This window comes from Lepisma saccharinum, chromosome 2 (genome assembly GCF_977018435.1).
Source record: "Lepisma saccharinum chromosome 2, izLepSacc3.1, whole genome shotgun sequence".
NCBI classification, from domain to species: domain Eukaryota; kingdom Metazoa; phylum Arthropoda; class Insecta; order Zygentoma; family Lepismatidae; genus Lepisma; species Lepisma saccharinum.
This window is the reverse complement of record NC_139230.1, coordinates 39,094,983-39,160,488: the sequence shown is the minus strand read 5'-3', so window position 1 is coordinate 39,160,488 and position 65,506 is coordinate 39,094,983. Positions and strand designations below refer to the sequence as shown.

General features: G+C 37.8%; 1 protein-coding gene across 2 annotated transcripts; it reads right to left on the bottom strand.

Moving 5' to 3' along the window:
• Positions 1-14,354: 14,354 nt before the first annotated feature.
• Positions 14,355-65,128, bottom strand: LOC145984002 (E3 ubiquitin-protein ligase SIAH1A-like). Of its 2 annotated transcripts, none has more exons than XM_083117293.1 (6): positions 65,011-65,128; positions 47,611-47,763; positions 40,569-40,817; positions 27,896-28,135; positions 22,344-22,536; positions 14,355-16,539 (listed from the first exon to the last, which is right to left on the bottom strand). In XM_083117293.1, the coding sequence occupies exons 3-6, from the start codon at positions 40,804-40,806 to the stop codon at positions 16,362-16,364; spliced, it is 849 nt and encodes a 282-aa protein (XP_082973419.1). In that variant the 5' UTR covers positions 40,807-40,817; positions 47,611-47,763; positions 65,011-65,128; the 3' UTR covers positions 14,355-16,361. The 2 variants fall into 2 exon arrangements, with proteins under 2 accessions (XP_082973419.1, XP_082973420.1); XM_083117294.1 differs by lacking the exon at positions 65,011-65,128 and adding an exon at positions 64,197-64,369.
• Between the last annotated feature and the right edge of the window lie 378 nt (positions 65,129-65,506).

Below are 65,506 nucleotides of genomic sequence, written 5' to 3'. Positions count from 1 at the left end.
CAGAGAAGGGGAAGCCAGAGGAGAAAACTAAGTCCTCTCTCTTTCTTTCGTGGAGAAGGAGAGAAGAGAACAAGAGAGTGGAGACGACCCCCCAAGAGAGAAGAAAATAAGAATGGAAGGGTGGGGGGCAAGTCTCTTCCCCTGTCTCATATTTATAGAGAGAGAGGCTGAGAGGAGAGTTGGTCTCTGAGAGAGAAACAACATCTGCACCACCCTTATCCGTTTTGTTCCCCCAGGAAAATGAGTTAGGGAAAACTACCTCTCTGTCTGTGGCTTATTTTTCTTCTTCTCTTCTCTCACAGTGCAAATCCAGTGTTTCTCTCTCTCTCTTCTTCCTTCTTAGCCCCCTTCTCTCCCCCTCCAAGTAGATAAAATATCTCATCCATTTCATCTTCTCGCAAACAGGGGCTAACAAAGGAGACATAAGGTGCTCAAAATCACAAAATGTCATTTTTTTATGTTTTGAGAAATTTCGTTACAAGCAAAAGAACATGAAAGGAAATGCTTCTATACATCTCAATCAGGTCCACCTCGGTGTTCCTACCTACACTTGCAATTCTGTTCCTGGACTGCCAACTGCTTGCATTATTTCCCCATGATAGGCAACTAGTGTTCTTACAAGGGTCTCTCAGCATGACGACGAATGGTGGCCATCTATCTCGGAACACATGCATTTTTGGATATATGTTCATATGGACTTTTTTTTGTTCCTTGTCCTGTCCTGAATCCCCTTCTGAAGGTTGTCCCTATTTTCAGAATCACCCTGTATACTTCTTTCAATTCATGATTATAAAGCATTCTCCAGCTTCAATCATCATATTTTTTTCCATATATTTTCCTTTCCCAAGTCATCAGCATTAATGTGATGTTCTTCCCGTTAATGTCCAGGATTTACTTCCGAACAGTTGTTGGTTGAATCATGGTCTTACACAGTCAGTCTATTAAAGTCCTTCCCTGCTGAAAATTCTGTCTACTGTTTTCAGTTGATCAATAGGTGTTTTGAAATATCTACTGTGTTCAGATTTTATAAACAGATATAAATAAAAACTGTTAATAAGAAGGAATTGATGGTATTTACAGCCACCATCTTGAGCTAAACACAGTATATGCACATGAAATATACTACATAAATTATTTTCACTTGTATAGTTTCTCTACTGTACCGTTTTTAGTAGATCATCTACTGAAACATCTACTGTGTTTAGATTTTCAAATAGACATAAAAACAAATTGTTAATCAGGAAGAATGAAAAGTTATATTTACAGCCAACATGCTGAGCTAGACACACTACATACAATATTACATGTAATATTGAAGAGAATATTTCACTTGTAGTGCTTGCCTACTGTTTAGTAGGAAACCATTGAGTCTGTAGATTTCGGAGAAACACAGTAGAGTACAATTGATAACAGTAGAAATTGTCAGCAGGGATTGATAGTTGTCTATTTCGAAATACAGTGTCAAGGACAGTTTACTTTCTATGGGCAGACAAGGCTTAGCATTAAGAGGATATAGTGCAAGAGCTAATCACTGGCACTGCCAAAACCTATCAACAAAAGTATGAAGAAAAGTATGCTGAAATTTTTCCTTCATATCAAATTCTACTTTACTTTGCCATTATCCCAGATTTTTGAAGTTTTCAATGTCTTCATAAATATGATCACCAATCTATTTGTCTGACCTGACCTGGTGTTGATGGTCAGTCTCATATATTTTGTTATTATTTATTCTTTTGTTTGCATATGATAGCAACCAGCATTATTCATGCTGTTTGATGAAAGCCATGGCAAAACTTTGGAATGATGAAAGCTTGGGGGATCATTTCATGAATTATAGTGCGTTTGACAGCATGTTATGATGCCAGGGGTTCCAGGTTTGAATCACGGTTTGGGACTTCCTTCAATTCCATATCATCACTCATCTTCATTGACATGATAGCCAAAAGTGGTGCTAAATAACAAATCAAATCATATTAAGAAACGATCTTTGTTGCAGGGATAGTCTTGGAGGTTTTGTGTAAAAGTTTAGACATTTTCTGTTGGAACGTGGGATCCAGGTATAGAAAAGTGGCAGAATTCATGAGTGAATAATTGACCATTCATTACCTTGAAAAGAAATCTGAAATTTGATACTAAAGCTTGAGATTGTGTATTTGAAGATTGGACAGAACTTCATGTTTAGAAAAATTTGCAAGTGCAGGGCATTTATCACTATTCTTCTTGTAGTAACTTCCTTGTAGTAACCTTTGTCCAGTGATTTGCTGGAAACAACCAACACTTCTTGCGAGACATCTGGTTGAGATTGCACTTCAAAACAAGGTGTCATGTTAAAAATTCAGTTGGGCAACTGCTTGAGCGGTGAAATTGGGAAGTGCTAGAGCACCCACCCTATATTCTGGACATGAGTTCTTGCAACTATGACTTGTTTCAGAAGCTGAAGGATCCTAGCTATGAGGACGTCGCTTTCAAGACCATCGATGACATATTGCAGGCTATAGGGCTTGTTGATATATGGAAAAATTATTATGCTGATGCCATGAGAAAATTGCCCGATATTGCTATTGCAAAGGAATGCAGTAACTTCGTCCTTCACAATAATATAAGTAGACAGTTATGAGCATGTAATCACTTTTATAAAAATGATCCTTGTATATTTAACTCAATTATGATATTTTTATGGTGGTATGGTGTATTGAATACATAGGTTTCCTGTTGGACCCCCACCAATCACTTGTGTGGCTTATGCAACAATCGGTGCTTGAAGTGGCAATTATTGTATTTGTATTCTTATTTTACATTGTCTTTCTCCCTCTTTCCGCTAACTGCAACAATAAGGATAAATGTCGATTAGATGAAATTCATGATGGGAAACAAACCCATACCAGAACTTAAACCTGGGATCATCACTTGTGAGATCATGAGTTCATCCAGCATTTCATTTGCATGGCCACAGATGCAATGTGGTTATTGCCTATTAGGTTAGGGCAGGGGGTGCTCGAGCCTTGAGGAGATCCTCTTATGCTTCAAATGGTGACAATGAAAGAGGTGGGAAAAATTTCAGGTATTTACTACAAAGGCTGAAAATACTTCCAATTCTGCACCCCACTCCCACTTCTGAGTGCTGGCCTGTACTGTTCGTCATTGTAGTTATTGATCAGCATCAACTAAACTCATTTTGACAGTGAAGAATTGTTTGCCAGCCTCTGTGGCAGTGTCAGCATAACATGCAACAAAGCCACAGGTTTCAGGTTTGAACACTGGTTAAGGTATGATGTACACTTCTCAACTTCTTATTTGACCGCCCCGAAAGAATTCCAAGTCCGAAAATCGTAAACTTAGCAACATTGCACTTCAGCGCCAGCTGAGAGTAGCCAACTTTGAGTTCGTCATTCAACTAGACGAAAAACGCTGCGGTGAAAGGATTCCAATTTCGCACATTCCATGAACTTATAAACTATCAATCGCTAATATAATACACACTGAAACTGAAATAGTAAATTGAAATAAGAATAAGAATGAGAATCGTGCGAAATTGTAACAATTCTGCGTGCTCGACTTGATATCACATAGGTTTGAAACACTGAACAGGGGTTTTCTCCACCTGGAGTAAATCGCCATCAAGTTTGAGTAGAAAGAGGCAAATTTCTGAGGAGTTTATGCGACATTTTATTTACAATGCCCTGCACAATATCGAACAGATCTAAAAGAAATCATTTATTTCACGACTTGTGGAGAAAACATGCTGGAACACAGGAAGATCGATTTTATCATAAACATCTACGTGTTTGTAAGGGAATGTTGTCATTAAGTTAACGTAGAGCAGTTGGTTAGACGCTGGTATCCATATTTTTCAACATACTTGAAAGGTCGCGGGTTCAAATCCCACCCTCTATTTTTTTTTTTTTTTTTTTTTTGTGTGTGTGTGTGTGTGCTAAACAGAGACAATTGATATTTCAACACTGTAAAATATCCGATGCACACTTCAAGGGACGTCTCTTCTACACATTTTCTCCCTAAGAAGGTTAATGCTTATTCAGTTGCTTGCCAGGATTTAAGGTTAAAACTTTTTGTATTTTAGATATTCGTCATAAGCTGAGTTAACACACATTATGACTAATTTACATATAATATATATGCATTCAGGATGCTGTAGGTAATGGTATTTAATCCTGGGTTCGAATCCTGGTCAGGCATGGGTGTTCTTTGTAAGTGTTCCTTCATCAATTTCATCATCCCATCACCCATTCTCATCTTCGCGATGAACCAAAAACGTCACAAAGGCGAAGTAAATTAAACCAAATCATCAATCAAGTAATGGAATTTAAGATTAGTATTGTGTACGCTCTTCACTCCACAACTAAAATATTAATTATTTCAAAATACTAACACACAAACACACACAATTATAATAGGAAATAATCCACTACATTGATGTATTGAATTTTTGTAACGAACGGGAGAGTTTAATGTATTCAATTCGCTAAGATTGGTTATGTGATGTCGTTTATTTAGTAATGACTGTTCTTGTTCCCCTCACTTCGATCTTCCAATGCATCTAAATCTAATAATAAATCCCCAATAAACGTAAGTAAATACCTTTTGCGACCGAGGCCGATGCGATAAAAATCTACTAATAACTATTTATATATTACGTGACATCTAATAAATGCAAAACTTGAGAATGATCATTAATTCGGCACTGCTTTATATCCAAAATACTTGTCTAATTTCAACAAAATAATACTGTTATTTCAACAGAAAGTATATCTAACGAACTTTCCACCAAATTCGCAATATTCAAAACAGCCACCCTCAGACTTGCTTATACGTTACTTGATTCTGCCATTCCACGTGGCACGTGATTCAGTAATATAATTGAAATGGTTTCCGAAAATTCTAAACGCTTCATCATTACTGCCACCTCCTGATATACACAGAGAGATCATCCAAGAACAGTATATATATATTTTACGTCCGATGCCATACTCCTTCCGAAAATAAAATTCGGCAGCATGAGGAATCGCAGTTACGACCACGCTTGCCAGTAACAAGCACGTTATCCGTCATCCCTTCAATCCCTGAAGATAAAAGAGCTCTCGAAACCTCGGAAGCCTATCCAGAAATAACCTCGTTGATATCCCGGTAAATCCTCTTCATCAAAGTTCGCATGAGTTTAGGCAAAATTTGAGCTAAAATACACTGCAAAATACCGGGCATTTGTGTAGAGAGGAACTTATCCACAATCTGTGGCAAAGAAATGTTTGGAGCACTGGCAGGTGGTTGTTGCCGCAACCATGTTAGGAAACTTTTTGTCTATTTCCTTGTAGAACAGTTGGTAAGACGTGTATTTTTTTTATCTAAAATGAAAGATCACAGGTTCAAATCCTAGCCGCTCAATTTCTTTTCTGTTGAAGTGAACACAGAAGTACGATATTTACTGAATACAAAAAATTTGAAATAATTAACCTTGAATATAACAGATTACTCTATGAAAAACAAATCGCATGATTACAACTCTAGAGTTTCAAGAGTATTCCTTACGCATACTTTCATTCGACGTCTTGTGTATATTTCTATAATAACATGAGGTTTTATATAAAGCAATGTGTCCCCAAAACTGTTTATTGTTCAATTTCCAACATGAACATTGAAACTTGAATGTTTCGGTGATGTTGCATTAAGACCCGAAGGAATCAATTTTATGAGTGGAATAGATTTATTATGTGAATAAATATGATGTTGCAATTATTGTTTTGGGGAGAAGATCGTTTAATTATTGTTTTTATTGTTTTTTTTGTGGACGAAAAAATTGTGACAAAAACTTTACTAAGTATTACATAAAAAAAACGTGAAAGCTGAGCCGGGTTTGAACCAATACCTCAAAGAGAAAAGATGAACGTAAGAAGATGTATGCTTGTCTGAAACGTTACAACTACGCTACAGATGTTCCGAACGTGTGTGCGTGTTTAGTAATACCAAATACTTTTACACATGGATGTAAAGAGCACTCGTTGTAGCACATTTGTCATAATTATTCTTTATTTATTTGTTAAATGAAAGTAATGTAATTGTAAATAATGGTTAAATTTATTTTATTATTCTTGACATCCTTTTCTGGTATGAATTCGTACGAAACTTTTCATGGCTGAATGTAATTGGAAGTCGTCTTTGAACAAACTGCAGCATCACGTGATTAACTATACCAATAGAAGACCTTATTTCCTTTGAACTACGCTCTAAACAGAGGCATGCAACATTTCTTTCTTCAACCTCGCGAAGAATGGAGCACCACAACAAATCCACAAGAGAAAGAGTGATCGGTTCGATCGAGGGAGCTGGATTGTCACCTGGTTTAGCTGGCGAGCAGTATGGCGTTCCAGCACGGACAGCAAGGAGGTGGTGGGCTCGATACGAAGAAACTGGTGAGGCATCACGGAAAAGACGCGAGAGCTGGGGCCGTGTTTCGACACCAGTGCAAGACGATCGGCTGATAGCGGAGTGTGAAGCCAATCCATTCCAGTCAGCCACTCAACTCAAGGCAAGGGCCGATTTTCCTGGTTGCCCACAGACAGTTCGGCGGAGGCTGGCTGCTTCTGGTTTACGGGCACGAAGGGCAGCAAAGAAGGAGGTCTTGACGGATGCACACAGAACTGATAGGCTAGCATTTGCTGAAGAAAATATTGATAGGATTTGGGATAGAGTAATCTTCTCAGACGAGAAAGTATTTTCTACTGCAAATGATGGTCCGGTTCTGGTCTACCGGCGTCAAGGACAACGATTTGATCCCCATTTTTTTGCTAACTCACGTCGGCGTGGACGCGTGAGCGTGCCTGTCTGGGGTTGGATATCTCTCGGTGGCGGAGGTGACCTACACCGCATAGAAGGACGTCTCAACGGGATACAGTATGTGCACATTTTGGAGCATGTTATGGTTCCTGGCGTGCGAGCTTTGTATCCCGAGGGAAATATTGACTTCCAGCAAGACCACTCCTCCATCCATGATTCAGCCATCGTTCACCGTTGGTTTTCTGAACGAAACGACATACATCTAATTGACTGGCCACCCATGGGATGCGACATCAACCCAATTGAAAATATGTGGGCCGAGGTCGTTCGATGTTTGAAAGAAAGCTGGCCCGATCCACCACCTCGCAGAAGTGATGAACTATTTGACCACGTCAACAATGCCTGGAATGAAGTGTGCACTTCGCACAGGTATATTCGACATCTTGTGCAATCCGTTCCTCGACGCCTGAGACATGTCATAGATGCAGGTGGCTACTGGACAAGATATTAAATAAATGTTCAATTTTCCCAAACAGTCCTTTTCAGGACTAACAAATTAAAAAAAAAATACACTCGTGTAAGAAATAATTTGGAACCTTTCATATATTATTGTCTTACAGGCCTCAATATAAATAAAAATATCCAGATGAAGTGAGGCTCGAACCCTAATCAAAGACACAAGTGGAACTGGAAATGGGTGCCTTTACCGGATGTGCCACAAAGCTACAACAGAATGAACTCCACAGCTAATACAATATCTTAATTTTTGTTTTCTATTCATGCATACACCTATTCTATCTGGAAAACGGTTTTCTTTTAAAGATTTAGATCACCTATTTTTAACCCTAAAGATCGTAAAGCATAACCATTCATTAGTTATTTCCTTGCTTTGTTGGGGATTTTCCTGTAACGAAGGCACTGATTTGCAGCTAAAATCAAGCTTCCCTTACCTGCTGATCTTACCGAATTTAACACATGTTCGTTTATCGTTTGTGCAACAATGGCCTTCTTAAATTATGTTACATTGCACCTCTGAGTGAGTGAGTGAGTGAGTGAGAGAGAGAGAGAGAGAGAGAGAGAGAGAGAGAGAGAGAGAGAGAGAGAGAGAGGAAGAAATTGTGTAGCTTGTGGAAAGCAGGCTAGAATTATATTCAACACTTCATAGAAAAATATATTGAGAAACTGGAAACTATGGAACGATGTTTTCGCGAAAGGAAAACAAGAGGAAAGTGAACATGCAGATAGAGTAATTTTAATCACAATACCGAGCTGGACACAGTAACGACATTACAAGAAAACAACCTCTAGTTACCTTCAGTACAGAAACGTCTTGTCAATTTCTTAACTTATTATTATTGACTCATAATGTGTGTTAACACAACTTATGACGCACAGCTGAATGAATTTGATTGAATTTCTGACGAGTATTGACGAGCATATAGGGCCTTGGCCTATCTCCCGACTGCCAGTCTCCTTCCCACAATTCTACCTAGAGGTGTAAGTTCTTCAACTGGTATGAGGTGACGTGGGGTCAGCACGTCGAGCCCTCAGCCGTTATAGAAGATTTTTATGACCGGGTTACGCTACTCACTCGTAACTTCCAAGCAAAGAACATTCTATTTGTATCAGTGGTGTATGCTGGTTCTAACGAGTGGGTAATCTCCGACCTTTTGATCCTCAAACTCCAAAAGTTTCCGTGCAATTTATGTCAAGCTCCATATTGGATTTAGGAATATTGTGTCGGAATATTTGTCTTATTGCTACGATCACAATCAATTAATTCTCGTTATTGCAGTTTACTATACGTGTAGAATTTCAAATAATAAAACAAGACAGTATTATAAAGCTATAAAAAACAGCCTGTGAAATATAAAATGAAAGACGTGCACTAGTGAAATAAAAACCCGCAATATTAATTTAAGTGCAAAATTCAACTTACTCCAGGACCCGATCACTTGTGCCGTACCACATCCAAAGCACGCTGTTTGTCCAGTTCATGTCAATACGTGTCTTTGCGAAAGATTGCAGCTTAACAAAGGAAGTTATGTGACTTTTGGATTTTTCATGTTTGACACAAGTGTTGCAAAGATTACAGTATCAGCCACGCGTCCATACATTCTTTTCAGCCCCGAAACGTAAGCACGGCCAACAAAAATGCAAAGCTTATTAACACTTATACTTCCTGTCAACCATGGTGTTTTGTCATAATTTGCTTGCGAATATGCCTCACATATTCCCGATTTTTGTCTTTGTGTGTAGAAATAAGTTCAAGCGATGACACTGGCCTACCTGTATTAACAATTTGCAACTTCTCCTGAAAAGATCTTGTTCCAAAAGGTTTCACCAGCAAATCTTGTATCACATCCATTACCCTTTAACACAGCACTATCACGACAAACACTAACACCTTAATAAATAATAAACACGAAGCCAACGACTACACGCATTCAGTTTCACGCGCCAAACTTCTGTTGTTGTGCTCCTGGCTCAGAAAGAAATTCCCTATGAATGATAAAAAAAATCCCTTTCCGAGCTCGAAATGACAGGTTTTTAAAAGTTCGAATCATTGCAGGTCAGAGCCAGAATTTTATTTCGGGATGGGGATCATCCCTTATTAGCAGCCGCCACATAAAGTTGAAACAGTGGGGTTAGAAGTCCTGAAGATGAATCTCAGATTATTACAACGTATTATGCAAAGTGTTTAATCCTGCTAATGAAGTAAAATTAATTATCACTATACACTTTTTAAATTAGATATTTGTAGGATTTCGGGGAGGGGGGGTTTCAGCCCCCCCGAGTCCTCCACCTGGTTACGTGCCTGATGTGTTTTTTTCGTTTATGTTTAATTTGTTCATCTTCATCACTATTAATCTAAACAGGCGGAATATAGCAACTTAAATTAACTAATATATATAATTTATTTTTCATATCTTTCCCTTTAAAAAATATTCAGTTCCGTGAAAGAAGTATTCTCGCTGCTTTTGAAGATTAGAGAGGAGAAACAATTACTATTTTTGTAAATACAAGGATTGGGGGGAGTCAGCAAATAGGTGCTTTAATTTCTTAAGCTTTGAATTTTAATTCAGTTTGCTTCATCTTCAATATTTAAGTTTTTCCCTTTTGATAAATTTATGTTCAAGTAACAGAAATCAGCAAGACAGAAGCAAATGTAAAGTGAAAATTAGCGTAGAATTGGTTTGCCCATGTTATTCAGTTTTCCTGTTCTTCGCACTCTACCAGGTATGTTTTCCCTATTCAGCGGAGGGAATGGAGAGGCTCTGAAGGTTGAGAGTGCGACCGGTGGACTCTCACAAGAAGGAGCTTACCCTGGGCACGGAATCACCGCGCCTGAAAAGCAATGTTTCCTCCCCCTCTTTCCTTTCTCCTCCCTCCTCGCCAAGGGTTGCAAGGGAAGCGGGAGGAATGACGTCAGGGTGAGATTCCCTGTAGACATTCCACCGGCTGGAGAAAGGTTCCCGGACATTCGGCGGCAAACGATTGGAAGTATTCGCGCGCTGGAAGCAAGGAAATGTATGCATCGAAATTGGTTTGGAAGAAAATTGGGAAGAAATGTGTATATATATACATATTTTTTTTTTAAAAAAAAGAAATACAGCCGGGTCATCTGCTATTACCTAGATGACCCAGAGTATACGCCGCTGATTTGTATATGTTTCTCTATTGTTGTTTTAAGTCTACTTGCTGCACAGACAGACTATTCGGTACTGGATCTATATTTTAAACTAGAATCCGAAGCAACGTGCCTCCACCGGGTGTTGAGCCCGGGACCCCTTGATTACAACATCCTGTTTAAGAACAGATATTAATGACATATAAGTTCTTAAATACGCGTATGTGTTAACATAACCTATGACAGCTGAATGAAAGGATAAGTTTTTCCTACATCCTGCCAATCACTGAAAGTTTAAGAACATTAGTAGAAATATTACTTGAGGCATGCACAGTGGCAACGATTAGACGGGGGGGGGGGGGGGGGGGTAGAGGAACAGTTGCCCTCCCACTATGCTAAACCTTATCTCCCAAGGGAAACCCCCAGTTTTGACACCTTGCCCCATCAGTTTTGGAACTCAATCGCCGCCACTGAGTATGCATCGCATAAATATTTACAGTAATATCATATAATCTTATATTACGTTATTACAACACTTCGTATTCGGTAAATAAAAAAGAAAACATAATCAGGAAGGGGTGGGATTTGAACCTACGATGTTTCGATCTTGACGAAAACAGTAAAAAATGAAAAGTGTTGTCATCTAACCAACTACTCCAGGAGATTTCTAACGAAAACCTCAGTAAAGCACGTTGATCTCAGTTGAAGAAACCTTGTGCCGGAGTTTCGAACCATTTTTCGCCAATAACAAAGGAAAAGACACACTTTGCAAGGTATCTTTCATAAAAATTTCGTATAAAATCATCATGAATTTGCCTCCTTGCATTCAAATGTGACGGCAATTCTTTCCAAGTGGATGAGAACTTGTTCAGTGTTTCAAAATGCACATAAATTTACCTCTTTTCAAATTCAGAGCGAGGAATCTTGAAATATTTTCAACATTCGTATTTCTACTTAACATTTTTTTGTCTACTCATGTATTTTATTAGTGCTTTAGGGTATCTTTACTTTATGGAATGTGAAAGAATGAAAAAAAAATTCACGAGCGTTTTCATTCAGGAAGAAGAAATGTTGCAAAGTTGGCTACTCTTAGTTGGCTCTGAAGCGTTATGCTGCCAAATTTACGAATTCCGGACTTTGAAATTTTTTAAATAAGAAGTTGCGAAGTGTACTATCATGTTTCTACAATCATCCATTTCATCTTTCTTCCTCAACATTGCAATTAACACAAGATAGAAAAGTGGCATAACATAACATGGACTCTCAGCATCCCTTGCACAGAAGCAGAGAGCATTTGGAGTCACGTTGTCAGTGTGTGTGTTTCGTACTGTGTGATTGCAATGTTTAAGATGTTCGAGTGGCCCACCGATTTTGAGTTGGTCAGTGATCCGATTCATGCAGCAGCAGAAAATCATCACCAGATTTGTGAAGTGTACAGCCCCAATGCAATGAGTTAAAGCAAAATGCTGAAATGGGTGAGAATGTTCAAGGCTGGGCTGGAAATTGTACATGACGAGCCATGCTCAGGTCAGCCATTATTTGGTGTGCGCGGTAGATGCCAAAATTCATGAAAACAGAAAATTCACAATCTCCATACTGTCACTGGAATTTCCACAAGTGTCAAGGTCAGTGCTGTACAAAATTATGTCTGAACACTTGGACTTCTGGAAATTGTGCTCTCTATGGGTTCCGAAGATGCTTTGGAAGCAACACAAAAACAGCAGATTGGCCAATGCTCTGACATTTTGTAACTGATACCAGAAGGAAGGTGATGAATTGTTGGACCACATCATCACAGGGAATAAGATATGGGTGTTCACTTAACTCCTGAATCCAAGAAGTAGCAACACATGTTGTCTCCCACTAAAGCGAAATTCAGACAGACAATCTCAATTTGCAAGAAGATTATGGCAACCACGTTTTGCTAGTGGACTTCATGCCACAAGGGACAATAAACTCAGCTGCATATCTGCATATTGTCTGACCTTGAAGAAACTTCTGCGTGGAATCCAAAATAAACACAGTGGCCTGCTGTCAGCCAGGGTTTTGCTCCTTCATAAAAATGCGAGGCCTCGCACCATTCATCAAACTCAAGATCAGATCGCATCATCTAGCTAAACAATTGACTCATCCTCCTTACAGCCTGGACCTTGCACCCAGTGACTATAACTTCTTCTGGCATCTAAAGAAGTTCCTCAGTGGTAAGAATTTCAGCAGCAAAAGAAGTGAAAACAGGAGATGGGGGAATGGCTCGTCTTGCAGGCAGCTGAAAAACTTATGTGGAAAAATAGATCAATGCATGTAGAATCTGATCGAAAATAAAAGTATACTAAAAAATTGGCAGTGAATTTTTATTTTTTGCTCAAAATGGACCGTACTTAATAAATATCCCTCATAATATAAAATCTTACCTCCAATTGGTATCTTTTTTCATCTGGGACTTTTTCGCCCAGGTGTCTGCAACAAAATTCTGGTATAAGGTGTAAGGTGCTTTACTGTTAGGTTGACTTCCGGTTCCTGTTGTTGTTTCCTAGACTACTGCTAGGGGTGCTGGTATAGCAATTTTGTCTGCTGCGCGTGATGGGTTTGAGCTGTTGTAATGGCGGGAGCCAAACATGATGAGCCTGACTGCTGTCGATATTCAGCTCGTGCATGAACTTGAGGTCCCAACCCACTACCAGACTAGCAAGGCACCTCAAGTTCAATAAACACAGGATCCAAAAAGTTTGTTAGGCACACATCCCACCCCCTAATCGACACCAAAATCAGAGAGACGCATGCAATTGTGCACTTTCCGCACAAGCTGAATATCGACAGTGGTCAGGCTCATCATGTTTGGCTCCCGCTATTACAACAGCTCAAACCCTTTCATGCACAGCAGACGAAATGGCTACACCAGCACCCCTAGCAGTAGTCTAGGAAACAACAACAGGAACCGGAAGTCAACCTAACAGTAAAGCATCGAGTTCTCAAGTGGATGGTGGCAGAGGTCACAGAAATTAATAGAACATTTACAAGTAAGTTTCGCAGATATATCTTTAGTAACTCGCTTACGTCTTATATTATCAACCGCATTGTTTCTTCCCCTCAACATGAAATATTCTGGTGTTGAATCACACTACCACATTCGATTCTCTTTTCAGCATGTTTTCCCTGCGTTTAGTCTCAAGATGACATTTACATGAGCAGGGACACCTACAGAGGGTAAGCATAAATAGTTTGATCGATTTGATTTTCTTACTTCGCATTTCTGCCACTTTTGGCTTTTCGTGAAGATGAGGATGAGTGATGATATGATCAGTGTTGAAGGCACACTCACAAAAAACACCCATGCCCAGGTTGGGATTTGAACCCCTTGCATTATAGTGTGCTCTGCTAACCACTCTGCCAAGTTTAAATAAGAGTATGGCTATTCAAGTGGCCTGGTCACTGCAGCTCTGAACCTCTCTTTCCACCTGGAAGTTTCATTTTATGTGGCACTTTCAAGAAACTGGAGGAGTAATGAAACTGTCATGTTGGTTTGATTAATTAAGATAAGTCAATACAACAAATCTCATATTCTTGGAAGATTGCTATAACACAGGGCTCTGTCCCCCAAAAAGATCTGTTCAGATAACACATTGGATGATGAAAAAACAATACTTTGCCTCCGAATAAACTTACGAATTTGCATGTGGAGAAAACCAGTTAACGATCTGCCATTCAACTGATAATATTGCAGATTCCTAAAAAAATATACACTCGAATAAAAACAATATATTGCTTACAACATTGCAATCATTTATATTCTGTGCGAAAATAGTATACATTAAAATACAGATTTGATATATATATATATGTTGTTATATATGTACATATATATGTTTTTTATGGATAGGGGAGGGGGGAAACAAATTATCTACATCTGAAACACATTCAATAAAATGTAACGTCTACATGATTTGAAACAAATTTAATCATGATAATACATTTGCAATGTTGCAACTGAAATTCAGAAAGAAAAGCATGTACATTTAGAACATACATACAACTGAAAAAAACTTTTCTTTTATGGCCAATGAGCATTTTAATAAGTCTTATTCCTTTCCCTCTCTTTCTTTTATCCCATGGAACTGATAAAACCGTTTCATTTATGACCAATGAGTATTTTTAACAAGCCTTATCTCTTTCTTTTTAACTGTCTTTCTTACACACACATGCACACACAAACACACTCACACACACAAACGCACTCACACACACACACACACGTGTGAGAATACAGTTAAAGCTCAGGCAAATAAAAGCAACTACAAGACAAGATTACATACAAATCTGTATCTTCAACAAAAATGTACAATGTAAAGTTACAACTAAATATCTCAAATTAAATACTGTACATAAAGAACTGAACACACATGTAACTCAGAAAAACTTTTCTCAATGTCCAATTGGCATTTTATCATTTCTATTGCATCCATTTTCTTCCCATCTCTTTCACACACACACACACACACACACATCAAAACAAAAACAAACAACATTTTGAAACAAATCGATGGAAGCATTGTTGACAAATAAACATAAAAGTAGCTCCAAAGACAGGATTATTTATGGAATTGTTTCTCAGTCAAATTTTGCAAGTGAGTAACTCAAATGAAATACATGTAAGGTTGAAAACAAAAGTAAATAATAAAAACATCTCTAAGTAAGATCCATTAAATTTTACCACTCCTACTGCAGCCTCTCTCTCTCCCCACATGCACACGCATACACACACACACAACATATGCAATGAATGGATGAATACAATAAAAGAATGGACAAATTAACAATAATAAACATAAAAGTAACTGTTTATGGTGAAAGAAAATAATCTCAAATGTTAACCAAAGACTGAAAAATAAATAGTAGTATGAGAAGAGAAACTGTGATGTGGCATTAGAACAACAAGAGCCTACCAATGAATAAGGGAATATTCACGAAGCCTCACACATGGGGTTATGCATTAGAAACTAAAGCCAGCAAGAGCCAAATATACCAGCAGAAACCACACCTTCCTAATTTGTAATATTTCTTGAATCTCTCAACTGTGCCGAACACAAACATAAAAGAAGGCATTGCAAATTCCTTACACATTGTGTCAAAAATAATGGCATGAAAAATAAGAGTCAAATTTTTTGAAAAAATTAAAATTTCAAAGTAAGGTTTACAGAAATAGCAGAAAACTATGATATATGTATTGTTATTCTTAAGAATGAATATTTATCATGGCACCTTCACGTATATTGCTTTCAGACAGCTAATTATAATGCAACATACAATAAATTTATTTTCAACACTTACTTTTACACTTTAGGAAGTGATGTACATGTTTGTAAAATAATATATGGAAAAAAATCACAGACTTGCTACAGCAATACTGCTGTTAATTCAAACGTCAACTACATGAGTGCGTGCATTTTGCCCATCATTTTCAAGTTCCCTACTTTGAGAAAAATATTGAAAATCATTTTGTACCTTTTTCAGGATATCTTCTCATTGTTCATACTCTCCACGATCACACATTATCCATTCTTCTTGCTATAGTGGAACCACAAGCAAAGGAGCCTGAGCAAAATTGCAACTCCGGTGCACCATACTCGCACACAGAAGGGAAGGTGCATGGAGACTTTTGGCCGAAGGTTCCTTTACTTGTGGTCACTCTATATTTCTGGCCCCCTCCCCCCTCCCAACAAAGCACAATGTTCATTTAGGTATGCAAATTTTGGTACTTGAATGACCCCATGCCATCACATAAATGTCTACAGCCATGTAATGCCATTCCTATGTACTTCTTTTATGGGTCATTCTGATAACCATGATTCACCATCCATCATGTAAAAGCTGTTCTTTGCTAAAATATCTAGAACTCTGCTTGATCACCATTGTCACTGAACATGCACCTTTACACTATTGTTGAAATTTACACTGTGGAAATTGTAACATTAATGCCAAGGTTTCCATTGTCTGCAAAGAGTTGTGCATGACTGGTGTCAAACACCAAGCAATCCGAATTCATAATTGCTGAAGATACTCCTTCATGAATGGACCTAGGTGTTGCCTCCCACGTTAGCCTCCGCCTGTGTCCATTAAGCTCCAATCTGAGGAAAATAATATCAACATCATCATAGAAAATACTCAATCTCTTTAACGTTTACATTTAAATTGTCACAAAATTTGCTATGGTTTATATTTACAGTAGGGATGGGCTGATATGAAATTTTGACCGATACACATGAAATTCCAATATAACATTTATCGATACAAATAACCGATCTGATATAAAATTCCAAATGGTTCTTGAACATGAATGGGTCATTGACTTCCTTAATAAATGCATGTTTTGAGGTGACTGCAGTGCAAAAGAAGTTGTATATTTAGACATTTACTTCTTTGAAAATAGGGCATGGAGATTATGCATAAAAATTATAACAAAATGGCAGGAAATTATAAAATACTCATAGATATATCAGATCGGTAAAATAATTGGGAATTTTACCAATATACTGATAAAGAGTACCAATTCATCTGTCCCATCCCTAATTTACAGATATGTTAGCAGTCTCTTAGCTTCTATACATGTAATCCACAAAACCTAATGCGAAATTCAATTTGCTCAATTATATTTCCCTTTCAAGGTCTTTAAACTAAAAAAAAGTATGTACATTGTTGACCCCCTAGAGTAGGGGCAGCATGTACTGGGCTGAGGAAATTATATTCACCATAACACTGAAGTACAATGGTGAATCAAATATAAGAGGGAATTTCTTTCACACGGTTAAGGAAAGTGTGGTACAGCCATGTGGCCTTGAGGTGATGATGGTGGGGGTGTGTAGAGTCTGTTCCCTCCCTGTAGTCCTTGCCATCTCTTAACATCAGTCAGTAGCACGATGAGAGAGCAAGAGGTACACCTGTCCATTGTGCAATGCATCATTATCAAATTTCTTATAAAAGAAGGGGTAAAACCAGCTGAAATTTTGACGAGACTTTGAGCTCAGTTTGGGGAGTCCACCCTTTCAAAGACCCATGTTTATGAATGGCACAACATTTTTTGGGGGAGGATGAGAAACTGTGGAAAATGAAAGACATCAATGGCAGAAAAGGACAAGCGTCACTCAGGAAAACATTCAGGCTGTTCAGAGCCTTATTAAAGGTGACCGTCGCTTGACAGTGAGTGAAATTTCTTCTGCAGTAGGCATAAGCTATGGTAGTGCTCACACGATCATTCACGACAAGTTGGGCAACCAAAAAATCGACTCCTGGAAAGTGCTAAGGCTGCTTATCGGACCAAACAATGTGGCACACCCATCAGAAATGTCCTGCTGCTTCATGACAATGCCAGACCTCACACAGCTGTTGCAACATGTGACAAACTAGAGGAAATTCATTCGACACCACTTGAACATCCTCCATACAGTCCAAACTTATCCCACTGCGACCACCATTTGTTTGTTTGTGCCACTGAAAGCAGCACTGGGAGGTAAGCGTTTTGAGGATGATGCAGGATTGGAGGAGTTTGTGTGCAAGTGGCAGCACACACATCCGTCGACTTTCTGGGAAAATGGGATTTCCAAACTCCCTATATGCTGGCAAAAGTGCATTTCAGGTGCAGGGAGCTATGTAAAAAAGTAATGCATTTGTTTTGTATTTGTATTTTGTTTCAATAAATTATGAAAAATAAATTCCAGTTTATATTTAATTCACCCTCGTAACAGAGATAGCAATGAAAACCACAGAATGAAACCACATGACTTTCTGGCTTCTTACAGCCATTGCATATAAAAAAAGTAAAAAATATAACTCATGATGCAATTAAAAAGAATGCTACATTTGTTTCTCATGTGGACTTCACAAAAAATTTAAAATTTTTAATACTCTAGGACAGCGGTTCTCAAACTTTTTTTTCTCATTGAGCCTTTAGTTGTAACTAAACATCTAATACACCCCCAACATAGATTTTCTCTGAATGGTTTCGGTTTTCTTTTTGGCTGCCTTATTGGTTGGGCGTTTTTGATATGTTACAGGCCTGTATCTGCAATAGAGCAAAATTGCATTCGGGCTGTATGTGGAAAGATGGAAAGCAAATAAACATTAGAATCCTAAGTTTATTGGGTGTTCCTACGTTTGCAATCTTTATGATTAGTTACAAAATAAAAATGTGAAACACGTGCATGCTAAGAAGTATATATAAAAAACTTTAATTTTCATATATTTTCCCAGTTATTGAAGAAAGTAAAGAACAAAAATAAGTTTGTAAACAAACTGTGAAGCACAATTTTGGAGTTTTTTTTTATTGTAAATCTTTAGAGTTTCTAGTGAGAAGGATGTGCCTACATAGCCTGACATAGTTTCTTGATATCTGGTTGTGCACTTGAAACTTTTAAGTGGAGATTCGGCTCCAAATTTTGATTTTTAACAAGTTTTTTATTTCAAAACATATGAAACAAAGATAAGAGTGTCAGTGACAAAATCAGCCTTATATTCCTGTAGTGTTAAAGCTATGAAGTCTGTTCTACACACCTGCAGCAAAAATTCTGCCATGTAGGTATTCTCGACATTTCTCTTACAAGCTGATCGCGTACCCTCTTCAAGTCACTCATGTACCCTTGGGGATATGCGTACCACAGTTTGAGAACCACTGCTCTATGACATTTGGTTTAGGAGGTACAGGCAGAGGCCTGCATGAGACCGGGAAAAAACCCATTCACGAGTAGCACCTAAAAGAAAATGCAACATGTGTGTCAAGCCAGGTGTTGGACGATAGCGTAAGCAAGCTTCCCTGAGCAAGAATCCACAGGCCTCGAGACCTGACAGGTTTTTCTCTTTACCCCAGGACCTGTCACGTAATACCCAATGTAGTTACTTCAGGTTCAACGTGAGCACCACTGTCAGTGTTGTCAACGGCAATTAAATTTCACTATGCATGTTAGTCGCAGGGGGCCCGAGGTTGTATTATATGACTATTATATTTTATAACTTGGAAATTAATATTTTTTCTTAAGAATGTTTCATTGTTATGTCAAATCTATGACCACATATTCTCCAAATATTGATATTTGATCTAAATAACCCTTTTTTTAAATGCTATAAACCTATTCTCTAATGGTTTTGCAGCACTTCAGTCACTAGGATGAAACAAAATGTAGGGGGGGTCTCACTTATCGCACAATTCTCAAACACATTTTTTTTGTTTCCCTGCCGTCTTCTGAGGTTAAGCACGGATACCTTTGCAAACATGCATTGTTCCAACTGGCTTCAGATTCAGAACAGGAAATTTTTCGCATGGTTCATTGTCAGACACGTGGCATATGAAGCAGTCATTGTGAAGGATCAGTTGCATTTTGTTGTTCCATGCACTGGCGTACGCAGGGATGGAGGAGCTTATGGGACTACACCTATTAGAAATTGAGAAAATCAAAACTTTCAAATGAAAGCAGTCAAGAACTCGGGGAAATGAAAACTCCCCTTAAAATGACCTCCGATGACCATTTGTCTGTCTTTCAACAGCTTTAAAAACGAACGTTAAAGTTTTGATTGCAAAGAAATTGTTTATTCCATCCTGCCTAGAAAGAGCTATGCGATACCAACATTTACAATTCCAGAGTCCTCTGAAAAATATCCTGCATACGCTAGTGGTTCCAAGTAAGTGTATGTGTGTGGGAGGGGGGAGTAATTGTAAAGGCAAGAAAGAGAAATCACCTGTAGCACACATCTTTGGAAAGTCACGAGCCGCTGCTGGAAATGGATAACAATATGCAAAAAACATTGTAGTGTAACTACTGATGTTATCACATATTTTATGGACAGAATGTAATGGTTGAATAAGTGCTACATCGCACCTAAATTGAAGGTAAAATTCCCTACGCTATTAAATTTATGAAAATAAAACAAGAAACAACCGATCTTTGTGCCATTCAGGGAAGGTTACATCTTGGGCAATAATTCGGATATTAGCAAAATTGCACCAGAGACAAAACCTGTAGCAAAAGTTGTCAAAGTTCTTCGTAAAATAGTTTAATGCAGAACAACCATTAGCCACACAATGTTCCCAAAATGTATTTACCATGGCACTTTTTGCATTATATACTCCGTTATACTGGTGTGCGTAATACAAATGTTTTCTACCACAGAACAAATATCTGCAATTTCAAATTGATTACACGTGATGAACATTTCACGTGCTCCTCAAACAATGTAAAAGTTGCCAACAGTGACTGCATGACTCATGTATCTGGAGCTGGAATGAGCGTTCAGCAAGGTGGGTCTTTGGAAGCATGCAAGCCCTGCCATTACCCATGGGCATTTGATGCTTGAAGCTTCAATATCCAGGCATGCAGTTCTTACTCGCTGACTCACCAGGTGGGAGGATAAGGAAACCTCGACCCAGTGACTAGGCAGGCTTAGTAAGCAAAACTGGTCTGCGTGCCGCTCTCTGGATACAGGGGTGAAAAGTTAACCAAACCACACATCTGGCAAAAAATTTGGGATCATACACTCTTGTTTAAATTAATTGTGTTACAGTATTTTACTTCTTGTTAATTGAGCGAATGAATTTAGTTGATAAGACATTTCATCCACTATGGTTATCCTGGCTGCTTAAACAAGTGACATAAAATCATATTGAGAACCTGACATTCTGTATATAGATCAAACAAAAGTTAGAAAGTCCAAGGAAACTACAATACAGCAAGAATATTGCTTTCATCCATAACATGATTAATATGTTATCCATTATTGTACACTGTGCTAATGCTTTGGATCAGGCCAACAGAATGCACACATTCACCAAGCCATGTAGGGAGGCAATAAAGCTGTAGAGGTCATCTGGAACTCCCCAGGGCCAGAGACTGAATACATCTCGCCACACGTTGTGATCATTTATCATATTAGGAGTGCAAGAGAACACCTGGTTATATTTGAGATTACACGTCAAACTTCAGGATTTGAATTCTTTACAAAATCAGATTATCCAAAAATTTCTGTCTCTCATTGCTTTGTACGTAAAATGATTGACAAATGGACAGAGGCAGAAGCATTTCTTGCATGTAGGAAGAAAATGATATGATAAAAACCACACACAAGTATTCATATTTTCTTTCGCACCAAATTCATGTCACTGCAGAGACTTTATGGAGACAGGAAATTCAACTGTTGAAAAAACATTGATTTTTCAATGATATTATGAATGGGAAAATGGAGCAAATTAATTAGATTAACCCATTTTCTTCAGGTAAATGAAGTCCATACCCAGACTCTTACATTTCTGTGCAAAATAAACTTCATTGAAGCTAAATATACGTACAGATACCATATTTCATACAGTTGATTTATTAATAACAAAACTCTCAACTCTGTGGTGCAACAGACCTATGACAACACGAATGATGCATGGATTACTAATAAAACAGACTGTAATTTGTCTCACTCCATAGTAAACGCAGGAATTATTAAATGGCAGTTGGTGACATGACCACAGGAGGAATATATGGTTTCCTTTCTTAGTAGCAAGTCAGATCTTATTTTTGAGTTTTCGTTTTAAGTCACAGCTACACTAATCAGGACTGGATCTATGTATAATTTAAAGTGGGATGTGAACCACTATGTGCCTCCACTGGGTATCGAACATGGATCCTGATGTCATTTCCTCAAGCTGGGATAGGTAAGGGGATTTTTCTCTCATAACCATTACCAACATTTTGGGATCCTGTACACTCAGAAAAAAGGTCTAAAACTTGATTTATACAAGCTCTTTTATTCTGATATGCAGGTGGGCTCCAAAGCTAGTATCACTGGAAATATTTGGTCCAACTTTTTCCCGCCCAAATAAAATTTTCTGGCAATACCACTGCAACAAATACAGAAAAGCATAGACTGAAATCTAAGTACAAGATTATCTGAACTTTACCTGTATGCAAAACTCTCTGCTTGCTTACGGGATCCTATCAGCTGGACAATAGCAAAAAACTGCTGATGTCCATCATATTTCTCCTGCTTTTCTAGAACAAGCATGAAATGGTGTCCAAAACAGGACTGCATCATCACCCAATCAACTGCTCCAGGTAGATTAATATCGGTGGCCAGGAACACTATATCTTCACCTACAAGTACAACGCAAGTATTTTTACAAGATGAAGTAATTATACACTGACTACCAAATAAAGTTGGAAGCAGTTGAAAAAAAAACTTCTTTCAAAAAAAAATATCTATGGCTTCTTTCAGATTTTCGCCCAAGTATTTCAATTAAGTTCATTAGTTGGCAGCACTTTTATTGTTCCACACACACATATTTCCCCACCTAGTGGTTGCATGACCTTGTAGTTGGTGGTGTGGCTTGTGTGCTCTGATGATTCACTAGGCAATGCTGGCAGTAGCATAAGTTACTGGCAGGGTCTCCCATGCCGGATAGGCTAGGGAGGAGGAGTCAGACTAAGAAGCACCCTATCGGTCAATGGCTCCAAAGGTGGAAGATGATGGATGGTCATCTCAATGGCTGAGGAGGCAGAGGAACCAAGAGGAACTCTTAAAAAAAACCTTGTCCATCTGGCTCTGGATGGTAGCACCTTGCCAGGATAACGGTGAAGTCCTCAACGGCATTTACAGCGAAGAGGGAAACCATCAGAATGGCGGAGATGGTGGAAGAGGTAACCCACCCTCTTGGGATAAGAGGAAACCATTGCCTTGTGGAGAGGGGAGGGATGCCCAAAGGCTAGAAGGAAAACTCTGAAGTAAAACCAGGGGCAGGATGGGCTCTGGAGCTGTAGTGTAAGCAACCAACCTAGGGGATGGAAACCCCGAAATCAAATAACCTGGCCCTCCAGTTTGAGGGTTGAGTGTGGGGCTAACAACCCCACCCTGTAAAGGATCACTATTGTTGAGAAGCCAAGAGATAAGTACTGGATTGATCTAAAGGATGTACAACAAGGCAAGAAAATAGACAAAGATTTGGTGGTGGCAACGTGGAACGTGAGAAGTTTACATAAGGCAGGGAAGCTAAACCAACTAAAAATGGAAATGGAGAAATACAAAGTGGATATAGTGGCAATTAAAGAAATATGCTGGAAAGGAAAAAGGGGTTATGGATACCGGTAACTTCACACTATTCTATAGTGGACACACAAACAATACTTTTGGTTCGCCTTGTAATCAAGGGGTCCCAGGTTCGATACCTGGTGGAGGCCCATAGTGATTCGGATCCCACATTAAACTGTAGGCCCAGTCCCGATTAGCCTTTCTGTGCATAAAGTGGACTTAAAACAACAATTCAATCAATCAATACTTTTGGTACAGGTTTCTTAGTAAATGAAACATATAAACAGCTAGTTTTGAAACATTTTGAAGCTGTGGATGAAAGATTGTGTGTATTAAGGGTTAAAGGGAAATTCAACAATATGACAGTAGTGTGTGTACATGCTCCTACAGAAGATAAGGAGGAAAATGTGAAGGACACCTTCTAAGACAAGCTGAATCAAGTATACCTGCAGATACCTGCACATGATGCAAAGCTTATACTTGGAGACACTAATGCTAAGATAGGGAAAGCAGAAAACTATGGACCAACAATAGGAAAACATAGCATGAAGTATCCAACGAAAATGGAATAAGAGCAGTTGCTACAAGTAATGACTTAGTAATCAAAAGTACATATTTCCGACATAAGAAAATCCATAAGCAAACATGGGAGTCTCCAGATGGATACACGAAAAATCAAATCAATCACGTAATGGTGGATAAAAGACATGCCACAAGTGTCACAGATGTGAGAAGTTGTATGGGAGCAGACTGTGACAGAGATCATTTCCTGGTTCAAGTTAAATATCGACACAGAATATCAAGATATAGAAATACACAGGGAATAAGACAAGAGAAGTACTGTGTAAGGGAACTGAAGAAGAGGGAAATAAATAAAGATATACAGTAGAGCGTCGATTATCCGAAGTAATTGGGGGACATGGGTGTTCGGAAAACTGGTTTGTTCGGATAATCGAACTGTACATGTTTATTTGCCAAAAAGAAGTACTGTACAGTAAATTTATTCATAAAAACAGGCATCTCTTTAAGTATTACAAAGTAACGTACAAAGGCAACTTTAGTAGGAATATATAGTATGTGGTACAGTTTATAAAACAAAAATATGTACATATTACATACGCATTTTGCATGAACAATACATACACCGACAGAAGTGTGCTGATTGTTGAAACACAGCGACTGGTGGCTTGGCCGGTCAGCAGCGCCTTATGAAGGCCCCATTAGAAGCAATGTTCCGCCAGCGGTGGCTCAGTGCGGCGACTACTGTGGGAAACTTGGTTTGGGAGTGAGGGGGATGATGGGACGGTAGGGTGGGAGAGTAACAGGTGCGAGCGAGTACACAGTTCGGTTAAGCGGTCGTTCGGTTGACCGACGTTCGGATAATCGACGCTCTACTGTATATATAAACAAGAACTTCAAAGATGTTACACAGAAAAGGAGGAAATACAATTGGAACAAATGGATGGAACTGAGGATAAATGGAAAAACATCAAAGATATTCTTCGAAAGTCAGCATAAAAAGTATTAGGATATGAAGGAAGATGACAAAGAAACAAGTGGTTTGATGAGGAATGTCTCCAAAAAAAATAGAAGAGAAAAATAAAGCTAGATCAAAAATGATGGAAAGGAGGACACTGAGGACAGTAGAAGAATACAAAACAAATGAAGAGAAGCTAAGAATTTACACAAAAGGAAGAAGAACTCTTATGAGTGGAAAAAGTTAGAGGATGTAGAAGAAGCAAACAGTCAGAATGAGATAAGTAAAATGTACACAATAAATCGAGATCTGGGAGCAGATTTGCAACCAAGAAACTCGATGTGCAGAAGAAAAGACAATGATTTAATAGGTTGGTTGGTTGATTTGGTTTTATCTACTTTATGCACAGTAAGGCTAATCAGGACTGGACCTACAGTTTAAAGTGGGATCCGAACCACTATGTGCCTACACCGGGTATCGAACCCGGGACCCCTTGATTACAAGGTGATGACGCTACCACTGCACCATCAGGGAGTCAATGTTTTAATAGGAAATTAAACAGATTAAGGAAAGATGGAAGCAGTATTTTGAGGAACTCTTGAATAGTAGCAATAACGAGCAGAGGGAGGAAGAGGAAATTATTTATCTACAGTGTGATCTCGAAACAAATGAGGAGATACAAATAAGCATTGACAGATTAAAGAAAAATAAATTGCCAGGTGAAGATGGGATAAGTGTGAAATTGATAAAAAAATTGGAGAAATAAAATTGAGAGAGTAAATATGTACACCGATACAAGCCATATGGAAATCAGAGAGAATGCCAAAGGATTGGAATACATCAATTATCTGCCCAATTCATAAAAAAAGGAGATAAGCTGCAATGTAGTAATTATAGGGGAATATCTCTGTTGAATATATATTCTAGAAAATATTTACAAATATATTATATGGAAGACTGGTGCCACATGCAGAAGAAATATTACAGGATTACCAATGTGGTTTTAGAAAAGGACAATCCACAATAGACAGCATTTTTATGTTAAGAATAATATGTGAAAAATTTTATGAATTTAACCTTGACCTGCACTTAATATTTATAGATTTTAAACAAGCCTATGACTCAGTGGATAGAAAAGTTTTATATAAAACCTTAAAGAAGTTTGGCATTCCTAACAAATTAGTGAATTTAATTAAAATGACGTTACACAATTCCACTAGCAAAGTCAAAATACAAGGACAAATGTCTGAAGCATTTCAGGTCAGAAAAGGTTTAAAGCAAGGGGACGCCTTATAAACTATTGTGTTTAATTTAGGTTTGGAAAAAGTAATAAGAAACATAGAAACAAATCCCAATGGAACTATATTAAATAGAACAAGACAGTATCTAGCTTATGCTGATGACGTTGTGATAATAGGACGGTCAGTGAAAGCAATTGAAGAAATAACCACACAAATACAAGAAGCAGCGCAAACAGCAGGACTACTGATAAATCAACAAAATACTAAATACATGAGAGTTGCAAAAAGTATCGCCAGGAGACAGATATTTAATGTAAATAATATGCAATTTGAAGAGGTTAATACCTAGGCTCCTTAATCACAGGTAAAAATGAAATAAAAGAAGAAATCAAAACAAGACACGTAGCAGTTTTAGATGCTACTATAGGCTAAGACACATCTTTATGTCTAAAACAATCAGCAAAAAAGTTAAAATAAAAATATATAAGACCATGACAAATCCAATAGTGATGTATGGAAGTGAGACATGGTCCCCAACAGAAAGTGACATGATGATTTTAAATACGTGGGAAAGGAAGATATTAAGACTAGTATATGGACCAGGGGTAGAGAATGGATACTGGAGAATAAGAACCAACCAGGAACTGTACAATTTATACAAAGACTTAGACATAGTAGCAGATATTAGACGAACAAGACTACAATGGTTAGGGTATATTATAAGGATGAATGAAGACATTGTTAAAACGAGTGTTGGATGGTAGACCTGGAGGAAGGAGAAAAGTACGAAGACCTAGACTGAGATGGTTGGAGGACGTAGAGAGGGATTTGAAGGAGCTGAAAGTTAGAAACTGGAGGAGGAGAGCATATAGAGAAGAATGGGTGAAGATCGTGAAGGAAGCCAAGGCTCTAGCCAAGGAGTAAGTAAGTACACACACACATATTTACATAGACAGTGGAATCTTTTTAATTCAATCTTGGAAAATTTTAGTAGAAGTTTATTCCCATTGAAATTACTATTGAAACCAATGTTAAAAATTCACATGTAATTCAAAATTTCGAACCTTTCATTTGGATAATTTGAAGAAATCTATCCAGAGACAGCCATAGGGAAGAGATAGTTTCTGTATGCAGCTTTCAACCTCTCCTCAAGAACCTGGGATTATCCATCCCTTTTGTGTGCAGGTGTTCCAAAATGGCAGAGACCGATAATGTGGACCTACCCCCACATTCCCTAAATATGCCTTCATGGCATGGTGCTATATGTATGGGGAACTTTACCTTACCTTAACTGGCGATGGAACAATATGAATTTTTAACTAATACTGATAGCCAATCCAATATTAATTGGTAAACATTCCATGAGGAATCTGGATGATTAATTAATTAATTGATGCATGTAACTAGTTTTGCCAATGAAAAATCTGCTAGTTTATAAATTAACTGAACAAAACCATGAAGTACATTATGAATAATAACACTTTTAAATTCATTAAAACAAACAATAATATCCCAAAATCAAATACTCAGACTAAAATTATCATCAATTTTTTCTTATGAACAATATACAGATAGAAAAGTAATAATTCTTAACTGAAAAAAGTAAACACTAATAAGCATTATATCCCTACTTTCTGGGTTGTGATAAAATTTTCAAGTCATGCAATATTTTACGATAATCAAAAATAGCAAATAAATTAACCAGCTAACCTTGAAGCGTAGTGATTGACTTGTGGCTCATCATCAAATGGGGCATGACTTGTTCCAGTGACCCTTGCCACTTACAGGATGCACCGGGGCATGGGCACGAGTACGGCCTGTACTCGCAGGTCTCCTCATGTTCAGCCTTTTCAGTGTGTAGCAGGGATATTGAGCAACCAGAGGTGGAGTATTTACATGGAAACATAACAGTACTTGCAACCTTCTCCATTGCCAGGTTGCGAATGTTTCCTAGAGAAATGGAGAAAGTAGAGAATATATCCACACCCTTGCTAAAGGAGAAGATAAAATTTTAAATCTTAAATGCAGCCAGGCTGTGAAATATAAAACACTTTGATCTGTCTGATGTGTGTTACTTGCTAAGAAATGAGAGCTAGAATGGTGGATATCTCTTTTTCAATGAAGAAAATACGTAGAACCCTGATGTTACATTCCCTGATTTTACATTTTCCCACATTAAATCTTGATGGTTCCAATGTAGCAAAATGTTATAAACTTTTCCCCACATTTTAAGATTTTTCAGCATGGTCCCTGAAAAATGTAAAATCGAGGTTCCACTGTACTAACCAGACAAAATGAAGAGTTTTACATTAATACACTAAGTGATTTTTAAAAATATTCTCACTACAATTTCTATTTATCTTGCCATGGAAATGAATGGGGGAGGGAATTGGTTGATTGGTTTCTCCACTTTTTATATATTTAACATTCTTTTTATCTGAGGGCTAATCACAATAATAAGGACAAGTGGATTATTAATGAAGTGATGAAGGGACTTGCACATTTGAACCCAGGACTTAGCACCAGACACGTCTGAAACCGACTCCTGCTACATCGCCCGTTTACGCTAACACAAAGCACTACCACGCGGATAAAGGATTCTCCTACACTCGCATACATTAGATACATTGCCTGCAAGACTATCAGGACACCAACATCAACGACAGGGTCAAATCTGAATCAAACAATACGTAACAGACACGCTCTAAGTAGACCCTCCGACAGTGCTACCAACCCACCAGTCAGCAATGTCCAACAAGCAGCTGAACCAACGTTTCAGCACCCTCGAAGCCAAGCTCCAGAAAATCGAAGAAAAGGTAGAAGCGGCCCTAGGATCCACCAGGCAACCCAACACAGTCTCTATCAATAACCCATCTGCTCTCCAGGATGTACTTCAAGATATACAAATCATGAAAGGGGAGCTAGCAGTCTTTCGTGAAGATATGGAAAGTGTCAAACGTCAAATCACTGACCAAGAAGACGCCCTGGATAAGCTCCATCAATACAGCCGGAGAAATTGCCTGTTACTCCACGGAGTCCCGGAAACCCCGCAGGAAAATCCAACCGAGGTCGCCCTCAAAATATTTTCCAGCAAACTTCACGTCAACGTCCCGGAAGATTTCGTGAGTCGCTGCCACCGTCTTGGAGCTCCTCGAACGAAGAGAACGGCGGCGGACGTCGTCAGGCAGGGGCACAGGCCTCTAATCATCAAGTTCGTGTCCTACAAGCACCGGGACGCTGTGTGGCGATCCAAGAGGAATCTCAAGGGAAGCCAATATCTGATCACAGAATCGCTTACACCGAAACGCCAGAAACTGCTCCAGGAAGCCGAGGCAAGACACGGGAACTTCAATTGCTACACAATTGATGGGAAAGTCGTCGTGGTGACCGAGGAAGGAAAGAAATTCATTGAAACCGAAAGGGACCTAAACGCTCTCAAATGTAGGCGGGAATGATGATGCGTGTAACTGAAAAACAAGAAACGAACGTGTGAACACTTGTGCGTGTGTGTGTACCTCATGAACTCCATCCAGAAATTAACTCACAATTTATCACTCCCCAGTTACTGGAAAAATTCATATTATCTCATTTGGTATTTTATTATTGTGTACTTTTGTGTGTTTTGTGTGTGTGTGTGTGTGTTTGTGTTTGTGTTTAGTGAAGTTACATGTAAGAAAGTGCTTAAAAATGTGAAGATGTTAACTTCTAACTGTGTGAGGTTTGGCGAGGCTAGTTTTTACAAGGAGACAGCATGTAAGTACTCGTACACTCTCTTCTTTTCATCCCTCCAGCGTGATCTATTTTTAAAACACCAAATAGTATTCAATGTTTTTATGTCGTTTTTAAAAAGAAAAACACCCGACTGCCTTGATAAAAACAGTTACCCATCCTGGTCCCAATCTCAACAAATGGTACCCCTGTCCGTTCCTCTCTGCAAAAATGCCTTCCATGTCAACGACATCACGTGACGAAACCGCAAGAAACGGTTCCCTCCCCCCTGGTCATCGCCTTTCAGGGAAAGACCAACCACCCCTCCTCACCCTCGCACAGGCTAACGTCAGGTCTCTGTCGCGGACAAAATTAGAGGAACTAATAACAATCACACGCGAGTGCCCTCCCGACTTCCTCCTAATCACCGAGAGCTGGTCCTCTGAAGAAGCGCCCACGGCCTCTTTCCCTATCCCTGGTTACACGGCCATCAAAAAAGACAGGACTACGAAGGGTGGAGGTGGTATTAACTTATATCATGGCGAAGACTTAAATGTCAAGGTCCTTTCAACATCCACCAATTATGAAAATAACGATGAAGTTGAAATTATAAACGTAGCGATAAAGATTCGAAACACAACCCTGGGAATAATCGGGATATACAAAGCACCCAATATATCCTACACAAAATTATCACGTTTAGAAACCGCAATCTCTGAAGTTTTCCCGCATGTTGACAAATTGATTATTTTAGGAGATACAAACGTAGACTTTCTTTCGCCACACAAACCAGAGACAAAATACTTTCGATCAATTCTTAATTCTGTCGGCCTTACGCAAATTATCAATAAACCAACTAGAATAACGGAAAATAGCGAATCACTCCTGGATGTCGTAATAACAGACGACCCTGCCATTGTACGTTCATCAAATGTAACCGTACCTATCGGAAACTCAGATCACTGCATGGTAAGTGTCACCCTTGCCATTGAAAAACCGAAAAGAGAAAAACATTATGTCACATACCGTAATTTCTCAAATTTCAATAAGGAGAAATTTGATGATGATGCTGCAAAAATTGATTGGGCACAAATTAACAGCTACGACAACATCGAAGATAAGGTACAGTATACATCTACCAATATTATCCACCTTTTTGACAAGCATGCACCTCTCCACACTAAACCGGTTAAGCATAAAAGTGTTCCGTGGATATCCGAAAACACGAAATTACTCATGGAACTCCGCGACAGAGCTTTATTAAAATATAAACGCGAAAAGACAAACAACAACTGGGAACATTACAAGGAACTAAGAAACTTTACAACTACGGTGCAACGACAAGAGAAAAAAGCATTCTTTAACTATCACCTACGATCTAATGAAAACAACAAAGACCTGTGGAGCAAACTCAAGGCGTGGGGAGTGTATAGTAAAACTACTAATAATGAAATACCCTCTGATATACGAGACGTAGATAAAATAAACGAACATTTTTCAAACATTTGTCGTGAGGCCGACTGCTCGAAATCAGCCTTAAATAAAACCAGTAATTTTTCTAACTCCAAAATATTTAATGAAAGTGCACAACAATTTCATCTTAAAGAAATCAGTGAATATGACACAATTAAAGCAGTAAATAATATACGATCCAATGCCTCTGGCAATGATGGAATAACAATAAAAATGCTCAAACTATCACTTCCGTTTATCTTAAGTCACCTGACACATATAATAAATTTCTCCTTTCGGACTGGACAATATCCAATCAGCTGGAAAACAGCGCGCGTGATCCCTCTACCTAAGAAAAAAGCAACATCGTCCTTAAACGATCTTCGTCCTATAAGTCTACTACCCACCCTTTCCAAGATCACCGAAAAAATTGTTTACAATCAAGTCAGAAATCATGTGAACAGCCTCAATCTCCTTCCGAAATGCCAATCGGGCTTCCGCCCTGCTCACAGCACGGCGACGGCGTTGCTAAAAGTCACGGATGATATATTTCGCTCAATGGACAAGGGTATGACAGTTGCTCTGGTTTCACTGGATCTGACAAAGGCTTTTGACAAGGTTCATCACGACCTACTCTTAAGCAAGTTGAAATATTATAATTTTTCACACCCCGCACTCAAATGGTTCAGATCGTACTTGACAAACAGGCAACAGAACGTGTTCCTAAAAACTGCCACGCCCTCTCTCTCGAACACGCTTCCGCTAGAAACTGGCGTTCCGCAAGGATCAATTCTAGCTCCTCTCCTATATACAATCTTCACAGCAGATTTAGAAACCAACATAGAGCATAGTACCGTACACTTTTATGCAGATGACACCCAAATTCAAATCCCATTTCAACCAAAATCACCAGATTATGCAATAGCATTACTTAACAAAGATTTGGCAGCCATCAATACCTGGTGTAATGCAAATGGTCTGAAAATAAATCCTCAAAAGTCTGTTTTCACCGTCATGGGTTCCAAGAATAGCCTCGCAATGATAAACCCGAATAATCCACGCGTCAAAATAGAGACATCCGAAATTCCACATTCAAAAAGTATAAAGAATTTAGGAGTTATGTTAGACGAACACTTGAACTGGGATCTTCATGTTCAAGAGCAAACTAAGAAAGCCTACGCAGCACTAAGATCCCTCTATAAATTTAATGAATACTTAAATACAAATATTAAAATGAAACTTGTGCAAACACTGATTCTCCCTCTTCTAGACTACTGTGATATAGTATACGGTGCAAACTTGTCTGTTCGAAATAAAGTCAAAATTCAAAAAGTTCAAAATTCGTGTTTACGCTTCGTATATAACATTAAAAAATTCGATCATATTCTTCCAACCCTGAACGAGAACAAAATGCTAAACATGAACAGACGTCGCAGACTTCATTTCTGTTGCTTTATACAGAATCTTTTGCACAAAAAAATTCCCGAAAATTTATTCGAGAAACTAAAAACCAGAAGGGAAATACACAACTACAAAACAAGAGGAATAGCGAAACTTGAACTCTTCAAACACTCACTGGAAATTTTCAAATCGTCTTTTACACTTTCAGCGGCAAAAACATGGAATGAACTTCCGCCCTCCATTACCTCCCTCCCCAGTCCTAACAAATTTAAGAATAACCTAAAGAATTTTCTGTTAGATGAACAATATCTCTGTTCAAGCTCCCACGAGTAACACTACACAATACAGTTTAGATTACATACGAGCCTCGCCAATCCAATCCAATCCTTGACAAATCTACAACTATATTGTAATATTTAGGTATGCGTTGTTCTATCGTATCTCACAAAACTACCATAATCATGTACATCAATCTCAACATCCGTGCGTGAATGTCCTGCTCAGAAATGTTTAGTATGTGTGTTTTAATGTGTGTGTGTGTGCGTGAATGTGTTTTTTCTCTCTCTTTTTTTTTTTACGTGTTGTCTTGATTTTTTTTTTTTAAATCTCATCTTTGTTCTTTCCTTGTAACCATTTTTTATTGTATTTTCTTCTCTTCTTTATGATTTTGTTTATGTACACTAGGTAAATGTCAAACGGGGTTAGGTGGGAGAACAGCCACAGGCTGAACCTCGCCCTTTAATAAAGAAAATTTGAATTTGAATTTGAATAACGTTATAGGGGTTCCTGAGTTGGAATCCTAAGGAGTGGATATTTGTGTGCACCCTTAATCATTTCATTAATCAGACACAGAATGTTACATTTAGTAGTTTGATCAAGCCATTATTTGCATTAATACTGGTTAAACAAAATATTGTATGGCTTAATTGTGAGCTGAAAATGATAATTTTAGTATTTTTTTCTCACTCTTGTGGACCATTTCATGGTTTAATCTAAGTCCTGGACAGGATTTCATGCATCAATTTTGAGGCATAGAACATTAATATACGAGGGCCATCCGGAAAGTAGTACCTGCTGGTGCTGTGTGGAGTGCTAGTGACGTGAATAGGTGCCGCTCAAGGTCAAACAACTTCAGTTGACTGTCTGCTCAGTATGTGTGCAAAGTTTAGTAGCGCTGTCATTGTAGTTATTGTTTCTGTGAGTGTTTACAATGTTCAAAAGAATTGAAAATGCTGCCGTTTGTGAAGTAGGGCTGTGATCAGATTTCTCAATGGCAGGAATGTGCGACCATGTGATATTCACCGTCAATTATAGGAAGTTTATGGAGACAACGTTATTGATGAGTTGTCTGTTTGGCGCTGGTGTCGAAACTTTAACTCTGGGAGGGAGAACGTTTATGACGATGAACATTCCGGGCACCCATCTGTCATTACGGATGAACTGCTGAGTGCAGTTGACGAATTCATCAAGGATGATCGGCACGTCACACTGGATGAAATCAGTGAACAGTTCACTGATGTTTCACGAACATTTCTTTATGAAATTGTCAAGGATCATCTGAAGTATGGGAAAATTTGTGCAAGGTGGGTCCCTAGCTTCCTTACACTTCATAGCGATGAGGAACTGAAAGAAGGGGTGACTACTTTTCTCAATGGACTGGCAGCAGAGGAATATGAAGCTGGGTTACAAAAACTCGTCACACATTATGACAAATGCTTAAATGAACATTGAGACTATGTAGAGAAGTAGTTTAAAGTTTGTTCTTAACAATTACAAAGTTTTTCCAATTTTGCTCACAACCAATAGTGATAAGATGGAATTTATGAAAGGATAATCACAAACACATCTGGACAGAAAACAAGTCCTCCTGAGGATTACACTGGTTGAGAGTCCAGATTCCAGAGCCTCATTAGTCTGCAACAATGCATTTCAGGGTGTTTTATGTGGAAGGATTTAAGGGTGTACTATGTGTAAGAGAGGTTGACATTGGGTGCTTTCAGAAAAGGGCACCCCTCGACAATTTTAAGCTACCTACTACATCTTCATATAGTTTGGTTGGGGGAATCATTTAGTGCAAGAGCCCGCAGGATTTTCTCTGCCCATCAATCATAGAATTTTATATTTTATATTATCACTATTATCGTTACTATTATTATTTTACAAATCACAAAACTGAATTGAAAATACTTTGGTGTTGTTGACAAGTTCAGACTTAACCGAGTCTGCCATTTAAATAGAAACTGGATTTGCCTTTCTTTCTTTCTATAAACATCTATCACTTTGTTGTTGAATAGTTATTTGTTTTTTGTACTTTTTCAATCAAACAGAAGCCATTTAATCTGCTCTTCTTCATGGTACTTCTGATCCATGTTTTTATGCACCGAAGTGTACCAAAAAAAAAAAATCCAAAATGGACATTGTGTGAATTGTCAGGGTCAAATTCTGACTTCAGGAAATGATTTTCAGACTTTCAGGCAGTCGAGAAATTCCAAAGGATCATGTTTGAAAGTGATTAATTCTTGGCACTATATCATCTGAAATTTCTTGAAATTAACAGTTTTTATTCAAGAAGTACATAAACAGTCACCTGAGGGGGAAATAGTGTGTAGAATTAGATATTTTTACTAAAATTTCACAACCCGAACAAATTTCCCATTGAATTTTGTCTGTCCCAAATGTCAGGGTTATAAAAATTTTCCTTCCCAATCCCATCCTGCACAGACCTAGTTATAGCAGTCAGCATGAGTCTAATGTCTGGTGAAAACATTCTCTCACTATTTTGTTTGATATGGCAGTTAATTGCTTTAGCTTACAGCTAAATATTCTTTGTAATAAAAGATCACTACAATTTCACCATTCAAATTACATGAATTTTTACCACAAACATCAGAAGGGACAAGTGGCCCCTCTATCCACCCCCCTCCCCCTTGCAAGCACTCATGACTTAAGTGTACTACCTATACAATTCTGAAAAAATCAACAAAATTAATATTGTACCATACACCTATAAAACAATTTTCTTTGTCTCAAACTAGGTTACATAGTGAAAACAGGTATTCAGTGATGTACCTACTTTCCTTTTACTCATATGGTCTATATGAAGAAGTTCAGCCACACCCAGAATTCAAAACCCTGAGCCTTCCACTTTTTGATAAATTGTTTTAAATCTTTGACAATTTGTTCAAATGAAAAATATGGAGTTTGAATTCTGGGCATGGAAAAGAAAGAATTTCATCTCAAATATGCATACATCAAAGCTACACACATGAAGCATACACACACTAAACTGGAAAAGTAGTTTTTCTACACATAGGAAGTTATATTAAGAATTCAGAAAGGTTAGAACATTTAAAGCAGCACGTAATGCAGCAAAGAATCTAGTAACATTCAGTGTCTATCTTTTACCTAAATACGTACTTTGCAGTTCTTCCATAGAAATGATTAAGATTGGAAGGAGCAAGTAATAGTTTCAAATGATGTACCAACATATACATGTAAATGTGAGTTGTACATATTTTTAGAACAATTAAATTGGTAATACCATTTCTACAGACAAAATATGTCAATCGTGGAATAAAATGTAAAATCGAGCTTGTATGACCAAATACTGTATATTCAATTCTCACGAGCTTACACACAGTTCATTTTTGAATACTTTGTGATTAATTTCACTACCCTTCAGAAAAAAAACCACAATGGTGTCAAACTCAATCTCTTAGGAGCTTAACACAATAATACTGTGAATAAGTTTGCATGATTCAATATCCACATCTACTTACAAACATCTGCTGGAAGAGTTTTCTTTAGAAATTATTGAAATGCACTTACTATGAGAGGTATAAAATTAGAGCTGAATAATATTCAGCCGAAAAAAAATAATTTTCAGAATCTACAAATAAAATTTTCTTAAAATTAAAACATTCTGTACAATGTAACAAACAGCAATTTTATACCACTCAAGGTACACTCCTGTTCAGATAAAGAGGCACATTTGAACAAGACATACATATAAAGTGGAAACCCAATTTTAGATTTATTTCACATTATATATACATATTTAATCCTCATAGTTAAAATGAAGCAACATGTTATGGAAGTTTTCCAAGATTTTATTATTTTCCTGCATTTAAAGACATTTTTCATCTTCCTGACAAGAAAAAAAGCAAAAATGAGGTTCCACTGTATATTTAATGTGCTAATGTTAATCTGTGATATCAGGAATAGTAACCCAAAACAATCGGAAGGTACTTACTTGTCCTCAATTAGATATGGAATTGTTCAAGTTGCATGAAAAGGTTGGCAGATTTATCATGATGGTCACAAAAATATATTCAGCTTTCCTTCAAAAAACGTCAACTGTGCTCACCAACACAAATTATGCCAAAGTTATAGAGGGTAATTCAAAATGAATGGTGCAACTTTACACAGTTATTACGATGTTACTATTTGTGATAGAAAATCAGACACGGCATCAATATAAAGAAAAACTCTGGAAATTTTATTCCCACTTAGCAGGCTTATTCTGCTTAGCCGAAGCTTCACCAGGATCACCAGTGTCGCAAAATGACTAATGACCAGTAGAAGGCATATTGTATGATGATGCTATCATGAACTGATTCAATCACAATAGTGCAAAGACATTTTCCGCATGCATTTTGGTAGTAATGCATATGTTTCACCCTTCCGAAAGATTTGCCAAAGTTACAACTGCGAATTGTTAGTGCCTTCGAAACCATTGACAACAACTTGCTGTCTCGTGCATAGCAAGTACTTGATTATCGTTTGGACCTTTCCCGCATTACACGTGGTTCCCATGTTGAATCTCTATAATGCGAGTCATGCGAGTAAAACTTCCAGAGTTCCTTATATTGGTGCCTTGTCTCATTTTCTATCATAAATAGTAACGTCATAATAACTGTATAAAGTTGCACCATTCATTTTGAATCACTCTGTATATGCTTTCTCAGTATAAACAGGGTCACTGAGGGTGGGCAAGAAAAGATAGGAAGGAGCTATGCAATCCAGTGGAGTCCAAAGAAAATTGCAGTTGTTAGGAAATAATTGATGGGAAAAAAGGGGGAAGACATTCCTACAACTAACATCCCATTCCAAAAACAATCTAGCCTCAGGTATTGCCTGCTGACCTTTTTGCTTGTCTGCCAAAATTAATATAAATTATAGAAATTTAATGATGTGTTTAAATGGCAATTTTCTCCTAACTGTACAGGTTAATACAGTGTTTATTCAGCAGTGTGTGTGATGTAATGTTATGGCATATGTGCAGTTAATGCATAAGTAATAAGAAAATCTTTGGGGGTTGTGTCCTGCTGTTTTGAAAAAAGTTACTAGAATACCCTCCCACTTTTCCACTGGGAAATTTTTCAAATACCACATTGGTTGCAAATAATTCCTTCTCCTAAGTGGGAATTGTAGCTTTCCTGGCAAAATGATTTGAACAAGTATTCTCCAGTTACCAGCCAGGTTAATTCAGCAACAACACTCAACATATTGACCACATAACAGTTGGGCTGAAAAGTTCGTAGGCTGACTCATAGATGGCGTTACTAGAATTAAATCCATGTGATTTTTACTTAGTACTAACCTTCAAAAGATACGTGTATAAATTTCACAGCTGCCGGATAATTAGTTCGTGAGATATAGCATTGTGAGTGAAGCAGCTTTTGTTATTGTGAAAAAATGGATAAAAAAGAATTTCGTGTGTTAATAAAGCATTGCTTTTTGGCAAAAAAAAATACTGTTGAAGCCAAGGCTTGGCTTGATAAACATTATTCGGACTCTGCACCAGGAAAATCAACCATTGAGAAGTGGTTTGCTAAATTTAAACGAGGCGAAATGAGCATCGAAGACGATGCACGCAGTGGATGCCCCAAAGAGGCTGTTACTGAAGAAAATATCAAAAAAGTCCACAAAATAATTTTAAATGATCGTAAAGTGAAGTTGATCGAGATAGCTGAGATTATTACATAGCGTTGTTGGAGCGTTTAAAGGATGAAATCATGAAAAAACGGCCCCATTTGAAGAAGAAAAAAGTGCTGTTTCATCAAGACAATGCAGAATGACAATGTCACAAATCAATGAAAACGATGGCAAAATTATATGAATTAGACTACGAATTGCTTCCCCATCCACCATATTCTCCAGATCTGGCCCCCAGTGACTTTTTCCTGTTTGCAGACCTTAAAAGAATGCTCGCTGGAAAGAAATTTAGCACTGATGAAGAGGTAATCACCGAAACTGAGGCCTATTTTGAGGCTAAAGAGAAATCGTACTATAAAAATGGCATCGAAAAATTGTATGACCGCTATAATCGTTGTATCACCCTCAAAGGCAACTATATTGAATAATAAAATCGAATTTTGTCAAAAAATTTTTTTTTACTATGTTAGCCTACGAACTTTTCAGACCAACTGTTACATTGCTCTCATTCTCTTATGGTGAGAGCAATGCATGTAGTGAAAACATTGGATGCTAATGTCAAATTAAATTGGCTGGTAACCTGAAAACGATTGTTTGAATCTTTCCCCTACATTTTGCAAATATTTCATAAAAACGTATTTTCAAAGTTTGATTTTTGTCAAAACTCAATGTCTGAATACAACATTAACAGCTATTCTCAATTGAAAAACTTATTTTAATTCTGAATTTAGGATAGATGATCATCTTCATCACTTCATTGATTGAATTGAATTGTTGTTTTAAGTCCACTTTATGCACAGAAAGGCTAATCGGGACTGGACCTACAGTTTAAAGTGGGATCCGAACCACTATGTGCCTCCACAGGGTATCAAACCCGGGACTCATTGATTACAAGGCGAGGATGCTATCACTCTTCGTCACTTCAGCCTCATGTGTCACAGCCTTTTACTGTAATTCCATTCTGCATACAGTTTTGTAGACAACCAATACATGGAATTTTTCATTATAAAAATAAATGAAACCACTTAACTTTCCATAATTCCTATACACATCCTGGAATTGAAGGAATTCCTAGTTAACATACTGTGGTCAGCAGGTTATGTTATGAGAATTAACATCCAGAAATACACAAGAGTTCTGTGGAATGCATAGGGTTGGTAGTCATTTGAGAAGGCAGATGGTGTGAAATAGGATTTAGGAAAACATAGTGAATGGAACAATCTGATATTGTGAAAGTATTGCATTTTTATCAAACAATTTACAGATAATTGTAGATAAATGTTACACGATAATCAGGTATTAAGAAAGCTGACATACTGTGTTTAGATCCATACATTTTGTACAGTTTAGAGTATTAAAAAGGCTACTTCAAATAGGTATATTCAAGGCTGAAAAAAGGTAATGTCTAATGCCACATGCAGGCAAAGTCATTGACCATTTTGTTGGTAAATAATGCAAAGGAAAAATAAAATGCAACAAGGTATGCACATTATTATCTTACCTAATTTGTGTTAACTTTAAGACATTTGTACACCCTTCGATAATATTTCTGTAGGTTGGGATCGGATGTGGGTGGTAGTGTGGATAGATTTCTGAAGTTGAGAAAAAAAAATGTTTGGAAAACAGATTTTTGATCAACAGTTCCCAATGAAGAATGACATTTGGGGAGATGGAAGTTTATTAGCAAGGAAGGACAACCTACAGATGGAATGTTGTAAAAAACTTTGAATGTAATATGTTTCATCATGACTTCTCTGAGATAGTAAGGGTTGGTATTGATCATAATGAAATTATGAACATAAGAATGCAAATAAGAAACCTGTGAAAGAAAAAATTGTATCCTTATACTGTTAACACACAGTATTGTGAATTCAAAAGAACATACCTAGAGGTCCCCTGCATGTTGGGCAGCATGTCAGCTTTGGTCTACAGCTTGAACAGACAAGATGGCCACTTTGGCACTGAAGAATAGGTGGAAGCACATAATCAAAGCACACTGGGCATTCAAATAAACTTGCTAAATCAGCCGAGACGGGGGTTGGATGGGTGCTAGTGCTAGAAGCAGTAGCTGATGCTGGCAGACCTCGTCTCTTTGTGGTTCCAAGAGGCATTGGATTGCTCATTATTTTGTGGACTGAAAAATTGTAATATATGAGTTATACATAAAAGAGTGAACTAGACACAATAACTAATGCACTACCTGCAATGTAATATTTAATTCTCACACAACTTAATTAAATATACATAAGTCATAATTACATCAAATTTTCTGAACACATCCTAATACCGTAAGAAAACCTTCAATAATGTCCACATGAACCATCTTATTGTTGTCACTAGGGCTGAACAAACGCCAATGCCAATGTATGGGCCGATACCAGTGGTATCTGTATTGGAAAATATTGGTTGGAATTCATTTACTGATACCTGCTGATACTCTTGTGGCATTTTGGTCTTTTGTGGGTCTAATTATCCTGGAAATTATGCAAAATTCATAGTTAATTTTTATTTTGCACCAAATTTGTATGAAAAACTGGATTTTGTGATTGCAAAACATCTATTTAACATTCTGGTGTAATTCTTGAATATTCTAAAGCAAATTTCTTGGTAAATTGATGCATATAATTGGAGAAGAATACTTACACACTAATATTGATCAATATTTTTAAGCATAACCACCAAACAGATATCTCTAGATTAGGGCTGAGCCGATACTGATGTATCGTTATCGGCTGATATCAGCATCGGTGAGTATCGGTTGATTTTCTTTTACCGATACCAATGATTTTCAGTGGCTAGAAGAGTGGGCAAAGGCAACAGATCATCTCCACATTTGTCCTTTCTAAAAGTTCGTTCACCCTTCCTTGTGACAGGTTGAGAGACCAGCACAGGAAGTTCCATAGATTTTCCTACAAACACTGGATCATAAACCCCACCCTCCTGGCAAGCAGATGGCAAGATCAAAGGCATGGGCAAGAGAAAGCTGAACCCAAACATGACCATGAAGGCATGTAGCTATTTAGTTAACGCTGTGGATGTTTTTAACCCCCCGCCGCACTAATGCCAAATCAGGTAGTTGCAGAGTTCTTAGAAAGAGGGATGAAGGTCACTGTGAAATTAGCTTTGTTTTATCTACGTTCAAGCGGGAAGGGGAATCAGCAATTGATACTTATCCTCTTCACTTCTGTCTTTTGTGTGACTGCCGGTATCGACCAATGGGGGTTATTTATTTCCGCTGAAAGCCGGCCCCCGTGGTGAAGTGGTTAGCACATCGCGCTACAATGCCAGGGGTTCCGGGTTCGAATCCCGGACTGGGGATGGATGTTTGTGAGTGTCCATTCATAAATTTCATCACATCATCATTCATCCTCTTCTCCGGAAATTAGCCAAAAGTGGCACAAAAAGCGAAGTAAAATAAAGCAAATCAATCAATCAATTATTTTCGCCGAGATTGGATTGGGAACATACAGCTTTGAATGGCAGTACTAAGGAAGATAAGCTAATCGGGACTGGGCCTACATTTTAAAGTGGGACCCAAACCACTATGTGCCTCCACTGAGTATCGAACCCGCAATCTATTGATTACAAGGCGATGGCAACATCATCGGAGAGGCCCCTCTGAAGATTTATGTACACCACTACTTACAATAATGTACATAAAATATTTATCAGGAACTTTACTTTTCATCTAATTGACGTTCCATCATTCCTTATGTTATTCAATAAATATTCAATTTTTTTTACTTCTTTGACATTAATTTCCTTGCCAGGACAGTTGTTTTTACACAAATTTTAGTGGTCTTAACTATATGTAAGCTAGATGATGAATATTTGCTGTTTTATCTATGATTTTATAGCGTCTTTTTACTATTTATGTAAGAACAATATTTTTTAGTCAAGAAATAAAGAACAAAATAGGTATTACTGTTCTTTCCTCCGTTTCTTAGTCTGTGGTTACATACATCAATACTCCATACGCATCGGAGAAATTAAGTACTAATTAATTAATTTACATATTATTACGAATCGACCAATAATTATATCAACGTATTAAATAGAAACACTTTTATTATTATATTTCTGAGACACTTGACTCTGACTGGCTCCCCAAATTATATTTCTAGATAAGTGCCTAGTGATGTGACAAGTTAGTATGACTCGGTAACTAGCCTTTCTTATTTTGTACTGGAATTATACAAGTATCAGTGGGTATCGACTCAGCTCTACTCTAGATACAACTTTAATTATTACAGTTTTCAAGTATCGGCATCAGTATCGGTGGCAATCTGTATGAGTATCGGCATCGGTATCATCTGAGCCCTTGTCATCACAATTTTTGTGTTCATTCTTTATAACTTCTGTTGATATGCACCTCCACTTTATTCCATAATGTATCCAATTTCATTATGAAGTGTTAGATGCATTAAAAAAAAAAAAAAACTAAACTACATGATGCAACAGGTCAAGGTCTGGCAAGTGTCTTATCTGGCAATATTGACTGGCACTCACTCGTCTTTATCCAACTAGATCTCCAGTTCTTCTCACAGTTCTTTGTCTACACCAAAATTTTGAGCCTCCCTTTTCAGGGATTGACCACACAAATACAAACAATAATAATAACCCATGGTGCAACAACCTGTGAGAGCCAGGGCCTACCTACCAACTGCTGGCCTCACTCCCACCTGTCGAGGTGGGATATCATCCAACCAGTTACGGAGTGACATGTGGTCAGCACGACGAGCCTCCAGTCGTCGTTGTACGTTTCCGTGCCCAGGTTACGCTACTCATTCCCAGCTCTCCTTTTTCCTCACGATGGTAGGTAGCCACCGGTCCCATACACAGGACAAAATCACAGGAGAAAAGTTGTTACATGTCCCCCCAGGAGGCTCAAACCTGCACGTGTCCAGTAGCCTGAGCTCAAAGCCTGACACCTTAAGACTGCATGGCCACAGTGTGGGTTTATTTAACACACAACTGGTTGCACAAATCAGAATGAAAGTAACATTATTCATGAGCCTAGTCTTAGCTTTAGATTGTAGAAAATGAGCAAAGAGACATGTTAACAAGTAACAATAATCACGATGGCAAGCAACAAAAGCAATAACGTATCACACTACAACCTGCATCATAGTAGGTAAACAGCAAATGCAGAAGTCTAAAATTCTTAACTAACTGTGTTTCTTCCTATGAATAAAGGTTATTAATGAATAGTTAATCATGAACTACCAAAAAAATATATTGTGGTGTATTCATACATAACACGTGCTTAAATATTTATATACAGGGTGTCACAAAACAACTTCAACAACAGTTGGGTGCTGGTAGATATCATAAAAACAAGTTACTTTCCCTTGTAAACATTACCTAAAAAAAACCTAGTTTCCGTCCTATAAGCACTTAAAATCTAACCTGTATGTATTAGGGATGGCCAGATCTGGATCCTCGTGAATCCGGAATTTTATGTTCATGGAAATCGGAGGGGGACACAGGGGTCAGATCCCCACTTCAATTTGTCCTCATCTTGACATTTGAAGGGGGTTTTGCCCCTAAAACAGTTTTCTAGCTGAAACAAAAAACACTTATTTCTTCTTTTAGGCCCCTCTATAGACCTGCCAAGTTTCATGGAAATCGGAGAGGGACATAGGGGTCAGATCCCGACTTCACTTTGTCCTCATCTTGACATTTGAGGGGGGGGGGGGTTGCCACCTAGAACAGTTTTTTAGCCGAAACAAACAAAACAGGTATTTCTTCCTTTGGGCCCCCTTCTATACATCTGCCAAGTTTCATGGAAATCGGAGGAGGACACTTAGATAACCTCCCTTGTTAGTCTTACACTTTGTAATTATATAACACTGCATATATTATGTTTTATTTCAATATTTAAAACTGTAACTGTAGAACAATTGATTAATTTTTGTATAACATTTCTATCTTGTTAAATGTGTTAAAGGTTTCATCCTGGAATGAAGTCTCACATTTATGTGTGTTTCCATTTCCAATACATTCGAATGAATACATATTCGTTTCAATGGCATTTACAAAATCACCTCTGACATTTTATGTTAAACAAGTAAAATTATTTTTGTGCACGAGTGTGTTAGCCGATGCATAGCAAAGTATTTTAGGAACAACACTTGAAAAAAATTTTGTAGGACTAACTAATGAAACATTTCTTTGTAATTGAAAATCATAATACGTTTTAAGGTGTGGTAATATTATAATGGATTGAGATACGAAACTCTCTGATCCGGATTTTCAGATCCGGATCCAGATTGGGAACTTTTGTATCCAGATCCGTTTGGCCATCCCTAGTATGTATGCAATCCAACACAGCAAATGATTGCTCTAATGTAACTTCGAGGGACGAGTGGCAGGGTTACCACTATTGTCCCTTGTTAAGATAGATGACTTGAAAACAACAAATTGTTTTCATCCCCCAGATCGTGTCATGATCCCTACAAAATATTTAATTATGACAGCATGTGTATTACTATCCTATTACTGAAAGTAACGTTTTATTTAGCTTTACTGAACATTTCATCTAACAGATTAAATATGGCGCACCTAGTAGAAAAACTGACTTGGAACCACTTAAAGTAAATGAAAGTACTAAGGAAATATCTGATTCCCTCTTACCCTTGCCTCATAGCACATATTGCAGCCAAGGAGTAAACTTCTTTTACATATACGAGGGTTGGGGCAAATGCGACATATACAGATGAAAGGACGAGGGGGGAACTACATGTGGGGACAGTTGAAACACGCGAACATTGTGCCTCACATATTTATTACGATAGTGTACAGGACAATACTGGTTTGATCGTGCAAAATTAATTACATACCTGTTCTACAGTTGACAGAACAAAACTGGGGCTAAAGGCCCTCAAAGTAGTCACCTGCCATGTGCACCACACGCTGCCAACGATGTGGGAGACTCTGAATACCATCTGCGTCACCATTGGCCGCACCATGTGTGAATCGGGTCATCTGTTGTTGCACAGATTCGGCAATGTCCTCTCGTATCGCAAAGCACCTTCCACGTAGTGGTTCCTTAACCTTGCGACGTGGCGTTCGGGAGAAACGTCCGGACCTTCTGGACAGTGCAATCATCCTGCACGACAACGCTAGACCACATAAAGCAGAGTGTGTACGGCGGCAACTGCAACGCTGGGGATGGGAAGAATTGGAGCACCCGCCGTAATCTCCTAACATTTCGCCCTGTGACTTCATCTCATACGCAAGGTTAAGGAACCACTACGTGGAAGGCGGTTTGCGACAGGAGAGGACATTGCCGATGCTGTGCAACAACAGATGACCCGATTCACACATGGTGCGGCCAATGGTGACGCAGATGGTATTCAGAGTCTCCCACATCGTTGGCAGCGTGTGGTGCACATGGCAGGTGACTACTTTGAGGGCCTTTAGCCCCAGTTTTGTTCTGTCAACTGTAGAACAGGTATGTAATTAATTTTGCACGATCAAACCAGTATTGTCCTGTACACTATCGTAATAAATATGTGAGGCACAATGTTCGCGTGTTTCAACTGTCCCCACATGTAGTTCCCCCCTCGTCCTTTCATCTGTATATGTTGCATTTTTAAACCGGGCTGGTATCTACAAGAAAAAAAATAGTTGCAATGACTTTTGCCCCAACCCTCGTATTTTAGAAAAATATACATATTGCATTTTATATTATTTTCAGGACCCCCCCAAATAAAGTTTTTGATGGCATGGTCAGTGTCATTATCCCTCCTCCCCCCCCCCCAATGTGGGGATCCTGGCACTGAAAATCAACAACGGGACCTGTTGATTATGCTATCGTGGAGGCTGGGTTTGGTTTGATTTGCTTAATTTTTTACTTGGCATTTTGTACCACTTTTGGCTCATTTGTCAAGAAGATGGGTATGAGTGATGATATGATGAAATTGATGGACACTCACAAACACCCACACCGGGATTCAAACCCAGGACCCCTGGCATCATAGCACAATGTGCTAACCATTCAGTCATGGGGGCCGGCAACAATAGAATGGAACAGGAGCAATGAAAGTAATATTACTATAGTAAACTTATAGTTAAGCCTGTGAAAATAAATCAAGGGAAGTTTGGATGAGATACAAATACATGAAATAACAATGACAAGGGAAGAAAATATACACTGCAGATTATGCTCTTTCCAATACATTTCTGTCACTTTTAATAAATCAATATTGAAATAAATACTGTGGTAGTCCAGATATAGCAATAGTTCTAATTCCTATCATAAATGTTTAGTGTATTAGTAAATATGAAACTACAAATACATTTCATGCAAATTTTCTTTTCATTTATTAATTGAAGGGCTTGGGTGGTAACTGACATTTTGGTCATTTTTGAGTTTATTAAGAAAAAAGGTTATTAGAAGCTATCCTGTAGATAAATTGTTTTTGTGTTGTGTTTACTAATTCTAGAAGGCTTTACTGAGGACAATGCAAATTGCATGACATGACAATTACACTCAAAAATTCGAAGGATGGCTCATTTTACTTTGTTAACTCCAATGACCAATGACCAATAATGACCAAAATGTTACTTACCATGTTTTACTCCCGAGCCCTTCAATTATTAGAAATATCAATACATGTGCAAACACTACACCATTAAAGTACAAGAAACAATAAACACTCACTTTCAAGAAATAAATTAGAATCATCATACAAAAACCAAATAAAAAGAAATAATACAGGCACACAAAAGACAACAATCATGCAATTCACAGACAAAATCAAACAAAAAAAGTAAAACTTAATGAACTTGAGTACAACTGGAAATAAAAAAAGACATGGAAAACCAAACAAAGCAGTAATTTGTGATGAAACCAAGCACTACAAAACACCATGCAAACCCATAATATGAAATCAAACTGGCAGGTTTGGGGCAACACCTACTTTCAAATACTGCACATTACCACAGACGTATCTTCTCTCACTTTTGAATAAATACTCTTTTACATAACAAAATGTACTGAGTAGGCCCCTTCAACCTGAGAGTGCAAAAGCTGATTCCATCGGAATGATACCATTGAGACGAAAATAATTCATCTGTAATAAATAAAAAAAAAATCAGTTAAGCCCTAAATGTATTTAAAGTTATACACATAACATTACTTATAATCAGGGGTAGAAAAAACAAAGGAATTCAGGCACCAGCTCCTTTTCTCAGGAGCCAGCAACTTCTTTTTTGTAAATACAGGCTAAGAAATCCATGAATCCAAACAAGATGATGCTACACATTTCGAAATGTGACCTTCAAACATTTAATTTATTTATCAATAAAGAAAAAGATTGGATTAAAAGTAATTAATTCTTGCACCAGAGTGGCCTTCCCAAAGAAGGCTCAACTCGAAACAGCATGTTACTATGCATTCTAATATGTGGCCAACTACCACATTGGTACGGATTTTAAAATTCCGCTAGAGACAGTGCAACAATTTATAATGGCATATTCATTATTCTGAATAAATGATACAGAAAACACACAAACATTAAAAAACACATACTTGTTGCTTTTTTTAAAGTAATGGGAATTTCCATAAGCAAATTCTTCATTTCTTAAAAAAAAAATATTAGGCCTTTGAATGATTTGCTTTATTTTACTTCGTTTTTGTGCCACTTTTGGCAAATTTGCAAAGATGAGGATGAGTCATGATATGATGAAATTGATCAATGGACACTCACAAACATCCATGCCCAGGCCGGGATTCAATCCCGGGACCCCTGGCATCATAGCACGATGTGCTAACCACTCTGCCAAAGTTTTGAAAATTAAGGTGCCATGGTGACCAGGAACCATGTATTTTTCTACTCCTGCTTATATATTTGGTACGACCAACAAAATTATTTCTGAAAATTAACAGTTCACTTCAAAGCATTATTACTAATATATATATTCATTGTAACTCATTATTTAATTATTTAGATTTGTATGCAGTGTTTGAGGAAAAGAGTTCAAAACTGCATTCTCTGTGTTAATGGCAATATACACTCTAGGGCATGCGAGTGCACTCCAGTACAGGCCAGCAGTGGTAGCCCACAGCATTACGGTTACAAAATTATTTCTCTAACTTTAAGTTTTTCATTATTGCCCTGTTACCTCAACAGAATCAACCTGCAAGCCTGCAAGGTTCGTCCTTTTCCAATATGGGGCCATCCACACCATCTCGTGGTGTGTTAACAAAACATCTGCCTGCGACACATCACCCTGGCCAGCCTGTAGTCAACGCCAGCAAGAATCCCCAAGAGAAACAGGCGACTTTGAATCAGCCAATGGGAGACTAGTTTACATGGATGGAAACTTCATTTTCCAATCGGTAAGGGCCGAAATAAAGCCACAGTGCCATCGGTGAAGTCTGCTGATGTCCTCAGTGTTGCGAACTGTACGAATAAGTGTCCATGTATAATGTATACTGCCAGCGTTGTAGCATATCAACAAATGGAGTTATAATTTTAATATTTTAAAATAAATTATAAAGTTTCAAAGCACAGGAGAAACACAAAAATATGATTGCTGACATACGTATGACATATTATATGAGAAGATAAACATTCTAGAGAGTACGGTCTATTAAGACATCTATCACGTCCATAGACATATCCGCCAATAGAGTTGGTAACACTCGCTGGCTGCAGTCACGTTTTCTACAAGCACTTTGTGAGGTTACTGTTTTCCGGCATGTGAATTTATATTAGTTTTGCACACACACCTCTCTTTCTCTCTCTCTGTGTGTGTGTGTTTGTGTTTGTTTTGAGAAATCTGAAGTGTTAACCCTTTCGGGGCGGGGCCTATAGATGTCAGAAGTAACTCAAGGACGGATGACGAATATTTCATCAAACAAATGTTTTATTAATAAAAGTTTAATAAACAGGAAACCGAATTAAAAAAACACACTGAATCTTTTATATAAGTTGGGGCAATCCTCAACTAGTGGCGGTTTGCCCAGATCGATGGGCGCTAGCGGACGGGAGCTAGCCAAATTTTGAAAAAAAATATTCAAAAAGACAAAATTTGGAAATTTCTCTGTCCGTTGCTTCTGAATATAGCTACACATCGACATACTTACCTTACAGAATGAAAGGCTTGGTAATTCTGAATAAAACGAGCCCTCATTTGCAGGTTTCATGTTATTACTATATTTTTAACAAATCATTTTCTAACATGTTACATTTTGCTTAAAATGAGCCCCGTCCTTGGGGGATTTCCATGTGTGACAAATATTTCGTCTACCAGCATGAAAGGGTTAAGTATACGCCCAACTCTGGATATTCTCGAATTGTACTAGCAAAGAAGGGCTTCAAATGCAACCAACTTTCAAACTACGAGAAGTTTGAGTTATGTGGAAACTGAAAGCTTCAGAAACTTTAGTGTTGACATTGTTTACTACTTTTCTATGGAAAGATCTTGGTTTGAGTTGCTGTTTTAAGTCCACTTTATGCACAGTAAGGCTAATTGGGACTGGACCTACAGTTTAAAGTGGGATCCGAACCACTTGTGCCTCCACCGGGTATCGAACCCGCTATGGAAAGATCTACATGGTGCCAAAGTGGATTTGTGAATATTGCAATGTGTGAAAATTGTTTCAGTCATTTGCATTCGCCTGTTGCATTAAATACGTTTGACAACAGACCAAATGAAGTTTGAATAAATGAACAACTGTGTCATGACATTCATCTTTCCCCTTCAAATACTTGGAGATTGAAGACAATCTTAAAGTACTAGAGACGTTAAGAAACAATATCAGGTAGAGTGCTCATTATTTTAGTATAACCATATCGAAGCAATGAATTCTTGGTTTTCATAATTTTTCGGGGTCTGCTTCCCCAACCAAAAATGACACCACACACCAATGTTCTAGGGCAGGGATCACCAAACCGTCTATCAGTAGCTCGTAGGAGGTTAATTGCAACTTGCGATTCCAGCTATCTATATGACAAATGGCGAGAGATAGATTTTGTGGACGCAAATGGAGAAAATACAGAAAGAGTATGCCTACATTGATTAATGAGCAAGTATTTTTGCCTACACACACCTAAAACTAACAACAAACCAAAGCATTTTCTTTTTCCGGTGCTAACAGGACATTTTAAAAAATGTAAGACAAAAATGGATCTCAAAATATATGCAGCATTACACTTCGCAATAAACGTCTTCTGATTACAATCCACTGAAGTGATCTCTTTTGATTGCATTTTTATCTGGCTCAGACTTATTCTAATATTCCCAAACAGTTACTTCATGATAATACAAATCTAGTTTGTCTGTTTCATCAGGACCACACTAATCTTAAACATGTATATAATGACTATGTAGGAGGAGATTTAAACTACAGTCAATTTTCAAAATTCTGTTCTTAATGCTGGAACAAAGATTATTTTGGATTTGCCACAATTGATATGACTCAAAAACCAAACAATGGAAAATATAGAAACAAAATTAACAATTTTATAAATGTTGAGTCATTATAAGATACCTTGTGACATTATAAATAACCTATAAACAAAAATGACAAAACATGAAATTGAAGACAGTTTGAATTTACGTGACTATCTGGCTAAAATTTAAAAGCTGGAAATCTGAGAATAGAGGATAGTATGAACAACACAAACGTCAAGGTGGGATCTGAACCACTATGTGCCTCCACTGAGTATCCTACCTGGGATTTATTTATTACAAGGTGATGGCGTTACCACTACACCATCAGGGAGGCCCCTCTACAGATTTATGTAAACCACTAATTACAATAATGTACATAAAATATTTATCACGAACTTTACTTTTCATCAAATGGTCGTAGCATCATTATTTTTGTTATTCAATAAATATTGAATTTTTTACTCTTTTGACATTAATTTCCTTGCCAGGACAGTTGCTGTTACATAAATTTTAGCAGTCTTAACTACACCTAAGCTAGATAATGAATATTTGCTGTTTTATCTCTGATTTTATGTAATAACAATATTTTTTAGTCTAGAAACAAAGAACAAAATATGTATTAACATTGTGTTTCCTCAGTGTCGTAGTCTGTGTTTACATACAACAATACTCCATACGCATCAGTACTAATTAATTAATTTACATATTATTACAAATCGACCTAACATATTAAATAGAGAAACTATAGAAAAATGTAATATTAATATATTTCAGACATTTGGCTTGGACTGGCTCCCCAAATTATATATCTAGATAAATTCCTAGCTAGGTTGTATGCTAGTGTATGTTAGTATGACTCGGTAACGAGACTTTATTATTCTATACTGGAATTATACAAGTATCAGTATCGGTAGGAATCAGTCATGGCTTTGGTATCTGCAAATGGTGGTATCGGCTGAGTTGTAATATTTAGACATTTACTTTTCTAAAAAGCATGGCATGGTGAATATTTATAAAAATTATAACAAAATGGCAAAATTTTGCACTAAATAATAAGTTATTTATAGATATACCGGATCAGTAAAATTATCGGCAATTTTACTGATATGCCTTATCGGGTAATACCAATAGAGGTTATGATTTTACAATACCGGACCCTTCTCCAATTTCATCCATATTTCGTATACTGACTAATTTAGGGCTCCTAATCACGAATCTGCAGTTAAAATTTGGCGCTCTCATGTGGAACTTTCAAAATAACTTGTAGAAGGTTGTGATTTTACAATACCAAAAAAAGGCATAATTTTGTTATAAATTCTAATTATGGAGTCCTGATGACGTATCTGCAGTTAACATTTGGTGGTCATGTGTAGAAAGTTTAAATTAACGTGTAGAAGTTGTAAAATAGTGTTGTGAATTACCACGGTGATTGTCGATACATAAACAACGAAGAAGCCATGTTTACTCATGTGAACAAGTGACATTCGCAACTCATTACATTGCGTTCAGTACATAAGAAGGTTGATAGTGTTGTCCGATAAGTGAGACCTTCAGTTCGTCAGTTGTTCATGTGAGGTAGATGGTGTCTCTTCAAGGAAGTAATCTCAATTTTTCCGTTAGTTTTGCTTTGGAAAAAGCCATTTCCTCTCCGATTTTCTTCATATTTGGCATATTTACTAATTGAGGCCTGCTAATGACGAATCTGAAGTTAAAATTTGTCGGAAATTTCTAGAAATTGCAAAATAATTGCGACCCATTGACGCTAGCCCCACGAACCATTGATGTGTGGTTAGGTTAGGCAAACATAGTTAAAATTTCATGTTGTGGTATTTGGTCTAGGAATTAATTTGTGCGGTTGTTACGCACACATTGAAGCTGTAGTTCAAACACAAAATACATAAATACCTTAAGAAAAATATTGTCCATCGCGAGCAGAGGCCTGCATAGTCTGCCTTTTACCTACCCACTGCCCGCTTGCCCGCGAGGACAGGTATACCTGCTTGCCTGCCCACGGCAACGAGTCGACTTGCATCTTTACCCGGGTTCTTGGTCTTCAAGGTGCTCTGCGCTTACAAGGTAACTGGGCATTCAACAAGACCCGGGTGCCTGCAAAACCTGCTGGAAGGAAACAGCCCTCCGGCAGCGTGTCGCTCCAGGTGTTTCATCACCACGTGGACGGCTGCAGCCAGTATTGCCTACTTACGTAGCTACTAAATCCTACGAAGTCCTAGGAGGAGCTCTCTCCTCCAAGGAGAATTTATATACTTAGCGATTTCAGTTCAGCGTAAGCAGTTTTTATCTTATTGCCAGGAAATGCACGCAATATTACAGCTTCATTTATCTAAATGAATGATCGAGCAAACAAAAATCTCCTCACTGAAAACTAATTATTTTTCATTGCATGGTGCCTTAACCAGGCATGCAGTGGCGCAACCAGAGGGGGCAGGGTGCATTGCTCACAACCTTGGATGGAAATTAAGTCTAGCGGAGGGGTCAGGGTGGGGTCAAACATTAAAGTACAAGAAAAAACAGGCTAGCAGAATTTAAGAGTAGCAGGGCTAAAGGGTACTGAAGATGGAATTATTTTCATATTTTTCTTGCATTTTCATTCCAGACGGCCAAGGGGACCTGCAGAGGGGGAATGGAGGGGTAATTGCAACCCCTTCATTTCAAATTTTATGAAAGTAGAAATATATTATAAAATATTATACAGTCTCATCAAGTTCAACAGAGAATGCTATGGCGGCCCGTGATATTGTTTGCTATTAATGTTGGTTTGTTACGAGTTGGATGAATTGATTATGTAATACATCGCTCCATGTGAAAAGAAAATATTGTAGATGGAAATTTTACATGCCATATGTATGTACATTCGGAATGCATTTATCATGCACTTTCTTTCTTTCAAAAACAGTTTGTGTGCTTGTTTTCCATTATTAGCTAATGTGAAATTGACGTGTTGAAAAAAAAATATTTCTAATCCTCTGTTTCAACACAAATTCGTGAGAACCGACTTCTACCACCTTTTTGCGTGATTTATGAGGATAATAATGCCTTTCATGCTACTTTATTTCTATTATTGTGATTGTTGTTGTTGGCACGTTTATCCAAGTACTTACCCCCCCCCCCCCAAACGAGGGTAACGGCAATGGCCCTGGCTGGATACGGCCCTGGTGTTCGCAGTAGAACAGTGTGTTGTTCGACTCGCGACCTCAGCATCGAACGTGACATGTTTCAGTCTTGCCCTATATCACTATATATACGTATATTGGTTGTTTACAACATATACTTATGGGTCCTGTGCCACGGAAAACCTATTTCAATGTGTATGTGTGGGGGGGGGGGGGTAGCAACATTCGTAAATCTCATTTCATTGGTGATGTGGCTTACGAAGCTTTGTTTTCCCTTTTTTAACTAGTGAAAATCTATTGCAGTTGGCAACACCGCAGAACGGTGTGGGCCCGGTGCAGTTTCTACTCGAAGCAACTACGTCATACAGAGGGAGGGGTCTGCAGTTGATGGAAAGAACGAACTGAGACCTACTAGGTATCGTAAGACTGCGGGTACCTGGCGGGTCTACAATGCCTGCCAGGAACGATCTGGGCAGGTGGGCATACAAGCTGCTGAAGCGAGGGTATTGCGCAGGTTGCATGGCATTTCAGGAGCGATGTCTCGTGAACGGGTCTGCTCCAGGTCTTGTGCAGGCCTCTGATCGCGAGCCACCACTTTCGCCCATCTGTCAGGCAAGTTACGGATTCCGTGGCGAAAGAAGTCCTCATCCTTTGAAGTGATCCAGTCACAGACCCATTTTTTGATATCTTCTGAAGAATTGAACCGCTGCCCAATCAAATCGTTATTCATGCAATCGAACAAGTAGTGGTCCGAAGGAGCAACGTCTGGTGAATATGGCAGGTGGGGTAAAACTTCCCATCTGACATTTTCTAAATAGGTTTTGACCAGTTTTGCGAGATGTGGGCGGCGAGCGTTATCATGTTGAAAAATAAGTATATCATGCCTGTTCTCCCATTCTGGTCGTTTCCTGGCCAGAGCTTGCTTCATTAATTGTCATCGATAACATTCTCCATTAATAGTTTCACCCGGTTGCAGCAGCTCATAGTACACCACACCTTTCATATCCCACCATATGCACAGCATAACCTTTGCACAGTGAATATCTCGTTTCGGTTGTGATGGACCTGCTTCACCTGGCTTCACTCAGGCCTTTTTTCATTTCGGGTTCTCGTAATGTATCCACTTCTCATCGCCAGTAACAATGCGATGCAAAAACCCCTTTCTTTTCTGTCTTTGAAGCAGCAATTTGCAAATGGTTTTTCGTCTTTCAACGTCTCTGTCTTTCAATTCATGTGGAACCCAATGTGACATCTTTTGAATCATTCCCATGGCTTTGAGGCATTTGGAAACTGTTGTTCGATCAACGCCTAATGCTTCTGCAAGTTCTTTCTGTGTTTGACACGAATCCTGATCGAGCAATGCTCTCAATCATTCGTTTTCAAATTTTTTTGGCTGTCCAGGTTGCTCTTGGTCTTCCAGGCCGAAATCACCACTTCTAAACCGTGCAAACCACTTCTGACACGTTCGCTCAGCTAGCGCATGGTCACCATACACTTCCACCAAAACACGATGACTTTCGGTAGCACTTTTCTGCATATTAAAGTAATGAAGCAGAACACCCCGCAAAAACACTTTATCTGGCACGAACTGCGCCATGTTCAGTTGACTACAAAATGCTGTTGTTGACCCGTCAATCAACTGCCCTATACTACGAACGATGCGCGCTGATAGGAGTTTTCAACGCATGTGAGGATACATGGAACTGTGGGACGATACGCTCGTTATGCCATCTCTTGTCCAGGAGCATGAATTAATTCCTAGACCAAATAGTATCAGGATCTAGAAATTGCAAAATAATTGTGAACCATTGACTCTAGCCCCACGAACCATTGACGTGTGGTTAGGTTAGGTTAACAATTAAATTTTGGGGTCGTACTAATATCAGGAATATACATTTCATTCTTTAAGTATTCAAAATTCAAAATCTTGTGATAAACAATGAGCAATTGTGCATTGTCGGTTGCGATCACTGACCCCCAAATTTTGCAAGTTCCACACGTGAGCACCAAACTTTAATGTCAGATTCGTGATTAGGAGCCCTAAATTAGCGAGTATGCGAAATATGAACAAAATTGGTGAAGGGTCCGTTATTGTAAAATCGCTCCCCAATAGAGTACCAATTGAGCTATCACATCCCTACTATATACACGGAATCATAACATAACCACGAGCTAGAAATGACAAATGTTCATACTGAACACAATCTTCATAAACCAAGCAGAATACTCCAATCTCTCACACCATATTCATTTGAGAGTTCACGTTGATCCACCATGGAGTGGGAAAGATCACGATGTTCATGTGCGCACAAAACCTGGGTGTACAGAGGTTCACTTCCATCAGTTTTTTTGTTTTTTCTCTGAAAGTAGAGGGGGCAGTCATGGACATTTCTGGCATGTAACTACACCACTGATTGTAAATGGTATAGCTATAATCAGGAAGTCCATGATATTTGCCTCAAATTTATCAATTCAAAACCAATTGCCAAAAGTCTGCTGGTGGACAAATATAGCAATGCATCAAATTAAGGTACACTTCGCAACATCTTATTTGACCGCCCTGAAAAATTTCAAAGTCCGGAATTCGTAAATTTGGCAGCATAGCGCTTCAGAGCCAACTAAGAGAAGCCAACTTTGCAACATTTCTTCTTCCTGAATGAAAATGCTCGTGTTTTTTTTTTTTTTTTTTTTCATTCTTTCACATTCCATAAAGTAAAGATACCCTAAAGCAGTAATAAAATATATGAGTAGACAAAAAATGTTAAGTGGAAATACGAATGTTGAAAATATTTCAAGATTCTTCGTGCTGAATTTGAAAATAGGAAAATGTATGTGCATTGTGAAACACTGAACAGGTTCTCATCCACCTGGAAAGAATTGCGGTCACATTTGAATGCAAGAAGGCAAATTTATGATGATTTTATGCGAAATATTTAGTAAAGATACCTTGCACAACACCAAACGATTCTGCAAAGTGTGTCTTTTCCTTGGTTCTTGGCGAAAAATGGTTCGAAACTCCGGCACAATGTTGCTTCAACTGAGATTAACGTGTTTTACTTAGCTTCATGTTAGCGATCTCCTGGAGTAGTTCGTTAGATGACAGCACTTTCGTTTTTTGTTTTTTTACTGTTTTCGTCAAGATCGAAACATCGTAGGTTCAAATCCCACCCTTTCCTTATTTTTTCCTTTTTATTTACCGAGTACGAAGTGTTCTAATAACGTAATATAATATTATATGATATTACTGTAAATATTTATGTGATGCATGCTCAGTGGCGGCGATTGGGTTTCAAAACTGATGGGGCAAGGTGGGGGAGGGCAAGGACAGTTTCTTTCCCTTGGTAGATAATGTTTAGCATAGTTCTGGGTCATCTGCCCCTCCACGCTCCATAATCGTCGCCACTGTGCATAAAATATGGCAAGAGCATATCCAATAGAACTTAGGGTAAGAGTAATGCTTCTACTAATGTTTTCAATCTTTCAGTGATTGGCAGGATTTTAGGAAATACTTTTCTTTTCATTCAGCTGTTATAAGTTAACACATATTAAGAACTTACATGTCAACTTTCTGCATCCGGAAATGCTAGACATAAATCTCATAAATATCAGCGGAAATATCCAAGAAATGTAGATAAGCATTCTCGTCCAAAGCCGTTTACTTCCCGAAAAAGATTTTGCAAAGAAGTAGGTTTGAACCCATGACCTTCCATTCCATAAGCAAACGATCCCCCTACACCACACGGTTCACGTTATTTTATGCACTCGGTGCGGATCCCACTTTAAACTGTAGGTCCAGTCCCGATAAGCCTTACTATGCATAAAGTTGACTTAAAACACCAAATCTACCAATTCATCTCCTTTCAGAGTGGGCCTTCTATGATACTGTAGTCGGCCAGCATCCGAAAATACAGTTCTGCTTCGCGTATACCAGAGTGTAATTGCATTTAATATTGTGACTAATTTTACTTTAAAACTACATATTAAAGCGATAATAGTGTCCAGAAAAGAACCTCAAAGCAGATCTTCACACAAAGTATTTTAATCCATTTCCAAACATTTCAGTTAAGAATAATATTATGCTTTTCCATTTACCGTATTTTCGATTCATGGTGAACTTGCTAAAAGGACCATGTCAAGAAATCTAAATATGTAAGTTTTACTAGTAAATGCATTTAAAATGTACGAAACAACATGGGAGGAGAAAAATAAACCTCAAAAATAAATAAAAATGCAACAAAAACTGTTAAAATACTGACAAATAAACTAAAAGACAAAAAAGGTCGAAAAATAAAAAAAATGTAAAATAGAAAGTGTTTTCCGGCTCTAACTGAAGTGAAACGGACATGATATCAGGTTTAGCATTGTTTTTAAGGGTCAGAAAAAAAGTTGACTTTTCCTCAACTTCCGGACCCTAATTAGTAATTATGACCATTGAAAAAGTTGAAGGTAGCTTACTTAAAATTTTCTTGCTGAGGGATGGTATCGTTCCATATGTCCACTTCATAGTAAAGAAAAACATCAAGTTTATATTTCGAAAATGACTTGTAGTTTTCCACCACGAAACTATGTTTTTTATAGTTTGAAGTTCGTTAGTATTATCTTTCATGGTTTCCATTATTTTAATTTCACACATATTTTATATTTCATACGTTCCTCTCTCTTTTCATACAGTCTTTGGAAAAAAGCTGAAGTTTCTTGTCAAATGGGGTCTGGTTGAATTGACACCTTTTCGCTCTCCTGTTCCTACTTTAAACAAACAACAAAATACTTCGTAACTAAACGATTGCTTGTTCAAAACATGGAATCTTTACACAATTTACAAAATATGACAAAACGCCAATAGACATGTTCATCATTTTTCCCTTTCAGCGTTTCTCGATTTTATCTGAATTCATTTCCTCATGAAAATTGCCATGAGCAAATTATAGACATGACATTATGGTAGCAAATTTTAACATGAGCTACCCGGAGAAGAGGTAGCGCACTTGATTCTTACGAGGGAGGTCGTAGGTTCGATTCTCCACCTAGGCAGGATTTTTTTCAGGAGTATATCGTTGGGTGTAAAGTGCTAAGAAGTTAAGATTGGTCTCTGTATTTGACAAGAGGAAAGGAAATTGTAAGAGAAAGTTATTTCGATGATAGGAGGAAGTCACATGCCATGTGAAATGCGCAGAATCAAGTTACATAGAGCTAAGTCTAATGGTGGTTTCGAATATTGCAAAGTTAGTGCGGAAAGTTTGTTATATCTGATACTCGTACTTTCTGTTCAAAGAAGACAAACATTTTAGATACAAAGCAGTGAGGAATTAACGATCATTATGAGGTTTTGAATTTTTTGTTTGTCACTCACTATATAAATACTTATTAGTAGTATCTTATCGAATCGGCCTTCGTCGCAATAACAATTTATTTATGTTAATAAGCGATTTACTATTTGTTTTAGACGCTTGGTAAGATGGTGGTGAGGGGATTGACAACAGTCATTACGAAGGAACGGACATAAAACTACCAATCTTAGCAATTTGAACTCATTAAACGCTCTCCTTCGTTACAGTACTGCACTACATTACTAATTAACATAACTGTATATCTAATTTTAGTATATCGAAATCAAATAATCAATATTTTAGGTGTCAGTGAGAACAAACAATACATAACTTAAATAACATTACATTTTGCATCCTGAATACATATATGTGATTTGTGAACTAATCATGTGTGTGTTAACACAACATATGAACAATAACTAAAAAGAAAAGTTTTAACTTTAAATCCTGGAAATCTCCATATTCTAAGGGGAAATATGCGCAGAAGGGACGTCTCTCAAGTGTGCATCGGACTCATTTTTTAAATATTCTAATATCAATGGTATCTGTTCAGCAAACAAAAAAAAAGGAAGCTAGGAGAGGGTGGGATTTGAACCCGCTACCTTTCACGCTTGATGAAAAATAAGGATAGCAGCGCCTAACCAACTGCTCTACGTTCACTTCATGACGTTATACCCGTCAAAACATGTTGACGTTTATGAAGACTCCCACCTTCCTGTGTTTCAAGCACATTTTCTCGACAAGTCGTGTAAAATATATGTTTTTGAGAACTGTTCGATATTACGCAAGGTATTGTAAATAAAATGTCGCATAAACTACTCACAAATTTGCTTCTTTCTGCACAAACGTGATGGCAATTTCCTCCAGGTGGAGAAAAACTCTATTCAGTGTTTCAAACCCCCACAAATTTCAAGTCGAGCAAGCAGAATCGTAAATATCCTTCAAGGTTCTTCTTCCAATTTATTATTTCTGTTTGATTGTGTCTTATAATAGCGGTTTATAGTTTCTAAGTTCATGGAAAGTGTTAAATTGAAAACCTATCACAGCAGCGTTTTTCGTCTAGTGGAAGGACCTACTCAATGTTGGCTACTCTCACCTGGAGCTGAAGTGCAATGTTGCTAAGTTTACGATTTCGGGACTTAGAATTCTTTTGGGGCGGTCAAATATGATGTTGCGAAGTGTACCCTTGACCCTCTGTATCCCCTCCAGAAAGTGAAATATTTTGCACATTTTATGAAGATTTTTGTTGTTTATGAATGTTTTCAGTTGTTTTTAGCTTGCGCAAAATGTGTGATTGTGAAGTATGTTTGTTGCCTTAGCATGAAGCAGAACAGCCAGAAAGCTTCACACAAGTGAATATATCACCCAATACGATATTCCGCTACAGTATCAAATGGGACATTGCCTACAGTTTTATAAATGTATTATAAAATAAAGTAAATCAAATACGAAGGACTGAAAACTTATTAATCCAAAATAGAAGTGATATTATCGGTGGTACATTTACCTGTGTGGTGAGAATTTACGATATAGATATATTCTGCAATTACTTTACTAGTTGTTATACTCACTAAATATGCAGTCGTACTTACGTATATGCACATAATATTTGGGGGTAGCGTGTTTAAATTGCACATTGAGTTGTAGAACTTGTAAAATAACGTTGTTAATTATCGCGATGATTCCCCATAAACAAACATAGCAACCATGTTTGATGATGTGAAGAAATGACGATCAACGTCCAATCCCCTGTCTAGAGCGTTGCGACGATGTTCAGAGCGATTCTCTTTGGTTCACAGCATTGGTCGTGGAAGAGTGGCGGAGAGAAATGAAAAGATTGTTAATGTGCTACAGTTATATAATTGGAGTGTAGAAGAGGATGGTCGTGGTTTGGTTAACAAATTGATGGAATTTGGTGTTCTGCCAAAGGAGGGTATTTACATGTGTCCACGCGAGCACGCTTTGAAATTGTACAGAAACTGTGTGTGTATTGATAAGCATGCGGAATGCGGATTTTAATTAGAGGTAAGTTTGAAAACAGTGAAATGTCTCCTCACCAGTTACGTGCTACAAAAGTGTAGAATCATTGACGTATAGGTCACGCACCATTGGTGAATAGCCCCATGCACCATTCACAGGAAGGTTAGGTTAGGCAAACATAGTTAAAATTTGAGGTTGTAGAACCATGCACGCATAGGTCACACACCATTGGCGAATAGCCCCACGAACCAATAACAGTAAGGTTAGGTTAGGCAAACAACATTTGTGGTTGTAGTATATCAGGAATATGTATATTTCGTTGTGAAATGAAAGATCTTGCGATAAATAATTAGCAATTCTACATTGTTGGATGAGATCATGGACCCCAAATTATCCGATTTCTAGATGTGACCCCCAAAATTTAATTTCAGATTTGTGGTTGTGAGGCCTAAATTAGTGAGTATGCGAAATATTAACAAAATTGGAGAATATCTCTATATTGTAATTTCGCTCCACTGGTGTTTATAATTTTATGTCATTAGGTTAGAACTGTTAGGTTTGGTGCTGATAACAATTTTCAACATTTTTGTTAAGTTAGGAGTGCTATGTTTGATGGTGTGATCCTTTGCACATGTTCTTTAGCTATTTGAGTGTGCCATACAACCATATCTTGGTAATAAAAAGTGACAAAAGTACTCAGAGATGCTAAAAATTTACTATCCTTCAGACACCTATGACTTCTTCACTTCGTCAATTTTTTAAATTTGTACTTACATATCTGTTTTGCAGAACATTCCTTAAGGTGTATTGACGTTCTTTTGATCAAAGTAATTGCAATTTTTCACACTACGAGTACTTCTTTCTCCTAGTCTTTTCGCTTGCCTGAGACACAATATGGTGCGTACACCTTCCTACATAATCGCGCGTCGTGCTTGTGTTTTGTCGATTTTCATTCATTATGTAGTCTTTCAACCTTTGGAACCCAAGAAATATCCGTGAACAAATCTCATCTGATCCAATTTTTTTAAAAGAAACTTTTTCGCATTGTTTTATGAAGAAAATTGCAATCTTTCGGGGCGCTATCCGTGAATGGTTTTTGGGGCTATCCGCCCGGAATAGGTGGGAAATTTAAACTAAAAAATTATTTTCGCTTGAAATTTCCACCGATTCCGGGCTCCGCCCCTAGGGTAACTGACCTACCGCTACTGCGGCCTCCCTCCGCTCCAGCTTTCTCTATAGAGTCCCTGTTAAAGGTATGTTAGAAATTGGCCGGAGTCACCTGCCCCCAAAACTTTTAAATTTGAAGAAATCTGTTTCCAGAATACGGAAAACTTACCTGAATTTCACCAAGCATCCACGACACATCCCATACCCACGGCCCATTCCTTCTAATGAGTAGCTTACATTCACTGCCACATTTTCGACATTCCTTTCTTTCTTCATGATCCAGTGTTCAATTAAAAAAATCCACTTGATCTTCCACACCCGGTACAAACTTCACCATGCATCCACGACACGTCATGCTTCTAACTTTCATTGCAAACACAGATGGTTCGAAACACTGGATACCCAATGAACATGAACAAAACACAATCACGACGAGTGATGATGTACGAAGGTGTACGCGCTAAAGGCTATTCTCCGTCGGAGAATTAATTTTCAACAAACATGAATTTCCCCAATCATACATTCCCACATCACACAAAACACCTTCCCGATGTTAGATGATGCTACAGGAACTTATTACGGTAAGTAGTTTCTTCAGTAAAAATGAAGAAATCTGTCCGAACAATAGTAAACTAGTAACCAGGTTTTTACTTATGCGAGCCATACTTTGGGATCAAATATCTGTTATTTGTGTTTTGTGCATGCTGGAACCGATTTTATATTACGTAAAACATAAGAAATTTCATGTTTTCGTTCAGTTAGGAGTGCTAAGTTTGATAAGTAGTGTGATTTGTTGCACATGTTCTTTAGCTATTTGCGTGTGAATACAACTGGTTTTAACTTACATGGGCCATAGTTTGGGATCAAATATCTCTTATTTGAGTTTTCCGTTTGCTGAAACCAATCATATATTAAATAAAACAAAATAAGTTGATTTTTAAAAAAAATTAACAATTCTCAAGGGGATACAGTGTACAGGGGTACGCACACCAAATTATCCTCAAAGTTCATAAAACTCAAGTATGCATTTCCCAAAAAGGCCACATGTATTCTTTGCTAGATTGCTAACAATAGAAACATTTGTATTGTGGGCAGTAAATATGGCAACCAAACTAGTACAAATTCGTTTCTAGTATTCTAAATGCATTTATCACCCTCCTGCACAGTATAAATCATTACACAATCAGAATCCAAATGCAAACATAACCATCTATCGATCATTCTATTGTATTTATTTCACAAAATAAGCTACCTCACTATGTTTACAATGAAATAGCTATGAAATGATTTTATTTATATGTTAGCTACATGGTTAAATCTAAAAACTTTTCAAAAGTAGGCCAGTTGTATTGATACAACTTCTTCTGCCCATTCAGGCATCCTAATATCAAAATATTTCCTAGTTGGAAACATAATATATTGCCATAAAAAAAATATCCGATTCTGAACAAATTAGTCTAATTTACACGCAAAGAAACAGTATAAAACTAAACGACGTACCAAGTGTTCCTTTCAGACACAATACATTGCATTATTGCAACAGAAATACCATATAGCACTGTCTGTGGATTCTCCTGTTAGAACTCGAAAATGATGCAAGCACATTCCACTTTTATGAGTAAACGCGCAGTACAGAACGCAAGGCTCTGTCACATTCAATACTAGTTTGTCACATTTCCATTCCGTTCCTTGTTCCACCCCAAGGGACAAAAAACAATCGATTTTAGTCTAATGAACCAAGTATTGAAAACCAAAACTCTCACTTGCATACGCCGTTTTTAGAACGTTTCTCGCCGTGTTCATCATAATCAAAGTATAGGATAATAAATATACATCTATCTAGCATAAACTAATTGACGACGAACTAGTTCGACAGCTAACACATTTTCCATAGTGGAGTTTATAGCCTTACATAAGATCGTAATATAATATTTTTAAAATATCTATTTTATTCAGAATATACTTTAAACAGCAAATTCTACGACAGGAATAACAGTACTCTTCCCACATAATTTTCTTCACTTTTTTGTTCTCTCAGAATTTTCATTCCTCACTGCCATTTTCATTCCCTCCTGTGCGGGAGAAATTAGGATTATAATATATCCAGAATTGTTGCAGTAAGGTATTACATGTACGGACATACAGGCAATAAACGAATAAAATATTTCATCTTAGGTGCATTACATAAAACGTAAAATTAAGCTCACTATATCGAAAGGTACTTTTCACTTGTAAAAGCAGGTTTAAGTTTCAAGGGGGAAAAGGCAATTTAATCTAGTGTCTAATCTCGTGAAGGTGTTTAAGATAACATTACCTTGGTCTTAGATGCTTCTGGCTCAAAAAATACGAACCATATTAATGATAAAACAGAAAAATTGTGTCAGACTGCTTAATTGATAAACACAGTAGCACGTAACACATCATTACATAGCCACCATACATAAGTCTAGCTAGTGTTGCCAAGTTACTTTCTAAGTTTCCCTACAATCTTAAAAAAAGTTACTGTACTTAGCGGTCAATGATTGAAAATACGGACTCAAAGCAAAGATAAACCGAAATAAGTGGGTCCAAGGCTCATATTAGATACCACTTTTATTAATTATCTGAATTCATTTTTATTGACAACAAATAATTCATTCCGTTTAATGGTGTCGCGGTGAGGGGTAATACGAATCATGCGCCTGCCGAATGTGGCATATGGGGGGGTCTTACTTATAGCACACATTTCAACCACCCTCTAACATGCATGTAACAAGCTAACAACCCATATCTATGGGTCTCACTTTTTGGATAACACTAGAGCAATCTCG

What these genes read in the sequence shown, in the direction of transcription:
- LOC145984002 (XM_083117293.1), bottom strand. Translation starts at nt 40,806, where the DNA reads ATGAGCAATCCAATGCCTCTTGGAACCACAAAGAGACGAGGTCTGCCA. An exon ending in GTCAATCACTACGCTTCAAG is followed by an intron (nt 22,537 to 27,895) that starts GTTAGCTGGTTA and finishes TTGTACTTGTAG; the next exon opens with GTGAAGATATAGTGTTCCTG. An exon ending in GCAGAGAGTTTTGCATACAG is followed by an intron (nt 16,540 to 22,343) that starts GTAAAGTTCAGA and finishes TATTTTCCTCAG; the next exon opens with ATTGGAGCTTAATGGACACA.